We start from the raw sequence: 71,486 nt of genomic DNA, 5'->3' as shown, positions 1-71,486 counted from the left end.
CTTCTCCCCATTGTGCTTCATTGTCTGATCTTGTGAGCTGCCTATCATGATCAAGATCATCTATCTGTAATGCTACATGTGTGTTTGTTGGGATCCGATGAATAGAGAATACTATGTTATGTTGATTATCAATCTATCTATGTGTTGTTTATGATCTTGCATGCTCTCCGTTGCTAGTAGAGGCTCTGGCCAAGTCATTGCTTGTAACTCCAAGAGGGAGTATTTATGCTCGATAGTGGGTTCATGTCTTCGTGAATCTGGGGGAGTGACCGCAACCTCTAAGATTATGGATGTGCTGTTGCCACTAGGGATAAAACATTGATGCTATGTTCAAGGATATAGTTATTGATTACATTACGCACCATACTTAATGCAATTGTCTGTTGTTTACAACTTAATACCGGAAGGGGTTCGGATGATAACCTGAAAGTGGACTTTTTAGGCATAGATGCATGCTGGATAGCGGTCTATGTACTTTGTCGTAATGCCCAATTAAATCTCACAATACTCATCATGTCATGTATGTGCATTGTCATGCCCTCTCTATTTGTCAATTGCCCAACTGTAATTTGTTTACCCAATATGCTATTTCTTATGGGAGAGACACCTTTAGTGAACTGTGGACCCCGGTCCATTCTTTTACATCGAATACAATCTCTTGCAATCTTTGTTTCTACTGTTCTCTGCAAACAATCATCATCCACACTATACATCTAATCCTTTGTTACCGCAAGCCGGTGAGATTGACAACCTCATTGTTTCGTTGGGGCAAAGTACTTTGGTTGTGTTGTGCAGGTTCCACGTTGGCGCCGGAATCCCTGGTGTTGCGCCGCACTACACTCCGTCACCAACAACCTTCAACGTGCTTTTTGGCTCCTACTGGTTCGATAAACCTTGGTTTCTTACTGAGGGAAAACTTGCTGCTGTACACATCATACCTTCCTCTTGGGGTTCCCAACGGACGAGTGCTTTACCGTCACAAGGAAGCTACGACTCCCACGTCAACAGCTCTTTTTCTGGCGCCGTTGCCGGGGAACGAAAAGCTACACAACAGAGATTTCCTCCCTCGTCAACCACGCGCCAGTCCTGGGTAGCAGCTCTTTTTCTGGCGCCGTTGCCGGGGAGATCAAGACACGCTGCAAGGGGAGTCTTCACATCGCAATCTCTTTACTTTGTTTTTGTCTTGCTTTATTTTATTTACTACTTTGTTTGCTGCATTATATCAAAACACACAAAAAATTAGTTGTTAGTTTTACTTTATTTACTGTCTTGTTTGCTATATCAAAAACACAAAAAAAAAATTAGTTACTTGCATTTACTTTACTTAGTTTATTATGTTTCCTTTTAATTTTACCGTTAAAGATATGCCGGTAGGACGCGGGTCTATAATTGGGAGAAATAATATAGAAGAATTTTTCACTCATGTTAGTACCGTTGATGATTTTGAAGATAGACACTTGGTAGACCTTGCTCCTACTTATGAAATTGCCGCTGCTATTTTAGTTCGTATGATGGAAACTAAATTTGTTAATCTCAATCCTATAATCCAACACATGTTTCTTACACTCTGTGATATTGAAGAAGGGGAAAAGAAAGATTTTGTTTTAGAAACCCTTCTTAGAGAATTTGGTGGTATAGCAAGAGAGGCTAGAAAGGTCTTTGCTAAATATAATATGCTTGGTTCTTGCACCAATTTTGTTAGTCTCCTTGAAAAGATGGACTTAGAGAAAATAAGGTACACTAATAATATTGATGATGGTGGAGACATCAAAGCACCAATACCATGTAAACTCTAAGCTATGAATGATGCACTAGAAAATAACTATGCTTGGCTTGTTCCCGAAAATTTGTTTGATGAGAGTAGCAAGCCCAAGACCAATGAAAAGGGGGACGCTAAAACTTATGTATCCAATATACTATGCATGGTTGAGAAAACTCCGCATCCTGCTGCAGATGCACCACCCTCTGATAATACTTGATACACACTTTCTGCGCCTAGCTGAAAGGCGTTAAAGAAAAGCGCTTATGGGAGACAACCCATGTTTTTACTACAGTACTTTTATTTTATATTTGAGTCTTGGAAGTTATTTACTACTGTAGCAACCACTCCTTATCTTAGTTTTATTGCATTGTTGTGCCAAGTAAAGTCTCTAATAAAAATATGATACTAGATTTGGATTACTGCGCAGAAACAGTTTTTTTTGCTGTCATGAATCTGGGGCTAATTCTCTGTAGGAAACTCAGAAAATTATGTCAATTTACGTGAGTGATCCTCAGATATGTACGCAACTTTCATTAGTTTTAAGTTTTTTCATTTGAGCAAGTCTGGTGCCTGTTAGAAATTCGTATTTACGAACTGTTCTGTTTTTGACAGATTCTGTCTTTTATTTTGCATTGCCTGTTTTGTCATGCTTGATGGATTTCTTTATTCCATTGACTTTCAGTAGCTTTGTGCAATGTCCAGAAGTATAAAGAATGATTGTGTCACCTCTGAATATGTGAATTTTAATTGTGCACTAACCCTCTAATGAGTTGCTTTGAGTTTGGTGTGGAGGAAGTTTTCAAGGATCAAGAGAGGAGGATGATATACACTATGATCAAGGAGAGTGAAAGCTCTAAGCTTGGGGATGCCCCGGTGGTTCACCCCAGCATATATTAAGAAGACTCAAGCGTCTAAGCTTGGGGATGCCCAAGGCATCCCCTTCTTCATCGACAACATTATCAGGTTCCTCCCCTGAAACTATATTTTTATTCCGTCACATCTTATGTACTTTGCTTGGAGCGTCTGTTTGTTTTTGTTTTTGTTTTGTTTGAATAAAATGGATCCTAGCATTCATTGTATGGGAGAGGTACACGCTCCTCTGTTGCATATGGACACATATGTCCTTAGGCTTTACTCATAGTATTCATGGCGAAGTTTCTTCTTCGTTAAATTGTTATATGGTTGGAATTGGAAAATAATATATGTGGTAATTGGTATAACATCTTGAATAATGTGATACTTGGCAATTGTTGTGCTCATGTTTAAGCTATTGCATCATATACTTTGCACCTATTAATGAAGAAATACATAGAGCATGCTAAAATCTGATTTGCATGTTTGGTTTCTCTAAGGTCTAGATAATTTCTAGTATTGAGTTTGAACAACAAGGAAGACGGTATAGAGTCTTATAATGTTTACAATATGTCGTTTATGTGAGTTTTGCTGTACCGGTTCATCCTTGTGTTTGTTTCAAATAACCTTGCTAGCCTAAACCTTGTATCGAGAGGGAATACTTCTCATGCATCCAAAATCCTTGAGCCAACCACTATGCCATTTGTGTCCACCATACCTACCTACCACATGGTATTTCTCCGCCATTCCAAAGTAAATTGCTTGAGTGCTACCTTTAAAATTCCCATTCTTTACCTTTACAATATATAGCTCATGGGACAAATAGCTTAAAAACTATCGTGGTATTAAATATGTACTTATGCACTTTATCTCTTATTAAGTTGCTTGTTGTGCGATAACCATGTTTCTGGGGACGCCATCAACTATTTCTTTGTTGAATATCATGTGAGTTGCTATGCATGTCCGTCTTGTCTGAAGTAAGAGAGATCTACCACCTTATGGTTAAGCATGCATATTGTTAGAGAAGAACATTGGGCCGCTAACTAAAGCCATGAATCATGGTGGAAGTTTCAGTTTTGGACATATATCCTCAATCTCATATGAGAACATTAATTGTTGCTACATGCTTATGCATTAAAGAGGAGTCCATTATCTGTTGTCTATGTTGTCCCGGTATGGATGTCTAAGTTGAGAATAATCAAAAGCGAGAAATCCAATGCGAGCTTTCTCCTTAGACCTTTGTACAGGCGGCATAGAAGTACCCCATTGTGACACTTGGTTAAAACATGTGTATTGCAATGATCCGGTAGTCCAAGCTAATTAGGACAAGGTGCGGGCACTATTAGTATACTATGCATGAGGCTTGCAACTTGTAAGATATAATTTACATAACTCATATGCTTTATTACTACCGTTGACAAAATTGTTTCTTGTTTTCAAAATAAAAGCTCTAGCACAAATATAGCAATCGATGCTTTCCTCTTTGAAGGACCATTCTTTTACTTTTATGTTGAGTCAGTTCACCTATTTGTCTCTATCTTAAGAAGCAAACACTTGTGTGAACTATGCATTGATTCCTACATACTTGCATATTGCACTTGTTATATTACTCTATGTTGACAATATCCATGAGATATACATGTTACAAGTTGAAAGCAACCGCTGAAACTTTATCTTCCTTTGTGTTGCTTCAATGCTTTCTACTTTGAATTATTGCTTTATGAGTTAACTCTTATGCAAGACTTATTGATGCTTGTCTTTAAGTACCATTCATGAAAAGTCTTTGCTTTATGATTCAGTTGTTTACTCATGTCATTTACCATTGTTTTGATCGCTGCATTCATTACATGTGCTTACAATAGTATGATCAAGATTATGTTGGTAGCATTGTCACTTAAGAAATTATCTTTGTTATCGTTTACCTACTCGGGACGAGTAGGAACTAAGCTTGGGGATGCTTGATACGTCTCAAACGTATCTATAATTTCTTATGTTCCATGCTACTTTTATGATGATACTCACATGTTTTATACACATTATATGTCATTATTATGCATTTTCCGGCACTAACCTATTAACGAGATGCCGAAGAGCCAGTTGCTGTTTTCTGCTGTTTTTGGTTTCAGAAATCCTAGTAAGGAAATATTCTCGGAATTGGACGAAATCAACGCCCAGGGTCCTATTTTTGGACGAAGCTTCCAGAACACCTGCGGGGAAAGGAAGTGGGGCCACGAGGCGGCCACACCACCAGGCGGCGCGGCCTAGGCCCTGGCCGCGCCAGCCTATGGTGTGGGCCCCTCGGGCACCCCCCTGACCTATCTCCTCCGCCTACTTAAAGCCTTCGTCGTGAAACCCCCAGTACCGAGAGCCACGATACGAGAAAACATACTGAGACGCCGCCGCCGCCAATCCCATCTCGGGGGATTCTGGAGATCACCTCCGGCACCCTGCCGGAGAGGGGAATCATCTCCCGGAGGACTCTACACCGCCATGGTCGCCTCCGGATTGATGTGTGAGTAGTTCACCCCTGGACTATGGGTCCATAGCTGTAGCTAGATGGTCGTCTTCTCCCCATTGTGCTTCATTGTCTGATCTTGTGAGCTGCCTATCATGATCAAGATCATCTATCTGTAATGCTACATGTGTGTTTGTTGGGATCCGATGAATAGAGAATACTATGTTATGTTGATTATCAATCTATCTATGTGTTGTTTATGATCTTGCATGCTCTCCGTTGCTAGTAGAGGCTCTGGCCAAGTCATTGCTTGTAACTCCAAGAGGGAGTATTTATGCTCGATAGTGGGTTCATGTCTTCGTGAATCTGGGGGAGTGACCGCAACCTCTAAGATTATGGATGTGCTGTTGCCACTAGGGATAAAACATTGATGCTATGTTCAAGGATATAGTTATTGATTACATTACGCACCATACTTAATGCAATTGTCTGTTGTTTACAACTTAATACCGGAAGGGGTTCGGATGATAACCTGAAAGTGGACTTTTTAGGCATAGATGCATGCTGGATAGCGGTCTATGTACTTTGTCGTAATGCCCAATTAAATCTCACAATACTCATCATGTCATGTATGTGCATTGTCATGCCCTCTCTATTTGTCAATTGCCCAACTGTAATTTGTTTACCCAATATGCTATTTCTTATGGGAGAGACACCTCTAGTGAACTGTGGACCCCGGTCCATTCTTTTACATCGAATACAATCTCGCAATCTTGTTTTTCTTGTTCTCTGCAAACAATCATCATCCACACTATACATCTAATCCTTTGTTACCGCAAGCCGGTGAGATTGACAACCTCACTGTTTCGTTGGGGCAAAGTACTTTGGTTGTGTTGTGCAGGTTCCACGTTGGCGCCGGAATCCCTGGTGTTGCGCCGCACTACACTCCGTCACCAACAACCTTCAACGTGCTTCTTGGCTCCTACTGATTCGATAAACCTTGGTTTCTTACTGAGGGAAAACTTGCTGCTGTACACATCATACCTTCCTCTTGGGGTTCCCAACGGACGAGTGCTTTACCGTCACAAGGAAGCTACGACTCCCACGTCAACAAGGCTCCCAACTAATTTCCTCCAAGGCTACAAAGCCACAAAAGGCCTCAACGTCACAAAGGCCACAACGCCACAAACGTCAACAATACATCTAGGGTTCAAAGAACCCAAGAGGTACAAGCACCCAAGATAAATCACCCATAAACTCTCACTTCATCGAATCTCCGTAGAGAACTCAAACTAATGCACCTTGTGCAAATGGCAAGAACACAAGTGCTCAAATCCTTCACTCATGTTCAAGAATTATGGGAGGAATCAAGAGATATGGTAAGCTCGTGAAGGCAAACAATGAAGGAGACATAGTGGTAAAGAGCTACATCCCATGGAGAAGAAGGGGGCCTTTTATAGATCCCCACGAGAAATTGACCGTTGCAAGCTGCGCGGGCCCCGGATATTCCGGTGTCAAAGACACCCCTAATTCGATTTTGATTGATGATCTTGGGATAGTTTCGAAGCTAGCAAGTAGCTCTACAAGATCATGCAGGGAAATATCATAGTACATAAATGGAGGATAAAAACAAATGATGAAAGGTTTGACCTCTTTATAAAAGACTAACCGGCAAAACCTCCAACAACCAAAACGCAACAATTCTCCGTGTAGAGCCCATCTTCGATGAACTAGAGCATGTCATGAGAACGAACACAAAATCTAAAACGTCACATGCATAAAAACCAAGAACAACCAAGAAAAATGATGCAAAGTATGCAAGGGTTTAAACTCTCAACGAACGATACGATCAAGTTACTCATTCGAGAGCCCTCTTGATAGTACAGAAATAAAACTATCATGATGAGACCGGTAAGAAATAAACCGGTCACACAACTAACACCATGAGACCGGTAAGAAATAAAACCCTATCAAGAACAAACCTTAACCTTGCATATTCCGCTTGAGCTAGATGATGAAGAACTTTACCACTTTAAGATGGAACACAATTCTTGATTGCGCTTGCTTGATGAAGTCTTGCGTATTGCTCCTCCATAATTCATCATGGGAGAGTTTCTTCTTCCGCACATATTCATGTATACATGATCACTATTTGGATGGAAGCTCCATCTTCATACATATTCTTCAATGCACATCATGTCTTCTTTCTTAATTGTGTTAATGTCTTGAAGATGCACATGACATATCACTCGGTCTTCTTCTTCTTCAAGACATACTTGTCACTTGATCTTTTTCAATGCACACCATTTTTTTTGTCTTCATATTGTTGATGCATTGAAGATGCACATGACATCTCACTCTGTCTTCTTCTTCAAGACATACTTATCACTTGATGTTCTTAATTTTATTCTTCTTGCAAGCCAATATATAGTTCAAGCATTGTCTATGGACAAAACATATAAGTAAACTCAATGCAAACAATAGTCCATAGGGATTGTCAATTACCAAAACCACACATGGGGGCTCCATGCACTTTCACCAACAGAGAGGCATATCATGTGTCGTGGCACGCAAACTAGTTCAGAGGCCCGCGTGGAATATTGGGAATACAAATTACCTGCTTATCCCAGAGCAGCCCCGTCTCCAAGAAATGGGGGCTCGGGTGCGACTTAGAAAATGGGGCCAAAATTTTCTTTGTTCAAAATCAATAACTAGTCAAATAAAATTATAAGTTCACTTAAGTATATAAGTTCAATATGCACTATTTCGTAGAATGCTCAAACATATATCAAGTTTTCATTGTAACAGAGAACTATAGTGCTAAAGCAGTAAACGAACCTCATGTTCTACCAAAAAGCATCATCCGTCTGGTATTTCTTGAAATAAAATCTTCGATCATCTTTTCATAATTGATCTTCTCCAAGATATCACTCTCGAGTGCTATTGTTGCCAATGAACCGAGTCTTTCTTGTGTCATAGTAGAACACATGTAAGATTTTAGCAACTTGAGTTTAGAAAAACTCCTTTCCGCAGATGCAACAGTAACAGGAACGGTTAATAGAATCCTGTATGCGATATTAGCAAAAGGATAAAACGGACGCTTCTCCAAAAACGTCAGAATATCAAGAGGACCCATAGATTTCTCAAGTAACTCCCGGATCCGAATTAACTCTCTCCACAATTCTTCTCCATCAATATCCATAAGCGTTTCGTTTTCCTTTTCATGTTTAAGTGCAGCCTCAAGTTTCAAACAAGAATCCTTCAAAGTCTCATCATCCAAGGATCACAGTCTATCAGAAGTAAACAAGAAACCAAAAGTTTTTTCATACTCTTGGTATTGTTCAAATCTGGTTTTAAGTGAAGCAATAGCTTGATCAACAATACGCAAAAAATAATTGATCCTAAATGAATCCTCTGCAGAATGTGATTCAGTAGGTGTATCAGCCGGTCCCTCATCAAACTGTCTTTTTCTTGTAATTTTACGCTTGGTGCGAAAGCCTGGATTAATATCCAACTCCATTGCAATTCCTTTAGCATCTTTCAATGCTTTTGAAAAACCAGTATCTCTATACTTAATGAAAAAGGAAATCAACCCGACTCAACGGCAATATCAATAATCATATCTTTTGATTGTAGTTGCTTGCTTACCGCATTAATATAAGATAATATCTCATACCATATGACTATAGAAACGATAAACTCAAAGTCACCAAGCTCATGTTCTGCCAATGATTTAGCTACACTACTTGTAAGTGGATCCTTATCACTTTCAGCCACTTGCAGCAAAGCCTTCCGTATATGTGAAATTTGGAACCTTATAGCCTTAACACTCTCAACACGACTTTCCTAACGAGTAGCTGACAATGACTTGAGAGTCAATCCTGTTATATCTTTAAGAATTTTCCACCTCTTTGTAGAATTAGAAAATGTTGTATAGATGCGCTGGATAATTCCGAAAAATTCGGTTGCATTACGACAGGAATTAGCATCATCACCTTCGTCATCAGTATAAGCATCAGCGCGTTCGTCGCAACTATCACCTTCATCAAATTCTGCAGTATGAGCCTCAACTTCAGAACTTGCTTGAGACGTTTTCACAATAAAATTGTTTAGCACCCTTTTGCAACTGAGTTAGTTCATCTAATCTCGTTCTCTTCTTCTTCTTTTCAGCACCGGATAGACACTTTGTTCTTCTCATGATTTTTCCTATTTAACAAATGAACAAAAAATATAAAATAAGGAATCATGAGTTCATGACTGGTTGTTGACTACTTTACTTAATAAGGTAGTTCGAGTTACAGGCAGCGAATCAACAATCTTACAATCTTACCTTGAGGCTTCAGCCTTCAACAAGTACTTCAAATTCTCAAGTTGTATGTGTATGTCTTCAGATTCTCAAGTTCTTCAGATTCAGACTATTGTATGTGCATGCCTGTAACTCTATGGAAGCTCTAAACTGAAACAGCAATAAGACGTGAGCAGCAACTTCTTAAAGTTCAGGCTTACAAGGTTGACACATCGCTGATTTAATGACTTACAAGAAAATTGCAAATTGAATCTGATCGTTGTTATTACGAGTGAAATTTAAGCCATGGTACTGGTAGGCAAACGAACCTGATCGTTGATCGCCGACTCGAGGAAAAGGACCGGACGTGGACCACGAGGAGGAACAGATCGGATCACCGAAAGTCCGGAACGGGATCAGTAGGGGGCGGGCCTCCTGGAGCAGCAGCGAGGCGTCGAGGCTATCGCCCACGTCGACGAAAGGCGGAACAGCAACGAGGCGAAACCGAAACTTCGCGTGGTCACCGAGCGAGGCGAAACAGCTGCTCTCGATGTGAACGGATCGCTGGATCGGTCATGTCTTGCTGGGCCTAGAGTACTGGGCTTTAGAAAATCGGGGGCCCTGAAATTTCGGGGCCCTGATCGATCGATCGTCTCGATCGTGGCCATCGACGGGGTTGTCTCTGTGCCAAACTACTACTGAATTGTGATATATGGAGCCCACACATGGTAGAAATAAAGCACTGTCTAAAAGCTGGGAGTGGTGTTTTGGAACATGGGAGTATATGCTCCCTATATTCTGAAATACATCTTACACATATTTTAAATTTCAAAAAAATTGAAACAAAAAATTCTCACGTACATCTTCACGTGCTAAGCGCTCACAAAGTCGTTTCATAAAAAATAAACTTATCATGTGACGTGTGTAAAAAAGACAAAATTCAATGCTAAAAACAATACTTTTCACAGGATAAGTTTTCTCTTTTTTACATAGGCCACAAAAAATATTATTTTTTCGTGAAACTTGACGCACACATATATATTATGGAGATGTACATGTATATTTTTTTGTCAAAATTTTTCCACACTTTAAAATATGTTTTCTTGGTAGAGGGAGCATACGTACCCGGGAGCCGAATTGAATTTCCGTGTCTAAAGGTGCTAGTGCTAGTTTCTTTGATTGCAGACTATATATATTCAAACTATAGAGGCACCGGAAATTCAATTCGGCTCCCGGGTGCGTATGCTCCCTCTACCAAAAAATTATATTTTGAAATTTCGAAAAATTTGGAGAAAAAATTCTACATGTACATCTCCATAATATATGAATGTTTGTCAAGTTTCATGAAAAACCAATATTTTTTTGTGATCTATGTAAAAAGGAGAAAGTTTATCTTGTGAAAAACATTATTTTTAGCACTGAATTTTATCTTTTTTACACACGTCACATGATAAGTCGATTTTTTATGAAACGACTTTGTAAGCGTGTAGCCGTAAAGATGTACGTGCGGATTTTTTGTTTCAATTTTTTTGAAATTGAAAACATGTATAAGATGCATTTCAAAATATAGGGAGCAGATGCACCCATGTTCCAAAACACCACTCCCTGAATTGACCCCCTGCTCCAGAAAAGTACTCTTTTATATCTAATCCTATCTCAATACTGAGCATGGTTCTCGCACTAGTGCTTTCCCTTGAACAAAAAATTGTATTTCAGAGTGTCCACCATATATACCTACCGACAAAAACAAATGTCCGAGAGATGGTAAATGAACGCATCTCACACAAATTTGAAGTTCTTCATTCAAAAGGACGCACTTCTCTCATTGATATGCGATTGTTGGAGGACACCTGAGGATTTGGCTATCCATGGACTAAAATCGCAAGGTTAGGGAGATCTGTTGCTTTGCAATTAAATAAAAAGATCAGCAAATTGCTCTTTGTTCTAAGGAGTGTCATTCCAATTGCCTTTCTAAAAAAACACTTTATTTCCGAAATCGGTAATCTTTTTAAGAATTAGATTAAGGGTTGGTTGAGCTCATTGAGTCCGTACTTAAATATGGGGAAGTACTCTTTTGCATATTAATAGAACAAAGCTTTGCTTTTTTTTGTGTGTGTGAAATTGACATATTTCCCTTCTTGATTTGGTCTTTCTTGTCTCTTAGAAACTAGTTTTCTTTATGTAAACTGTAATTACATTAAAGTAGATAGTAACATTTTACGAATGCTTATTATATATTAACTCTCTCACAAAATTCATGTTGAAGTGTCATAGTGCTGAGCTAGTTGAGAATAAGAGACATGATTCAACATTTCAACATGCATATATAGTTCCGGAGTTTCAGATAAGGTGATCCGTTTGCTAGAACCCCTTTATAATGGAAAACAACCGTCTAAGCTTAGGGAAGTTCCTAGGAGAGCTACGGGTATCTTGGTATCTTTACCATCTAACCATTATCACGATCTATACTGACACTTGCATTCACATGTTTTACATTGCTCTGGGACAGCCCCGTCGATGGCCACGATCGAGCACAGAGATGTTGTGAATCTGCGAAATAAACATTTCATTTATTCGGATCTAGAAATTCCAGATAAGGAAGATGAAAATGAGAGTCTTTTTCTGTGATTTCTGAATGTGGGAGAAGAGGAAATTCTAAGATCGTTATCCAAACAACCCATCGTCGCTCCCGTGAATAATGGGCCTCGGAAGCGGAAGACTTAGCCTGCTCTCGTCCCAGAGCACCATCCCACCTTCCGGTCGATCAGGCCCTATAAAACGCCATCTGTCCCCAACTCCCCAACCCTAACACTTGCCCTTCCGATCTCCCTGCACTCCACATCTCCACGGCGGAAGAAATAACACCCATTGATCCGTAACATCATCGTCGCCTTCAAGGTGCGTACAAAGCTGTCAGGTAGGGTTATAAGTGTAGGCTTGCCTCTTCGAATTTGCGGCTCACCTCATATGATTCGTTAGATCCTAGGGTTGGTTGTATGCAGAATATTATGATTGTTTCATCGTTTTTCCACTTTATATATACATGAAGGAATAACAAGATAAAGAAAGATAGTCAAAATCGTTATGTGTAATTTGGCCAACCTTTGAAGATATACTACCTGTTAGAACTAGTGGATGTTTTATGTGTTGTAGTACTATATATAGTCTAAATAAAAGTTGGACGAAAGTATGTGCTGTTGATTTTTTTAGTTGGTGGTGGAAATTGTAAGGGCTGCATATTCTGTTTTCTCGATTAGATTGGTACATTGTAGCAACTCCCAAGTGTACGCTAGCTTCTGTAACGTTAGTCTTAGCTGATTTGGCATTCGCCTGAAATTGCTGGTTAGTTAACTGTGAATTGCATGTTCACTTTAATGTACAGAAGGTGTGTTTTCTCTTGATTGCCCAGGACTTAATTTTGCATCTGCAGAAAAAATTCTGTTATTACTGCTGCTGTGTTTAGATTAACAGTTAAACAGTTATTGTTTCTACAATAGCCTAATAAAACCATTTTTTGACTACTTTATTGTGTGCTCGTTCAGAATGCAACTATTTGTGAAGAGCCCCACCGGCAGGACAATCTGCCTCAAGGTCCACCCATCAGATACACTCTATACTGTCAAGGCAAAGATTCAGGAACAACACTGCCTTTTCTTTGATGGAGTGCAGCTAGAGGACAACCTTACACTGGCTGATTATGGCATCCAGCATAAGTCCACGCTTGACCTCCAAGAAAGTATGCAAATCTATGTAATGGAGACCCTAGCAGGCAGGACCATCACTCTTCAGGTTGATAGCTTAGATACCATTGACGAGGTGAAGTCCAAGATCCAGGCTAACGAGGGCTTTCCCAAGGGTCGGCAGTGCCTCATCTTTGCCAACAAGCAGCTGGAGGACGACAGCACCTTGGCAGACCTCAACATTTGGAAGGAGTCCACTCTCCTCCTCGTCCTCCACCCTGCCAATACAGGAGGTACGATGCCCATCTTCGTGAGCACCACGGAAGGAAAGAGACTCCGTCTTCAGGTTGACAGCTCAGATACCATCGACGATATCAAGGTGAAGATCTATGAGGCGGACGGCACTCGCCCGATACAACAACGCATCATCTATAATGGCAAGCGGATGAGGGACGAGTGCACCCTTGCAGACTACGACGTTCAGAAGGAAGATACTCTACATGTGGTCCCCTGCCTTTGTGGTTGCTGAGATCAGTGAGATGAATTTCATTCGACGAGCCTTCTTTCTTCCAGTAGTCTTATTTCTAGTGGATTTATCACTAAAACTATTGTTGCAGTCGTTCTTTCCTGGCAGATTTAGTAGTTTCTAACTAGAAGAAAATTGCTGAGATCTTATATCAAGTGCCCCTGGGTCTGTCTTGGCATCAATTGATTGAGTGATATATAGTCAACAGTGCCTTGCTCTAGTTCCTGTCTATTTCCTCATGTCGTCCTTGCTCTCTGTATCGAAAAATTGCAGCATTTGCTCTTGTAGTTGTAAAACTAATGTTTTTGCAGCTTTCCCTTTTTTCTGAAACGGAGGCAAATGATTTTCCTCATTCTATTAATTAAGGAGAAAAGTCATAACATGACTAGGTGTTCAAGGTTACAAAAACGGAGGCAAAAGTCGTGATTTGGGCTATGTTTCCCTCCCGAGAGTGCATTTTTAGAGCAGGTGCTTGGTGCGCACCTGTATCCATACCGTCTATATTGCATCAAGATCCGTGCAAAAAAAAAAATTTGTTCCCCTCTCAAACAACTTCTCATTTTTGTATCTCTCACACCACATAATATTTGAACTCGAAAATTTGCAGATCACTTAAACATAACAATTAGAATGTGGGAAAAATGTTTTAGATTATTTATGTCATTGTCTATATATTTCAAGAATTTATTTTGAATTTTAAATAATTTAAATTTGCACAAAAAGATTCTAAACTATTTTTTTTCCATTCTATTTGTTATTTTAAGTGAGGTGCGCACCTGCTCCATTCAACTTTTCACTTCCCTTCTTCCTCGTACTTGTATGTTATTATGTTATTTGTACAACTATCATTCAGTACTGTAGTGAAGTATTCCTAGGGTTTGTAGTACTTGTTAAGATCTTGGCACATAATAATGTACATACACAAGCTAGGTGAACGATCTTTGAGACATGCCTCGGACGCCAGACATCGTATTTGACCGCGCTAAATAACGGATAAAAGGAGGCTTTGGGGGCACGCGGCGGTGAAGATGCTCTTATAATCAAGTTCATAGAATTTCCTCGGCATCATATCAGTGACGCAGTACGGAGTTCCTGATCTCCTACGTTATTTTAGGGAAATAGAGCTAATCCGAAAACTGAAGTGAACGAGTATCGTGACGCTGACGCCATGTGCTGCCCATCAGAATTCAGAGCCACAATAGCAAGTATACTACAGCTCTTCATCATAGTTTCAATTTTCAAACCAGACAAGACAGACAACCAAACCAGTATAATAAGTACAGCAGCAAACTCGAACAAACATAACGCTCGCTGATCGCAAAGCCATTTTACACACGCGCGCGCAAATCACCGTGGAGAGAAATCTCAGACGAGCTCTCCTCCTACATCGAGCGGCCGCCGGCCGTGCCGCGCGCATGCAGGGTGCCCACCGCGTGCCCCGCCCCCGCGGGCAGGCGGCCGTCGTCTATGCTCCCCGCACGCGGAGCTGCCGCCGGCCCTGCGCCGGGGCCCTCCACCGCCACGGCGCGGGCCTCCCTGTCTGCGTCAGGTGTGGGATGGTAGCTTAAGGCGGTGGCGTGTTCCTTGGCGGCGGCGTTCTGGCGCATGGCGTCCTGCTTAACGGCCTCCACCTCCTGGATCCGCTCCTGCTTCTTGGCCTCGGCGGAGGCCTTGGCCGCCGGGTCGTGCGCCTTCACCTTGTCCACCTTCTCCTGCACCACCGCCTTGGTCTTCTCCTTCCCCGCCCACGCCGACGCGCCCACGTTCGCCACCGCCTCCTTCGCCGCGCCCACCGCGCTCGAGCTCTTCCCGCCCTGCATCTCCCAACCTCTCTTGTCACTCGCTCGCTAAGTCGACGCTATCTGTTTCAGCTGTGTCTCGGGTGATATTGCTGTCTTAATTTGACACAGTTCGATGGTAATATATGAAGCGCTCGTGAGCACAATAGGATCAAGGGGCACGTACGTGTCCGGTGTCCCAGATTCTCAGGTCGGCACGTACGTCGTGCGGCTCGCCGAGGTGCACGTGTGCCTCGTCGAGAAGCTGCTGTCGGCCCGTTTGGGACCCCGTGTGCAGTCTCTGGAAGATGAATCAGATTCGCGAAAGTAGCAGGAATTCATTTTGTTTCCAAGCTGCTGAGATGCTCTATCTACGCGTTTATTTTGTTTCCTTTGACGAAATTGTAGGCAGATATACTTTTCATTAGTACCGGGCGGCGGGCGTCTCCGGGATCTCATTTTCCAGCCTCCTAATCCCCGTGCAAAACAAGTTCGGGATCCTGGAGGATTGGACCGTTTTCATGGACAATACTGGCCATCTTGCGGGAATCTAACTTCCCAGCCTCTAGTCCCCCGTACTCACGGTGTCCTTTTTGCTGCTGGGTAGAATTTTTTTTTATGTATTTTACTTTAGTGTAGCAAAAATAGTTCACTCACGAAATAAAAACAAATAGGATGAGCTCGCCAGACAGATCACGAAAGACTCGTCGGAGAGCGCGTAGCAAAAGATTGTCCTATTGTAGCAAAAAATAGATATCGTCGGAGATATCGATCCTTCGCTAGTAGCAAAAAGTTATCCTCTGCCGGTAAACGCCGGAGGTCTAAGTTAGCAAAACCGGTCTTCGCCGGTAGCAACAACAAAGGCCTAAGGCAGCAAACTTACCTGAACTAACGACCGAAGAAACACGTAACATCTACCCATAGTTCACATGTAGTATATATTAAAATATCTAAAATATCTTAGAATTTGTAGCAAAATAAGTTTTGAATATTTAAATATAGACTACACAAGGACACTGAAATGCGTTAGATACAGCTAGAACATCTTACAATTTGAAGCAAACTAATAATTCCTCCGCTTGAAAATAAGTGACTCGATTTTGTTTAGATACGAATATATTCAAGTGACTCGATTTTGTCAAGATACGGATATATCTATATCTAGACATACTTCAACACATATATAGATCTGTATACAGAAACAGCTTAGTGATTTATTTCCGGACGGAGGTAATAGTTCTTAGTTGGCACCACTACGAACTTTTTTCCTCAGTTAACTTCTGCTTGAAAGATACATAGCCAAAGTTTAGGCATATTTACAAAGTTTACTGGTGGCCTCAACAGGACAATATAAAAAGCTATTGTATACGACCAATCCAAACTTGAAACATGATGAGAAGGTATATATAATTGCAAATGCAATCCCTTTTATTCCTTTCCAGATCCATAGCATAATAACAGGATAAAACAAAATAATTGACTGCACTACCACACCTCTATTTTTAAATACCAACATATAGTCCGGACTTAATGGAAACAAGGCACACAATCTCCCATGCTCCAGCAACTTTTCTATCCTCGAACCTACCATCTCTACCTCTTACAAATTCATCCCAACAATCTAGTTTCAAAACTACATTGACAGCCTCGTTTGGAGTGGGCCAGCTACAAACCACTCAAGCTCGAACTCACTACACCAGATTCGGAGATAAAGAGCATGTTTAGGTGGATAGAGTAGGGCTATCAACCGCGAGAGCCATCGTGTTGAGTCCATTGTCAACATAGACAGTTGAGCCAGTAATTGCAGACGCCAATGGAGACACTAAAAATGCTGCTGCATTTCCCACTTCATCTGTCAAACATGAGACCATTTATAAGTAACTTATAGATGGAGTATCTCAATAGTGGCAGAGAAAGAGTGGTAATAAGCGGAAGGAGTCACTTTTTTACCTGCCAAGAGTTCCTTCTGCAACGGTGCGTTAACGTAAGAGTACTCAATCATCTTCTCGATGAAACCAATAGCTTTGGCAGCTCGGCTCCCCAATGGACCTAAGGAAATAAGGAAAAATTCAATACATGAATCATGATCATGGTGATGAAGGATCACGGATAGCACAGCTACTGAATTGTTAAAGCTAGACTAGATGCCCTAAACCACTATAACTGTTAATTTAGTACACAGATGACATTTTCTAATGGAAAGCTTTATGCCTAAAGGTTTCCTAGAAACAGAAAATTATTTAATTTTTGGCAAAGAAGATACCTGCTGATATAGTGTTCACTCTGATTTTGCCTTTCCGGCCTGCTTCATAAGCAAGAACCTAAATAGAAAAGACGGAGTTAAGTTAAGGTACGCAAAACAAAGCACTTATGTACAGATATTGAGTCATGTCAGTTGTCACAGAGTACATACTCTGGTATCACTCTCAAGTGCTGCTTTAGCTGAACTCATGCCACCACCATACCTAAAAAGCAACAACCAAACAGATCATAAGTACACGTAATTCACTTCATCGCCATGAAATCATTAGAATAAGATTTACCCAGGAATTGTCCTTTCTGAAGCAATGTATGTTAAAGAGATACTTGCACCTCCTATTAAACATTGAAATAACAAAACAATGTAAGCTGGGTCACCTCCCATTAAATATTGGAATAAGAAAAAACAGTGCAAACAAATAGTTTCTAATCTGAGTTCACACACGGAATTGTTGAACGCCAAAGTGATAAAAAAGGAACACTACACATATTGTCCCATCATATTGTTTATATGGCAAAATTTTCCTACAGCTAAATATATAGTTGTATCCGATGTAAAAAAATGCCATATTATGTACTCCGGTAATTTATGATGGTTAACTTTCCAGGCACATATATGGGGAAAAAAATCCTACAGCTAAATATATAGTTGCATCCAATGTACAAAATGCCATATTGTGTACCCCTGTCATTTATGATGGTTAACTTTCCAGGCACATAATATTTCATATAGGGCATCAGGCAGATTTACATTGGCATTCGCCCTTTATCCAACAATTAATCCAATCAAAAGGCAAGTGTAGATAAACGCTGATTCGCTTGACCATTTAAACTCAGATGGTAGTACAACAGCAAAAGAAAACAGCACAAGAATAAGAACAGTGAAAGCATATCAGTAGGGACTATTACCTGGATTCATGATGGGAAGGAAGTGCTGGAGTAAAGAAATATACGAGTAACTAGATGCTGAAACTGCAGCAAGATAGCCACTTCTTGATGTCTCCAGCAAAGGCTTTGTTACCTTTTAAATAAAAAAGAATGAGGTTAACCAAACAATTATAACTGCCACCAATGGCTGTGATGATGATGATAACAACAGTGGTGGCATGCGTGTGTCTGCATCTGTCCATGAGAGAGGCTTCACCTCAGGACCATTGGCAAGAGAATGCACAAGGATGTCAATGCTGCCAAAATCATCCTTCACAGTCTCAGCAACTTCCTATCAAATGAAGGCATATAGGAATTAGGCCTTCGATAAGAAGTATTATTGCAGCATAGTCTTCATCTATCACCATTATGAGTTCAAGAGGCATGTTATAACTCACCTTCACAGTCCATTTTGAGGACCCCGCATACCTCTTATTTGTTTTAACCTTCAGCACAAATAGAAGGTGTCAATAAATCAAGAATTGTAATTGACAAGGAGGATATCCTAAATACATATGAGCATTACATGTTCAGGAACATCCTCCAGGGTGTCATAAACTGCATCCAGTGGATAGACTTTAGTAATCTCCATAAGAGATCCATCAGGCAGCCTGCATTGAGTGATTGTCAGACACTAGACAGAGGACAACAGATCCAGCAAGGAACACTGAAGTGGACGAAATGGAATTATGGTAGAAGAAGATGGACATACTTCCGTGATTCATCAAACTTTCCACGTCGCAGGCTCGTCTCAAATATGTTCAGTGCCTGAAAATGCAGATGGTCAGTAAGATTGTTCACTAGAATAACCACCATAGTAAATTAACTTTCATGATAGAGACCAACTTACAGGCACCCATGTACCAACAAGAATTTCAGCGCCAGCTGCAGCAAGAGCCTTGGCTATTGCCCAGCCATAACCATTATCATCAGCGACTCCAGCAATAAACGCTCTTTTACCTGAAAAGATGGCATATGAACTAGTAAATTTAGAGTACTTTCACAGTTGTGGAGGAAGACAAAGACGGTTCACATACTATATTTCTAGCATTGCTAATGGCAAAGCATTGGGACACATTTTCACCTAAATATGAAGTGAGCTTTGCTCAGTTGTATAACATTGCATAGACACAGGACAAACTTAGTTGTTAACACGGAAGCACAATTGAAGAACATAGTACTGTATAATGGCAGGAACAAGCAATTGAGGAAAAAATGCAGTAACCGTTAGTACAGGGGTAACCATCTATCATGTTGTAAATTCCTTGAGTAAAAAAGCAACTGAATTGAGCTTACCTCTGAGATCAATGGGTATATATTAAGACGTTTCACATAATATATTTGTAGTGTTGGTAATGGCAAAGCACGGTACACATTTTCACCAGAATCTGAAGTGAGCCTTGCCCAGTTGCATAACATTGCATAGACACAGGACAAACTTAGTTGTTAACACAAATGCAGTAATCCTAAGTACAGGGGTAACCATCTATCATGTTGTAAATTTCTTGAGTAAAAGCACAACTGAGTTTATCTTACCTCTGAGATCAATGGGGAGTCCTGGGGCAGCTCCCTGAGACATGGCCCTCACAGCAAACCTCTTGTACTTTGCAGCAACAAGTGGCCCCGCCGACGCGGTCTGCACACAGCTTGCAAAGCCGGTCCTGGTGCTGAGCGCCCTTCCAAACGCAGAAACCACAGATCTTGAGCCGAGCATCCGCTGGCACGCAGGGACGCAAGGGCGCGCCGCCACCAACTGGATACCCGTAGCCGCGGACGCACCCATGGTGCTTTGCGTAGAAACACAGCAGACAGACGTGGAACTGCAACAAGAAGAGAGCGTGTGTCATACTGTCATGTATGAACCGTGAAGCATGCATTGCTCCATGGTATGGAATTAATCTAATGGGTATTTGGTTGTGCGAATTAACTCCAATGTTATCCTACAGCATCAATATATCAGTATGTATATGAGGGTCTGATGACGAAACTAACACAGGCGGAAACACAGATGACATTCGTCTGCCTCCTATTGTAAATTTCTTCTATACAGCGGAAAAACTACATCTGAAATTCAAACTGCTACTATAGAAAACAAGAGGCGGCAGTTGCACGCATCGAGGGTCGAAACCCAAGCACTGAACCAGCTCGCTTTCCCGAACTTCCCGTGGGCAGCGGGAGATTTGCGGAGAGGACCCTGGTGGCGGACTAGCGGAGAAAGGGGAAGGGAATGCGGCGCGGCGTGGCTGCTCACCTCGTCGGAGGAATGGGATGCGGTGGCCGGTGAGGACTCCGACGGCGCGGGTGGATCGGATCTGAGGCGGAGAGCACGAGGGGCGCGTGTTGTTGCCTCGAGGAACCGGAACGGGAGAGGATTTGCTGCGGGTGGGGAACAGGGATGAAGCCGCCGATGGGTAGGGAGGGGAAGGTGGCGAGGGTTTCGATAGGACCGAGGGGTTTTGTTCGTGTTGGCTCAGGCTGAGGCGCCGAGCGACCGAGGCAGATAGGTGCCAGTTTAGGGCTGGACAGGGTCCGACCGGACCACAGCTGCGGTGGAACCTGATCCACTAGCCCAACTCACCGGTGGACCCTAAACGTGGGCAAGTGCTCAGACTTTCGGCCACCAGCATAACTTATCTATCTATATCTATCTACACCTAATAATAAAGGAGCTAAGGTTTCTGCCAAAATTTTCGTCCAACTTTTTACTGGACCATTTTGCCCTCCCACTAAATTGCATATAACGCACTACTGCCATGGGATGCATGGAAACGCAAATTAAAAGACGGTTCATTTTTTTTTCCGCGACACCACCTTCCTCCACCCATATAGGTCACGCAACCTCCTCACGAAATTAGATCAGATCTGATGGATTGGATCCTGATTCCATCCGAAAGTCGAGCAGACGCCCGCGGCGATTTACTCATCCGCCGCACGGACCACCGCAAAGAGCAGGAACCCCCGACGGACAAAGCCGGAGCTTGCACGATTCGTACCCTGCTCCATGTCCCGTTCTCGTCCCTGTCGGGAGTCGCAGAAGGTTGTCAAGATGAGGATGCCGGCCTTCCTCTGTCTCCTTGGCCGGCGGCACGGCGCGGGTGAGCGGCGAGGACAGGAAGGAGGTGAACGGCGGCGGAGGATTTTTCTCTCTCCCTCGCTCCTTGTTGATTATCCTGTATCGCCCTGATCGGTTTTTCTTCATCGAGAGGTAACTGACAGAGTAGGACAGATGGGGCAAAAGCGGGTGGGGATAAAAGCCGCCAAATCGCGCTCCATCGGCGGTGTTGCAAGGCAAGAGGCGGCGCTTAGCTTGCTGGCAGGGAGCTGATCGTGGCGACGTCTGAATCCAGTGGAGTTTTGGCATATGACCCTGGCAAGGGCGGTGGTTGGTCCGGGTCTCTGTCTTTGTGAACCAACGACGGCCCTAAATCACATCACAGGCTTGTGCAAAGCGTCAATCAGGCACAACAAAGAGAGAAAACTGATGCGAGAAAGAAAAATAATGGAGAAAAAGCCTGGTGTATACTATACACCTCATACTGTCATACAGTTACACCGATGCATCGACGGGCTATAAAGGCCTCAATGGGGTAGACGTCCCACACAATACTTGCCTCTGTATCTGAAGTTCTGAACGATGGCCACTGTCAATATGTAATCTGCTTCTGCTGTGTCTTGGACTCTTGGTGTCGTTCGTTTTTCTCATGGCATGATCGCTGGCTGGTATGGCTGCAGGCCTGCAACGACAGGTTCAGCTTGTTTACAGCCTGTTGTCGGGGTTCTTGGCCTGCTGGATCAAGGAGTTCCAGTCACGGAGAGCTGCACGAACCTTCCACCATGACCCCGTGGCTGACATGCTGCCCGGGATCTCACGGCTCACGCGACTGAGGCGGCGTCCCATCGGTGTTGTTTTGATCCTGGAGCAGTTTAAGAGCATCGTCACCAGAGCCGGCTCTGGATCCTTTCCTATCCGTACTACGGAATGGATCTATCCCGAAGCTCTTCCGGGAGCTGGCTGAGCTCAGCCACGCAGGAAACACAAACAACAAGAACATCTAATTCATTCTGGCCAGGGAGGCAGAGACGTGAAGGTATCCAGGCAGCCAAGCTGGAATGTATCCATCACTCGAATGATCCGTCTGCTTTACGTGCGCATGTTCAAGCCGTCGCCTGAGTCGCCCACTCGCCCAGATCGCCGGTAAAATTTCAGAGTAGTACGGAATAGCAAGTCAGTAATGTCCTGAGTAGTGCTAAAATTCAGTTTATCTGCGCACTAACCTACGGAAACACTCGGACCTGCCTCCTGAATCAGCCCTGCGCTACACCGGCCATGACTGGCTACTGTGCTGCTAGACTCACTCGCCGAGGAGGCGAGGACACATTGTCCAAGACGTTGGGAAAGCTCCCGTTAATGCCTATGTGATTTACCTTAAAGCTACATGGATTGCATCAGGCCCTGATCCCAGAACTTGCATTGATAGTAAATGAGATGTGAGCTCCAAAACATATAGCAGTACTATGCTCTGGATTCTGCAGTCTGCAAGAAAATAGAGCGGGCTTGAACGAAAATTAAAGTGGACGGTTCCTTTGACAAGAATTCAAGGCATCGTACTAGGTAGGCGTGGATGCTTGGATCAAACCAGTCTGGTCAAATAATCTTTTTGGGTGTGACTATTTCTCAGTCGACTAGGAACTAACTTTGATTTCAGTCAGATGATATCATCAACTCTCATTTACAATTTATGTTGCAACAACTCATGACTAGCACGAAGCACGATGCAAATTCAATGGTGTAGGACTTGACTGAACACGAAGTAGCAAATCTCAATCTTCTTTGCTTGCCATAATCTGGAGGGATGCACTGGCCATGAAGAATAAAGCACTGGGCCGATAGAGTTAGCACTACTGTTGTATCTACTGCTTCTTCATGTGAATAACTGAATATATGTTTGATGCATTTAACATGATTTGTCTTGATATTAAACTTGGTGTAACATGTCGCATGTCACATGATCTACATATCAATAAATAGAGATTCTACTAGGATATATATTCCGCTAACTACTTTACATGTAGTAAAAGTAGGAAAAATAATGTAGCATTTTTACTTTTTCTCATAATATGTACATGCAAAATTTTACTTCACATTTTTTTGAAACTTTTAAATAGCATTTTTTTTGAATTTCTCATAACTGGGTGCGCGCGTACCTATGTTCCGTTTGGCATTTCCGCTAATTTAGTCCCTATTTTGTTTGTTTGAAATAAAAAATTGATGCCAACACCCGAGTTCATTAACCATTTACACACCATCATTAGGAAGCACTAAGAAGTCTTGCAGGGACACCGTATGGCCCCCCTACCACTACGAAATAGGTACATATTATTAGTCAAAAGCAAGCAGGAATATGATTGACAATGGTCTGGACTTGGTGAGCAGTGCCAAAACATCCATCTTTTTTCGAGATTAGTTTTTTTAGTTATAAACATTCAATCATTAGTGTGGAGATGTGTTGTGCAGTGGCCAAGCTCATCACCTTAAGAACAACCACGCTCGGAGGCATTGTGATCAAGTGCACACCGTGACTGTCGTCGGTGATGGCAAGAAGGAGAATAAATAACATGGATGGGGTGCATCGTTACAATATAGGACATGGAACTGGGCGGAGAGAGCGGTTGTATTGAGCCATAGGGTTGGGAGAGTTTGGATTTTTTTCTCCCGATGCAACGCACGGGCATTTTTCCTAGTCTATATACCTAATAATAAAGGAAGAAAGTTTCCGCGGTTTCGTCCGTTTGGTCCGTCGTGAGTTGGCTTCGTCTGTCGTTGCAGCCGTACAAAAGTAGGAGTTAGAGCATCTCCAGTCGCGTCCCCCAAACCGCGCCGGATCGAGCGTTTGGGGGACGTGTTTTGTTCGCCGCGTCCCCCAAACGCCGCCCCCAATCAGAAATTCAAATAGATGCATTCAAAAGAGATCGTTCCCGCCGATTCGTCGCGATCAGAGTAGCGGCGATCGATCAAAGTACTGGGCGCGCGATCATATTACAGACCAGTGGTGCATGCAAATTAGAAGAAGGGGAAGGGGTTGGTCGACGGCGTCGTGTCCTGAGTCGACGCAGGCCCGTCGAGCACGACGACCTCGTCGCGATCTGCCTGTTCCTGTGCATGGTGCTTCTGCTCCGTCGCCGACGCGGAGGCCGACGCAGGTGTAGCAGTAGAAGACGCGTCGGCTTTGCTCTTCTTCTTGTGCCGCGCTGCCGCCGATGCCGATGCCGCTGCCAGGGCCGCCGCGTCCGCCGCCGCCATTTTGGCTTCGATGTCGTCGAGGATCTGGCCTTTGAAGAAGTTGTGCGCCGCTCGCGTCCGGGGAGACATTCCCTCTGTCGACGTTCTCAGCAGGGACATGTCGTCCCTGCGTTTCTTGAGCTCCAGCTTCTCCTCTTGCCTCTTGAGCAGCTCGGCCCACCTTTGGTCGGCCTTCTTGTCGCGGGAGATAAAGGTCGAGGAGACGTCGGCGAGGCATTTCGTGATCGACGCTGCGTCTTCTCGGCGACGCGGCGTCGGCCAAGGCGGCCTTGGCAGCCTTGTTGCCAGTAGGACGCCCTGTCGAAGTTGCCAGCGGCGCGTCCAGATCAATGGCGTCCTTCCCCTTGGACAGCGACAAGCGCGTCAGCCGCCATTTCTCATTCATTTTGAGCTTGCCATAGCAATGCATGAGCACGAAAGACTTGTGACCTTCCGAGTTCTTGGCGTACAAATCCATGGCCCGATCAAACTAACCAAAGGAAGCAGAGTCATTTCATCGAACACAATGTGGGCGCTACGGATTATGGAAGAAACAACGTACCGGTTAGGCGACGTCGGCGCGCCGCTGTCGCCTCTGGTCTCTAAGTCGTGATGGTACCCATGGAAGGAGTTCACCGACGCCTGGATGAGGGCCCATCGCGTCGACATTGCCTTTTGGCTCCTCTTCATTGTCACTTTCTGGTAGTCGCTGTTGATGAGCTTGCGCTCATCGAACTCGGCCTTGATCCTCGCCCAATACTTCCCGCCTTTTTGGTTGGCGCCGATGATGGAGTCATGGCTCACCGTCGCCCACGACTCGCACAGACAAAGATCTTCCAGAGGCGTCCACTTCGGGCCTCGTGTGCCCGACGCCTTCTTCTTCTTCTTCTTCTTCTTCGTCCTCACGCCGTCCGCGTCTACCTCCACGAGATCATCGTCACCGGCACCCTCGTCGTCCTCTTCGTCGCCGCCCTCTTCGTCCTCATCGTCTTCCTCCTCGTCGTCCTCCACCCCCTCCTCTTCCTCGTCGTCCTCCTCCTCAACCTCGTCGTCCTCCTCAGCACCGGCGCCGTCGTATTCGAGCGGACCCCTGCGGCCGGTGAAAGGGTCGCCGTCCGGACCGGGTCCTGGCTCGCGCTGCTCGTACGCCGGGGAGTAGAGGTTGTTGGGGTTGAAGCCGCCGTGCGGCAGCGCATCCTGGTAGTGCGGCGACAAGTTAGGCGTCACGCACCCGGGAGTGGCGGAGGGGCCGTCGTTGTAGAAGGCGGCTTGCGACGGAGAGATCACTCCGGGAACGTACACCGGCATGGACGTACTCCATGGGCTCGTGTTGGTGGCGGCGATACACCCGGCCATTACGTGCTGGTGCTGGCGCGCCGCCTGAGCCTTCTTCTCCAGCTCCACCGCCCTCCGTCCTTTCCGCTCCGCCGTCGATAGCTTCCGGCGCAGGCAATCTTGCTGCCATTGATCTTCGGTCATTCCTTCAGGCTTCTTCTTCGCAGCCGGCGCCTTCCGCGGCTTCGCGAATGGCGCTTTTGCCCCTATTGTCGCATTGCCCGACGGCTTCTTGGCCGCTTTCTTCGCCATCTTTTTGGGGGCTGTCGGCGGCGCCATGGAATGGGGAGAGGGTAGCGGCGGCGGGTGGACGGCGGGAGGGAGAAAGAAATCGGCGGGATAGGAGAAATGAATCGGCGGCGGGATATGTTTTGGGAGGCCTGTGCGCGGCGGTATAGGCGCGATTTGGCGGGAGCGGCGGGATTTGGCGGGAGTGTGAGACGAATTTTCCCTGTGCCGCTGACGGGTCGGCCCCGCGTCGGTTGGCCTCGCTTTTCGTTGTGTCCGGCGTCCCCGGAGCGTCCCCTGTGGGACGGGGACGGGCTCGGGGCGCCGGACACCGTATCGGGCCGCGCCGGACAAAAATGGGCTTTGGGGGACGCGGCTGAAACTCTTTTTTTGTCCGGCGCGCCCCAAATCCCTTTGGGGGACGGTTTGGGGGACGCGACTGGAGATGCTCTTAGAGCATCTCCACTCGTCCCCCCGAACAGGCCCCCGGCGAGCGTTTTTTCCATCCGGACGGCGAAATTCGGCCCAGTCGCGCCCCCGGTTCCTCGTTTTCGTCCGGATTTGGGTCTAAATTCATCCGGCGATCCCACGCCCCCCCCGGCCCCCCGGGGAGCGCTCGGGGACTCCGGACGAAACGAAAGCGCGCGAAACGGCGAGGAAACTTCCCGCGCGTCTGGTGGCCCCAACTTGTCAGCGAGAGAAACCGATCGTCGTCCTCATCGCATCGTCTTCCGCGCGCTGTAAAAGCCTGCCGCCGGCATGCATTCGCCGGCCACGCCTCGGGGCCACGCCCTCGACGTCGCCATCGAGGAGGCGCGGATGACCTTGACGGACGAGGAACGCGCCGAGCCACGCCACCACCCCGACAACTACACGGCGTGGAACTCGTACTTCCTGCGGCGGTGGGAGCGGGAGCTGGCGGCCTACGACGGCCCGCCGCCTCCGCCTGCGCGCAACAACGCCGCGGGCCGCCGACGGTGGTGGAGCGCGCCGGGCCGGACACTCGAGGCCGTCGTCGAGCACATCGAGGGCGGCAACTCCCGTGCTCACGATGCCCCCTCTATCGGCATCGAGGGCATCGGCGAGCCGCCGTCGGGGAAGCGTCCGGCAGCCACGGCGCATGGCTGCCGGCTCGTCGTCTTCCGGATCGGCGTCAAGGTCATCCTTGGCGCCGGTGAAGAGGAGGAGGCGTCGTCGCCTTCGACGCCGGTGCGCGTCAAGAAGGAGCCGGCGTCTCTGCGGCGACCGAGGGCGCAGCGGCGGCGCCCTCGTCATCCGAGAACAACCTTCCGCGCCGCGAGCGGCCGGAAGAAGACGAAGAAAGAGGCCGCCGCCGCAAGCCGCTCGCCGAGGAGGAGGCGAAGCGCGCGGAGGACGCCGCGATGGCGGAGGCGATCGCCGGTCGCTGCACGACATGGAGGAGGAGAAGCGCGCGGACGACGCCGCACTGATCGCCAGCGCGATCGGCGCCGCCAGGAGGCGGAGCGAGCGGCGAGCCGCTGGACCTGCCGCCGCACGCCAACTCGCCGCCCGCGCCGCTCCAACCGCCAACGACGATGTCGCGCGGTACCGCCGTCTCGCGACACCTCCATCCGGCGTCGCTGTCCCCGTCGTCGACCTCGAGTCCTCCGACGACGGCGGTACAAGCCATCCCCGGGGTGGGAGACGCCAGCGAAGCGGCAGCGGCCGGGCGCGCAGCCGAAGGCCAACGACGACGGCTCCGACGACGACGGCGACGGCGACTACACGGTGTTCTACCGCCATTTGGGCATGTAGAGCGCCGTGTTTTAAAATTAGCGTTTGAATTCCCCTAGCCGAATTCGAAATAAAGTCGAATTCGGCCTCTATGTATGAACTCCGCCCGTTTTAGTCTAAATATCATTAAATTTAGTCTATATTCACCCGAATTTAGCCGAAGTTTGTCAAGTTTCCGTTTTTTAAATTCGCATCGTCGACTTCGCCTGGGCACGCGGCTGGGAAACTACTACTCCCCACGCCAAATCTTCCTCCAATCCGGACGAAAATTTCGCCGGATTTGGGCGTGGGGAGCGCCAACGAGTGGGGATGCTCTTATGTTCGGATGGTACCTGAGTCGTGCTCTTCTTGAACTCTACTAGCCTTTAAATACGGGAGTTATCGACCGGCTTACATCAAAGGAGCCTATCAATGTGTGATCTCCGTGGGTGCATTGATGAATACGTGCTACCGATTGGACTTTGTCGATTTTGCTTCCGTCGCCGGGGTAGCCGATTGCTCTGTTTGTCGAATCAAGAGGGTTAGCGCCACCGCAAGATAGCGTACCGGCGGTGGAGACTTTCAGGATTTCCCTTGTGATGTGGAAGCTCACGCGAGCGCATCTAGCCCAGCTCGGCGCGGCCGCCTACAGTGGAGGCGGAAGCTAGCAACTAGCATATGCACCGAGTTAACGCTTGGTCTTCTCCCGTGTTCATGGACCGGAGGTGGCCGACAAGACCGGCATGTCGCCAGTATTGACGCCCTATCCTACTTCGCCCCGAGAATGTCCGAGCTCCTCCCTCATCAACAAACTCTCCTAGCGTGTGGCGATGGATGCATCGACATGGGTAATGTGAAGGTCGGCGCAGCCGCGCTCAGGCATAGGAAGCCAGGAGAAGGTGGTATAAGGAGAATGGTGATAGCTTCGACGTATCCATACACCTGAGGAGGACAATCTGCATGATTCAGCACGACCACATAGTCCTCAGAGTATTAGAGCATCTCCAACAGGCGCTCTAAATTTGGCGCTGTAAAAATCACTTTACAGCACGCTCTATCCATGTTTTGTGCGTGAGGGCATATTCACCTCCAACAAAAGCTCTAAACCTTGGAGCTGTAAAAATCCGTAATTATTTCTGCGCGAGAAGGATACAGCGCGCTCTATCCGGCGCGGTAGATATAGTGCACGACATAGCGTTTTTGTCTTAAGCTGTATTTTACAGCGCGGGATAGAGCGCTTGTTGGAGCATAATTTTGTGCACACGCGCTAAACCAGCAACTTTTTTGGATACAGCGCGGGATAGAGCGCCTGTTGGAGATGCTCTTAGAGCACGGCCACGACCCTGGTGCAGTTAGCCTCGCACATGTGGACTGGCCTTGAAGAATTTGAATTAGCTGGCGCTATACATGTGGACGGGTTGATCAGTTATTCTGGTGCCAACGCTTCTTGAAAGATCCTCAGGCGATACACGGCACTGCCGCCCCAACCTGGAGCGGGACAGACACACTTTCCTACTACCGCCGCCAGGAGCTGATGTACTCTGTGTGGCCAGCTCAGTCGCGCAGGCAGTGGCGGCGCTGGGGGTATGCACCTGTATGCAAGTGAATACCCAAGAATGAGCAAAATAAACTTTAGTATAATATACATGTTCTCGTCTGGAAGATAGCACCATGCAGCATTAATCGCTCCTCTCAGCTACTCGTCAAGGCAGATTTCAATTCATGGAGGGGATAGTTAATGGCGCCGGAGATTAAGGAGAGTCCCATCCAGGCATGGCCAATCAATAGCTCTGGACCTGAGAGAGAATTATGGAGAATTAAATCTGAAGGGAGAGAATTAAGGACGGGACTGCGCTCGTTTTGGTCCTATTTGTAGTACTTGAGGAGCATGCAAACATGGCGGCCCGACGGCAGAGCTAGAAGGGGAGCAGTGGCCATCGCCCATTGGCAGTGGCTGCCGAGGCGGAGCAGGCGCGACGGCCGATGGTGCGCGACGGCAATGCGCATGACTCGGCGTCCAACCGGCTTACCTACTTTTGACATCTTCAAACACATGCGCATAGCAGATTAGCTGTTTAGCAAACCTAATTTTCTACAAACAAGCTTCTAAATCATACAGTATGTTGCCTAGAGACCAAAAAAAATTACAATGAATACCCAGCAACTCGAACCTGGCGCCGCCACTGCGCGCAGGAGCTGCTCCATGGAGTTATTCAGGCAGATTGTTTGTTTACAGTACTGAAATTCCAGGCCCCTAGAGAATACTGCAGCTATTATTCAGCCACCCGCTCGATCGATCCCTGCCTACGGTCTGGAAAAGTAAGTGCTTGATTGATGAAGTACTTTGTCTTTGCGTGGCTACTATCGATAGGCATGCTCCACTACTCATAGACATGCTCAATACCCGCGACATATAATGCGCAGGCTTAACTCAGCACCAGCATGCTATGCCGGATGTCCATGACTGCAATATGTAACTCAACATCGGCGGGGTTGAGCAAAGAGGAGGTGATGCTTTTTGCAGTGTGCTTTGCCGCTGCTGATTGCTCGGTTGCTAATTGTCAGGCATTGTGTGAGAGGACTCCTCTCAGAGAAGTGAGATAAGGAGATATTTTGAAGATTATTATTATACTGATTTCATAAATTATTGGAAACTTTTATATTGTTTTGAAATTGAGAACTGTTCATTGTTTTAAGTGAATTCTTGTATTTGATCAAAAATATGTTGTATGAAATGTTTGCATTTAAAATAGATATTTGATTGTTTTGGATAATAAGAATAATATGGAGTGATATTTGACTGTTGATCAACCCGCCGGTGCAGGTTGTCAGCCCGTGCTATGGCAGCTCATGGAGGATGGTGGCATGTATCCGGATACAAGATGGCACATGATGGGCGCACCCAGGTATAGCTGAGTGGGGCATAGGCCCCCACTAAAATATTGAATTCCCTTTATATTTGTACATATTTTAAAAGAAATTTACTAATATCTGCAAATTTAGAGAAGAACTGCCCCCAATCAAATGACATGCCCCCACTCAGGATCTTTTCTTGGTCCGCCACACACATGTGAATTCGAGGAAGGGGAGTGCAGCTGCGGCACGTCGAAAATAGGGATGGTGCCAGATGTCTTCACGTGGGTAAGACGGTTTGGCGTGGTTAGACGCCGTTGGGTATCGTGTTTAAAAATAACCCGTAGCAACGCACGGGCAAATTTCCTAGTTTTAATCAAAATTTGATAAAATTTAGTTGAAAAATTGATCAAGTTTGTAGTGTGCCTAAGCTTCATAAAAATCTTAGGTCTGCCACAATCGATAAGCCATATTCGATTGGCTAATTGATGAGTCAGTGGGGGAAATATGTTAGATATGTTGGGGTTCGTTGCATAGAAAACAAAAAATTTCCTACCGCAAAGACGAATAAATCCAAGATCTAATCTATGGAACACCCAAGATCTAATCTACAAGATCGGAGCAACGAGATTGATGTGAGACTAACCCTCGAAGATTTCCAAAGCCTACGAGATTAGATCTCGTTGTTGGTGTAGACGATCGTCCCCGTGCTGCAATCCGGCAGCACTTCCGTACTCGGTCGCGCGTACGGTGTCGATGAAGCCCTTCCTCTCCCCGTTCCAGCGGGCAGCGGAGGTGTGGTAGATCTCCTCCAAGTTCCAGTAGCACGACGGCGTGGTGGTGGTGGTGGAGGAAGAAAAGCTGCAGGGCTTCGCCTAAGCCGGAGCAGCGTATGGTGGAGGAGAGAGACGGCCAGAGGAGGAGACAATGGGATGGGGTGGCCGGCCACCCCCTCCCCTCTTTATATAGGGGGGCAGGTCGCCTGGGGTGGCCCCCTTTCCCATCTAGGGTTAGGGGGGCGGCGGCCAAGTGGGGGGAAGAGGGATTTCTTCCCCCCCCCCCCCCCCCCCCAAGTTGATCCCCCCTAGGGGTTTGGGGAAACCCTAGGGGTTTGGCCGGCTGGGCCTTGAGGGGCATGTGCCCCTGGCCCATTAGGCTAGGGAGCACCCCCTCGGCCCATGCTAGGCCTCCTAGGGTCGTGGGCCCACTGGTGGGACCCCCGGAACCTTCTAGAACCTTCCCGATCATCCACCGAAAAAATCCCGAACTTTTCCGAAACCTAGAAATCAACTTCCCTTATATGAATCTTATTCTCTGGACTATTCCGGACCTCCTCGTGACGTCCTGGATCCCATCCGAGACTCCGAACAAACTTCGTCTCCATACCATATTCAAATCTACTTATTCGACATCGAACCTTAAGCGCGTCACCCTACGGTTCGCGAACTATGCAGACATGGTCGAGACTCCTCTCCGAGCAATAACCAATAGCGGGATCTAGAGATCCATAATGGCTCTCACATATTCAACGATGACTTAGTGATCGATTGAACCATTTACATACGATGCCGATTCCCTTTGTCATGCGATATTTTACTTATCCGAGGTTCGATCATCGTATCTCCATACCTTGTTCAACCTCGTTACCGACAAGTACTCTTTACTCGTACCGTGGTATGTCATCTCTTATGATCCAATCATATGCTTGCAAGCTAATCAGACGACATTCCACCGAGAGGGCCCAGAGTATATCTATTTGTCATCAGGATGGACAAATCCCACTATTGATCCATATGCCTCAACTCACACTTTCCGAATACTTAATCCCATCTTTATCAAAGTACCCTTCCGGTGTAAGTGATTTACATGATCTCATGGTCGAAGGACTTAGGCAACTTTGTATCAAAAGCTTATAGCAAATTGAACTTAATGACTTGATCTTATGCTACGCTCATTTCGGTGTGTGTCCATTATATCATTCACCTAATGACATAACCTTGTTATTAATAACATCCAATGTTCATGATCAAGAAACCATGATCATCCATTAATCAATAAGCTAGTTATACAGGAGGCTTACTAGGGACTCCTTGTTGTTTACATAACACACATGTATCAATGTTTCGGTTAATACAATTATAGCATGGGATGTAAACATTTATCATGAACACTAAGATATAACAATAACTAATTTATTATTGCCTCTTGGGCATATCTCCAACAGTCTACCACTTGCACTAGAGTCAATAATCTAGTTTACATTTGAAAAGATATAACACCTTGGCCTTCTGGAGCTTATCATGTTTTGCTCACGGGAGAGGTTTTAGTCAACGGATCTGACACACTTAGAAACGTATGTATTTTGCAATTCATTTGCGTCTCAACGCATCACTTATTTTCCAAATGAGTCGGCATTAATTGTATATGCTTAGTCCTCTGGTGGAACCTTAATTCCGCGGTCTGAAATAAGTCACTAATATTGTCACACACAATATAGCTTCAAAGTTCTGATACTATCGGAACTACACCAAGTTCTCAAAGAACTCCTCGACTTAACATCCTCAGTCATTGTCAAAACAATGACATACTCTGCCTTCGTTTGTAGAATCCGTGACAATATTTATAACTCATCTAAATCTAGCATAGACATCTTCTAGCTCATTGTGCTACCTTTTAATGAACACTTAGCCTAGTTGAGATTGAAATTTTATTTTTATATGTGACCAAACTAATATCGGTGCAACACCTTACAGCGATTTGTTTGTCATTACCCCATACAAAAACTATATATATATATCCTTGGTTCTTCTAAAGCACTCAGAGATATTCTTACTGTTGTCTAATGATCATTACATGAATCATTCTGGTATATGCTCGTAACACTTTAGAGCACAGGACATCTGACTTTGTACATATTATTCGTGATCTAAAATCACTCATGTGTACTCATCGAGTGTCAAATATACTCAAGTCTTGTTAAACCTTCACATGGAAAAGAACACCTTCTTAATATTTTTATATTGAACTACTTCAATATTCATTCTATGTACTTTGACTTAAACTTATGATGTGTTTCAATCCATCTTCATAGATCTTGACACTAAATATGTTTCAGTCCATATCCTTTCATTGAAATCAATTCTCAATGAAACCTTTTAATCACATCAAGTACATGATTACATTATTTTTAATCAATGATATGTCATCTACATAAAGTATTATAAATATGTCTCAGCGCTCCCACTTAATTTCTTGCAAATGCAAGCATCTTCATCATTTTTGATGAAATCAAAACTCTTTGATTATTTCATCCGGTGAAGATTCCAACTCCTCGATACTTACTTCATCCAATTGAAGTTTGTATACCTATCTAGTATTCCACGGACCAGCAAAACTCTTGGTTGTATCTGGTATACATCCTTCATACATACTTCTGGTAAGGAATGTATTTCTGCCATCCTACTATCATATCTCATAAAAGAAATATGTAGGGATTACTAGAATAATCCACATAGACTATAAGCATTGCCACGGAAGATCTAATCTTATCGTAGTCAACTCTTTGAACTTTGTCGTAAACAACTTTTCGATAAGTCAAGCTTCTTTAAGGATATTCCATCCAAGTCCATCTATTTTATAGATCCATTTTACTTTCAAAAAGTATTCACCTATCTTGAATTTCATGGCGCATAGCCATTTTAACGGAGTCAGGGCCCATCATAACTTCTTTGTATGTAGTTGGTTTATCATTGTTAAAAAACAATCCTTTTGTCCACAAATCATTTATTTGATCACAAAATAAACCACATCTACAAGGTTCAATAAGTACTTTGATCTCCATGACTATAACACTTTGTAGACATGGGAGCCATGATCTTCGTAGCTGCTTCGGAACCATTTCCGATGCTTTGCTACTCTGATCATCATGCTCAGGTTCATGAACCTTATCAAGTTCCATTGTCCTCCCACTCAAATAGTTCGCTAGAAACAATTTCTTTGAAATAAGTAAGAAACATCGACAAACACTTTTGTCTTTGACTTTATAGTGGAAAGAATTCCCAATCAATTTTATGGGATAATCAACAAAGATATTTATTCGATTTTGGTTGTAAACTTATTTACTTATGCTATGCATACCAAAATTTAAGAAAGGACTATTTAGGGTTTATACCCATTCCATAACTCGTATGGTGTCATTTCAATGGATCATGATGATGCTCTATTCAGTGTAAAAGCGGCAGTCTCTAAAGCATAATCCACAAAAATATAATGGCGTCATTTTATATTATCTCATCATTAATCCAACAAGGTTTGGATACGTCTCTTGGATACTCCATCATCATTATGATACTCCAAGAAACGTGAGTTGTAGAACAATTTCATAAATCTCTTAGATGTTCACTAAAACTCGTAATTCAAATATTTCCACCATGATCCAATCATAGATATTTGACTTTTCTATTACGATGATTTCCACTTCATGCTGAAATTTATTTGAATCCATTCAAATGTTTCAAACTTCTTCCTTATCGAATATATCCACATATATATACTCAATTCATTGTCAGAAGTTTTCATGAAGTAGAAGAATCTCCTGCACTCAACTATGATCAGTGAACCATATACATCACCATGTATGTTTCCACTAAGTTAGTTGCCCGTTCAACTCTTGGCCTATGAACGGTATTTAAGTCATTCTCTTTAGAAGAGATTTGCAAGCGTCAAATGATTCAAAAATCATATGACTCCAAAAATCCATTCAAATGGAGTTCCTTCATGCGTTCCTTTCTAACATGACCTAAATGGCGGTTCCACTAATGAGTGGAATTCAAATCATTTGCCTTATGGCATTTTAGCGTCAGTGATATGTATGTGTGCTTCACCATAAAGATTTATAATAACTTATCCATCGTACATGGAATGTTGTTACAATTTGAACAACTCATTGTTTTCATTTAACCAGAACAAAACAACAATTATAAAGTTCTTTATTATAAATCTGAATGGCTAGACAAAATGCCAACGACGAACATAATAACACTTTATTTTTGTTCCAGACGTGCATTCCTATCACATTCCTTTTCAGTCACTTAGGTCATTGTATTCTTGTATTGCGTTGTTTTGTATGACACCTCATACCAATCAATATGGTACTGATACCCAAGAATTTCATTGTGTGACCAAAACAAGGAATACATTCATAACATGTATATCATCTATATACACCTGAGCTAGACTTTCTAGTCTTTTCTTTCTTTCTGCCAAAAATCTTTTGTAGTTTCTCTTTTAGATTTCCTCATTCTCAGAAAACACTTTACCTTCAATAACTTCTAGGTCCATTGGTTTAATACCAATAACCTTGAGGTTCTTACTTTGAAGTTGATCATCGCATGACAAGTGTTCCAGATTTCACTATTAGTAACCTTTTAATATGATGAACAATTTCACTCATAATTTTTATCCATCAAATCATGACGACTTTCCGAGACCATGTATGTACATGCTAGGCTCGTAAAGTTTAATCTTACTATTCGCATGTGCAAATTTGGCTTGCACCCGTTGTATGCACACGTAGAATCTATAACACCCGATCATCACGAGATGCTTCGAAGCGACGAGTCTTAGCAACGATACATACTAAGGACGATCATTTCATGGATATGCGAATATCGTTAGTGCCCAACTAGTTGGAGGATCGAGACGCCTGGCGTCTTCAACCTTCGTACATTCCCATAAAACTTATGAGTTTATGTAGTCTCACTAGATTATATTCAATCATCTTGCAATACCTTGCTTATTTCTGAAAACAAAATTTTCAGCTCCTTACTTTTCAAACGGATTTGAACTTCAAGTTTCACGGAGACAAGATGATTTTAGGTACTAATTGAAACCATTGTTCTTTGAATCAGCAATGTGAAGTTTACTAAAAGTTTGCAATAGGACTTAATCATTTCTTGATTTTTTTTAACAATACGGTACCAGTCCGTAAAGTTACTTGTCAGACTTAACAATATTTCAATCTCAATTACAAGACTAGCGTATGGTAGAAAACGGATGCCAATTCTACAAATTTAATTCAAAATACTATTCAGACTATGTTCATGATAATTAGTTCAAATTTTAATCTAATTACTAATGAACTCCCACTTAATACAACATCTCTCATAGTTGTTAAGTGGCACACGATCCACATCCACTACACCAAAACCGATCATCACATGAGATGGTGTAGCTTTAATGGTGAACATCAACATGTTGGTCATATCATCCATATGACTCATGTTCAACCTTTCGGTTTCTGTTGTCCCGAGGCCATGTATGTACATGCTAGGCTCGTCAAGCAAACCCAAGTATTTCTGACTGTGCAACATGGCTTACACCCGTTGTATGTGAACATAGAATCTATCACATCCGATCATCACGAGATGCTTCAAAACGACGAACTGTAGCAACGGTGCATACGAGGGGAGAACACTTTATTATCTTGATATTAATGTGAGGGATCATCTTATAATGCTACCGTCACGATCTAAGCAAGATAAGATGCATAAAGGATTAACATCACATGCAATTCATAATATGTGATATGATATGGCCTTTCTTCTTGTGCTTTTGATCTCCATCTCCAAAGCACACGATCATGATCTCCATCATCACCAGCATTGCACCAAGGTCCATGGCGCCGCTTCATGGTTGTCCATCACTTATAGCTACTATGACAACTACTTGAAATAAAGCTATTACATGATGAATAGACACGCATGTCTTTAACAAAAATTAAAGACAACCATTAGGCTCCTGCCGGTTGCCATAATACAACAATGAACATCTCATACATCAAATATAATCATCATCATATTATGGCCATATCACATCACCAAACCCTGCAAAAACAAGTTAGACGCCTCTAATTTGGTTTGCATATTTTACGTGGTTTAGGGTTTTCGAGTAAGATCCAATCTACCTACGAACATGAACCACAACGGTGATACTAGTGTTGTCAATAGGAAGTGCAAATTGGAATCTTCACTATGGTGGGAGAGACAGACACCCGCAAAGCCACTTATGCAATACAAGTTACATGTCAAGCGTGGAGCAAGTCTCATGAGACGCGGTCATGTAAAGTTAGCCCGGGCCGCTTCATCCCACCATCCCGCAAGATGCAAAGTACAAAAACTAAATCAACAAAAGAATCAACCCCAAAAAAACCATTGTGTTGTACTCGTGCAACAGATCTATGCATAGACATGGCTCTGATACCACTGTTGGGGTTCGTTGCATAGAAAACAAAAAAAAATCCTACCGCAAAGACGAATAAATCCAAGATCTAATATATGGAACACCCAAGATCTAATCTACAAGATCGGAGCAACGAGATTGATGTGAGACTAACCCTCGAAGATTTCCAAAGCCTACGAGATTAGATCTCGTTGTTGGTGTAGACGATCGTCCCCGTGCTGCAATCCGGCAGCACTTCCGTACTCGGTCGCGCGTACGGTGTCGATGAAGCCCTTCCTCTCTGTAGCGGCCCAGGAAAATACCCCTATTAGATTTTGGTTGTTCTTTTTCTTTTGTGCATCATCATGGCATATGCATCATATCATTCACAAGATTTTGTCAAATAAAAATTATTTCTAAATAAAAACTATTTTCTTTTCCCCCTCATATGGTTTCTATATAAAAATCCTCCCTCGCTCTTTTCTTATTTTAACAAACCCCGAAATAAAGAAATTTGCAATATTTTGGATGAACTTGTTTTAATAAAATATGGTTTCAAAAATGTGATCATGCTTCCCCGTTTTTCTTCATCCTCCTCTTCCTTCTTTTGCATGCTCCATCCATTCTACCCTTCTCTCTTGTTTTTTCTGCTATGAATACGTGACAAGCTTCCTGGGCATCTTGCCTTGAGCCCAATAACCGATCGTGGCAGCTCAACCTTTTTTCTTCTTCTTCCTAGCTTGGCTTGGTCCTTTCCTTCTAACTCGCCATTTCACTGCAAAACGTCTACTCCTCAGCCCATCTATCAACGGAAGCCTTCGTGTCGCCTTCTTCCTCGTACGGCTGCCCATCCGAGCACTCCACGTCGACAGTGCATGGATGTGACGGCCAGTGATCCAGCTCTTCCTCTATAAAACAGCCAGACGGCCGTCCCATCTCAACCCTAGTCCCTTTTCCTTTTTCATCGCCGCCGCCACTCTCTTCAGCTTCTTCTTTCTCCCGCTAGTTTCCAAGTCGACCACGCCGCCTCCGTCGCGGACGTCCAACGCTTCCCAAACCTCTCTGTCTGGTGAGCTCCGCGTCCTCCCGAGCTATTCCTTTCTCCTTTCTTATTTTCTTGCCGTGCTACGGCGTTGATCGCCACACTCTGCCGCAGGTCCTCCTCGTTCCGGCACAGCTCCGCCGTCTACTCCACACCACCGTCGTCATGGCCGCCGTCGACGCTACATGAGCCGTGGAACGGAACCCTGCCTTCCTCCTCTACGTCCTCGTCTACTTCCCGGAGCCAAACGCGCCAAGAACTGCTCGAGATCTTCCACGTCTGCATCGTCTACGTCCCGGCCACCTCGTCTTCCTCGTCGCCGGCGACCTTCTCCGCCGCTTCCTCGTCTCCGACCACCCCAGGGTGAGCAGCGTCAGCACCTTCTCCTCCTCCCCTTCGCATGGTCCCTGCATCCTCGAACGTTGAGAAGAAATCAAACGGAGACGAACACGAAAACACACAGTTTTATTCTGTTTCACGGTCTTGACTTCCGACGAAGATCCCTGTCGACACAGGCCATCTTAGCACACACCGTTTGCTCCATTCGATGCACAACATCACCCTATCTCCGCCGGTATTTGAATCGCCCAAAACGGTGCAGTATCGGCGATGTTATCGTCTTTCCAAAGTTAGCTCCAGAAGCTGTTTTCAGTTTTCGGTTCATTGTCGCTGTCTCGTGTTACAGTTTTCCGGCGAGCCTCCCCGTCGCCACCGTGCGCCGTTTACCACCAAGTTGGTTCCTTTTGAATCATGGCACTACCTTCTTACTCAACCTTGTTTGTTTCGCTCAAAACTCTGCCAAAATTCGTCTCGGCCACAGCTTTAATATCTGTGCACATTCGCTATCTACAGGGACGCGCTGTCGTGATCTTCAGTTCGTAGTGTCATATTCAGTTATCTGTTCCTACCGTTGTATGCCTCCAGGTTGCGCACGCAAGGGCCACCTCGCAGCAGCCAGCGCTGCCTCTTTCTCCCAGTGTGAGACACAATCGATCTGGCCAAACCAATTAAGTGCAACGCCTCCTCTTATCCTTTTTATTCAGCTAGCACATCTTGCAAATCTTGGATCCATCCATCCAGCAGCTTGCGTGCTTGCTTGGCTAGCTCGCAGCTGTTCCCTATTTTGGGTTGGCACTCAATTAAATTCCAGTTAGCACTTTCTGTCTTATACGTGTCTGCCCCTGTTTTAATTTAAACTTCCAATTTTCAACTTTGGTTTATATTTGTATACAACTTAAAATAAAATGTGTTATATATGAACCTTGATAATAAAATGCTTTAAATAATAATATGACATTCATATGCATGTTGTATCTCACAGCATATCATGTTGTTGTAGTTGCATCGCACCTAATATTTAAATGCGGAGTATTTTGAAACACCGATTTGGTTTTCCCCGCTCCATTTAATATTGAAGTAGCGAACCCCTGCCATGTTATGCCATGCTAACAACCACTTAACTTTGTCGGTAGACAATGCAACTCCAACTCTAATTGATTGTCCGGGGTTCCGACTCCGCTTAAATTGGATAAGTGCATCGCATCATATCTTCCATGTCATGCATGCATATCATTTTGATCATGCCGGTTCTTCTTCTGTAGTTATAAGCTTTGCATCCGATGTTTGTTGTAGCATTTGCTTCTTCCCGGATAGGATCGCGAAGTGGTGTGTGAGATACGCCAAGTCCTCCGGATGTTCCTCGGCAAGCTTTAACAGGCAAGCATTTCCCTTATACTTCTGCCCCTGCAGAAGTCGCTCACCTATTTTATTTTGCCTTCTCCCTCATGCTATCCTTAAGTTGCGTTCTTGTCACGTGTCCCTTCCACTTGTTACCTCAAGCAGCCCATATTGCCACCACCAACCACCAACCACCTATGGCTATTGTTTGGTTATCGGGTCTGCCTTGCGAGTCGTAGTGCATGCTAGTGTTGTTTTATCTCGTTACCGTTATTGCTATCTTATCGGGTTATCAGTTGGGAATCATGACACATGGTTTATGGATATATCTGTTGAGGGTATCATGGTTACTTGTTAATAGTTGTTAGCGGAGGCATCGGTGGGTCAGTTGCTCGTTTTATGACGGCTCACTTGTGTTTCCTAAATATCTTAGGACCCCGAGTTCTTGTTATCTGTTCCGAGACTGAGCGCTCTAACCACACGTGGGTATGTTTCTGGGTCTCCCCTCGACCACTGCCGGAATCTACAGCTTTGTCCAGTGGCCACAACTAGTTTGCAATGTTTCACCATTTGTTGTTTGCGTGCATGCCAGCCTGTTACTTATTTATTTTGGGAAGCCCAGTGAGCCTTGTATCCCTTGTTTCTGGTATGCACGTATAGGTTTGCGGCCTGAGCGTTTATCGCATGCTGAAGCGGGTCATTCGCCCCTGTGTGTGTTTTGACCCTCGGAAGCCGTGCACGCAATAGCTAGGTCCGTTTCGGAGATACGGCCGGACTTCGATTCGGGTTCAACTTGGTTAGGTGGCTTCCTGGACATTGTTGTCGTGAAGGAGAGTGCGAGTCGTTATATCCACCTATCGCAAGTGGGTTGATCGTGCGTGTGGGCACATTTGGGCACCTGCAGGTTAAATCTTATCGATAAGCCGTGTCCGCGGTTATGGACGACTTGGAGCTGTATGACTCGATCATAGACAACTTACACCTGTTGTTCATTGATAATAACTTGCGTAGTAAGTTAGCACAACTTCAATACTAAATGGGTAAAACTTGACAACCGTGTGAGTGCCTTTGTAAGTACTTCCTTGCGAGGGGGGAAAGTATCGGCTGTGTTATGTTTGCAGAGTATAGAACTGTTAGTTCATGCGCTCTCTCACCTTCTCTGTTTATACGAATGTTGTAGAGTGTCTCTATAGGTTTTTAGTGCTCGCGCGCTGCCGCTTAACCCCACCATATTGCCTATGACGTTCCTCTTGCGCCCTCTAAGTCCCCTGCGTGCCTCAAGTACAAAGGACGACTGGTTGGCGAACGCTTATACGTCTTGAAGTCTTGTTAAGTACGAACCCGTACTTATTGCTGCTTCTACGGGATATAACCGGGCAGGTATGAAGATATGTTCGACGAAGACGACGCTAGCAAGGTTACCCTTCCGGCTTGGCCTGGGCAGGGTTATGGACGCCACTGGTTATCTTCAGGACTCTTAGTCCAATTTGTATCTTGTCCGTACTCGGACGTATTCGATCTTCTGTATGATTTGGATCTTTGTATTGTATATTTGTATCTTGACTCGTTGGAGTCGTTGTTGTAATATATGTTTCTTGTGGGCTCTATTGTAATCCTGTTGTAATGTTACCGCTCGTGGTAATTCCTCTGGCATCACGTGTGCTTTGTCGCGCACGTCATGTCGGAGGGCGTGTCGGAATCGATATCGTGCGGATTTCGGCGGGTTCGCTGGGATCCTCATGGTACCGGTTCCGGGGCGTCACAAGTTGGTATCAGAGCATCAGGTTGACGGTACCCCACTAGTCCAGCCTTTAGGATAACCTTGCCAACGGTCGTTGCGTTTAGAGCGTCAAAACTATTTTCTAAAATTCGCTGGATAGTTCTGATTAGCTCTGATTTTTCTCCTTATCTAAATTCTTTCTCCTCTTACCTTTGCGAGTTTTGCATCCTCTCTTATCTGCTTCTCTGAGTCCTAGGTTCCGACGTGGGTTGGACGATCTTTGCCCTCACCTAATAGGTTCGATCTTCGGAGGATCCGACAGGAGCGCATCATCAACAGCGGAACAACGACTTCTTGTTAGTGGTGTCGCCGATCTATGCGGATCAAGAATTCTTGTTAGTGGTGTGGAGAAGATCAACACTTCGCCATAAGAAGGTCCCACGCCAAGGTCGGGTGAAGATCAACGATGCGCCAGAAGATCCGGTAGTTCGCCTCTCTCCCCCTTAGGTTGACGTGGGATCTCGGGGCGCGATCCCTTGTTAGTGGTGTCGATTGTAGCGGCCCAGGAAAATACCCCTATTAGATTTTGGTTGTTCTTTTTCTTTTGTGCATCATCATGGCATATGCATCATATCATTCACAAGATTTTGTCAAATAAAAATTATTTCTAAATAAAAACTATTTTCTTTTCCCCCTCATATGGTTTCTATATAAAAATCCTCCCTCGCTCTTTTCTTATTTTAACAAACCCCGAAATAAAGAAATTTGCAATATTTTGGATGAACTTGTTTTAATAAAATATGGTTTCAAAAATGTGATCATGCTTCCCCGTTTTTCTTCATCCTCCTCTTCCTTCTTTTGCATGCTCCATCCATTCTACCCTTCTCTCTTGTTTTTTCTGCTATGAATACGTGACAAGCTTCCTGGGCATCTTGCCTTGAGCCCAATAACCGATCGTGGCAGCTCAACCTTTTTTCTTCTTCTTCCTAGCTTGGCTTGGTCCTTTCCTTCTAACTCAAGAGCACCGCAAAACGTCTACTCCTCAGCCCATCTATCAACGGAAGCCTTCGTGTCGCCTTCTTCCTCGTACGGCTGCCCATCCGAGCACTCCACGTCGACAGTGCATGGATGTGACGGCCAGTGATCCAGCTCTTCCTCTATAAAACAGCCAGACGGCCGTCCCATCTCAACCCTAGTCCCTTTTCCTTTTTCATCGCCGCCGCCACTCTCTTCAGCTTCTTCTTTCTCCCGCTAGTTTCCAAGTCGACCACGCCGCCTCCGTCGCGGACGTCCAACGCTTCCCAAACCTCTCTGTCTGGTGAGCTCCGCGTCCTCCTGAGCTATTCCTTTCTCCTTTCTTATTTTCTTGCCGTGCTACCGGCGTTGATCGCCACACTCTGCCGCAGGTCCTCCTCGTTCCGGCACAGCTCCGCCGTCTACTCCACACCACCGTCGTCATGGCCGGCGTCGACGCTACATGAGCCGTGGAACGGAACCCTGCCTTCCTCCTCTACGTCCTCGTCTACTTCCCGGAGCCAAACGCGCCAAGAACTGCTCGAGATCTTCCACGTCTGCATCGTCTACGTCCCGGCCACCTCGTCTTCCTCGTCGCCGCGACCTTCTCCGCCGCTTCCTCGTCTCCGACCACCCCAGGGTGAGCAGCGTCAGCACCTTCTCCTCCTCCCCTTCGCATGGTCCCTGCATCCTCGAACGTTGAGAAGAAATCAAACGGAGACGAACACGAAAACACACAGTTTTATTCTGTTTCACGGTCTTGACTTCCGACGAAGATCCCTGTCGACACAGGCCATCTTAGCACACACCGTTTGCTCCATTCGATGCACAACATCACCCTATCTCCGCCGGTATTTGAATCGCCCAAAACGGTGCAGTATCGGCGATGTTATCGTCTTTCCAAAGTTAGCTCCAGAAGCTGTTTTCAGTTTTCGGTTCATTGTCGCTGTCTCGTGTTACAGTTTTCCGGCGAGCCTCCCGTCGCCACCGTGCGCCGTTTACCACCAAGTTGGTTCCTTTTGAATCATGGCACTACCTTCTTACTCAACCTTGTTTGTTTCGCTCAAAACTCTGCCAAAATTCGTCTCGGCCACAGCTTTAATATCTGTGCACATTCGCTATCTACAGGGACGCGCTGTCGTGATCTTCAGTTCGTAGTGTCATATTCAGTTATCTGTTCCTACCGTTGTATGCCTCCAGGTTGCGCACGCAAGGGCCACCTCGCAGCAGCCAGCGCTGCCTCTTTCTCCCAGTGTGAGACACAATCGATCTGGCCAAACCAATTAAGTGCAACGCCTCCTCTTATCCTTTTTATTCAGCTAGCACATCTTGCAAATCTTGGATCCATCCATCCAGCAGCTTGCGTGCTTGCTTGGCTAGCTCGCAGCTGTTCCCTATTTTGGGTTGGCACTCAATTAAATTCCAGTTAGCACTTTCTGTCTTATACGTGTCTGCCCCTGTTTTAATTTAAACTTCCAATTTTCAACTTTGGTTTATATTTGTATACAACTTAAAATAAAATGTGTTATATATGAACCTTGATAATAAAATGCTTTAAATAATAATATGACATTCATATGCATGTTGTATCTCACAGCATATCATGTTGTTGTAGTTGCATCGCACCTAATATTTAAATGCGGAGTATTTTGAAACACCGATTTGGTTTTCCCCGCTCCATTTAATATTGAAGTAGCGAACCCCTGCCATGTTATGCCATGCTAACAACCACTTAACTTTGTCGGTAGACAATGCAACTCCAACTCTAATTGATTGTCCTGGTTCCACTCCGCTTAAATTGGATAAGTGCATCGCATCATATCTTCCATGTCATGCATGCATATCATTTTGATCATGCCGGTTCTTCTTCTGTAGTTATAAGCTTTGCATCCGATGTTTGTTGTAGCATTTGCTTCTTCCCGGATAGGATCGCGAAGTGGTGTGTGAGATACGCCAAGTCCTCCGGATGTTCCTCGGCAAGCTTTAACAGGCAAGCATTTCCCTTATACTTCTGCCCCTGCAGAAGTCGCTCACCTATTTTATTTTGCCTTCTCCCTCATGCTATCCTTAAGTTGCGTTCTTGTCACGTGTCCCTTCCACTTGTTACCTCAAGCAGCCCATATTGCCACCACCAACCACCAACCACCTATGGCTATTGTTTGGTTATCGGGTCTGCCTTGCGAGTCGTAGTGCATGCTAGTGTTGTTTTATCTCGTTACCGTTATTGCTATCTTATCGGGTTATCAGTTGGGAATCATGACACATGGTTTATGGATATATCTGTTGAGGGTATCATGGTTACTTGTTAATAGTTGTTAGCGGAGGCATCGGTGGGTCAGTTGCTCGTTTTATGACGGCTCACTTGTGTTTCCTAAATATCTTAGGACCCCGAGTTCTTGTTATCTGTTCCGAGACTGAGCGCTCTAACCACACGTGGGTATGTTTCTGGGTCTCCCCTCGACCACTGCCGGAATCTACAGCTTTGTCCAGTGGCCACAACTAGTTTGCAATGTTTCACCATTTGTTGTTTGCGTGCATGCCAGCCTGTTACTTATTTATTTTGGGAAGCCCAGTGAGCCTTGTATCCCTTGTTTCTGGTATGCACGTATAGGTTTGCGGCCTGAGCGTTTATCGCATGCTGAAGCGGGTCATTCGCCCCTGTGTGTGTTTTGACCCTCGGAAGCCGTGCACGCAATAGCTAGGTCCGTTTCGGAGATACGGCCGGACTTCGATTCGGGTTCAACTTGGTTAGGTGGCTTCCTGGACATTGTTGTCGTGAAGGAGAGTGCGAGTCGTTATATCCACCTGTCGCAAGTGGGTTGATCGTGCGTGTGGGCACATTTGGGCACCCCTGCAGGGTTAAATCTTATCGATAAGCCGTGTCCGCGGTTATGGACGACTTGGAGCTGTATGACTCGATCATAGACAACTTACACCTGTTGTTCATTGATAATAACTTGCGTAGTAAGTTAGCACAACTTCAATACTAAATGGGTAAAACTTGACAACCGTGTGAGTGCCTTTGTAAGTACTTCCTTGCGAGGGGGGAAAGTATCGGCTGTGTTATGTTTGCAGAGTATAGAACTGTTAGTTCATGCGCTCTCTCACCTTCTCTGTTTATACGAATGTTGTAGAGTGTCTCTATAGGTTTTTAGTGCTCGCGCGCTGCCGCTTAACCCCACCATATTGCCTATGACGTTCCTCTTGCGCCCTCTAAGTCCCCTGCGTGCCTCAAGTACAAAGGACGACTGGTTGGCGAACGCTTATACGTCTTGAAGTCTTGTTAAGTACGAACCCGTACTTATTGCTGCTTCTACGGGATATAACCGGGCAGGTATGAAGATATGTTCGACGAAGACGACGCTAGCAAGGTTACCCTTCCGGCTTGGCCTGGGCAGGGTTATGGACGCCACTGGTTATCTTCAGGACTCTTAGTCCAATTTGTATCTTGTCCGTACTCGGACGTATTCGATCTTCTGTATGATTTGGATCTTTGTATTGTATATTTGTATCTTGACTCGTTGGAGTCGTTGTTGTAATATATGTTTCTTGTGGGCTCTATTGTAATCCTGTTGTAATGTTACCGCTCGTGGTAATTCCTCTGGCATCACGTGTGCTTTGTCGCGCACGTCATGTCGGAGGGCGTGTCGGAATCGATATCGTGCGGATTTCGGCGGGTTCGCTGGGATCCTCATGGTACCGGTTCCGGGGCGTCACACTCTCCCCGTTCCAGCGGGCAGCGGAGGTGTGGTAGATCTCCTCCAAGTTCCAGCAGCACGACGGCGTGGTGGTGGTGGTGGAGGAAGAAAAGCTGCAGGGCTTCGCCTAAGCCGTAGCAGCGTATGGTGGAGGAGAGAGGCGGCCAGAGGAGGAGACAATGGGATGGGGTGGCTGGCCACCCCCTCCCCTCTTTATATATGGGGGAAGGTCGGCTGGGGTGGCCCCCTTTCCCATCTAGGGTTAGGGGGGGGCGGCGGCCAAGTGGGGGAAGAGGGATTTCTTCCCCCCCAAGTTGATCCCCCCTAGGGTTTTGGGGTAACCCTAGGGGTTTGGCCGGCTGGGCCTTGAGGGGCATGTGCCCCTGGCCCATTAGGCTAGGGAGCACCCCCTCGGCCCATGCTATACCTCCTAGGGTCGTGGGCCACTGGTGGGACCCCCGGAACCTTCTAGAACCTTCCCGGTCATCCACCGGAAAAATCCCGAACTTTTCCGAAACCTAGAAATCAACTTCCCTTATATGAATCTTATTCTCCGGACTATTCCGGACCTCCTCGTGACGTCCTGGATCCCATCCGAGACTCCGAACAAACTTCATCTCCATACCATATTCAAATCTACTTATGAGACATCAAACCTTAAGCGCGTCACCCTACGGTTCGCGAACTATGCAGACATGGTCGAGACTCCTCTCCGAGCAATAACCAATAGCGGGATCTGGAGATCCATAATGGCTCCCACATATTCAACGATGACTTAGTGATCGATTGAACCATTTACATACGATGCCGATTCCCTTTGTCACGCGATATTTTACTTGTCCGAGGTTCGATCATCGGTATCTCCATACCTTGTTCAACCTCGTTACCGACAAGTACTCTTTACTCGTACCGTGGTATGTCATCTCTTATGATCCAATCATATGCTTGCAAGCTAATCAGACGACATTCCACCGAGAGGGCCCAGAGTATATCTATTTGTCATCAGGATGGACAAATCCCACTATTGATCCATATGCCTCAACTCACACTTTCCGAATACTTAATACCATCTTTATAACCACCCATTTACGCAATAACGTTTGATATAATCAAAGTACCCTTCCGGTGTAAGTGATTTACATGATCTCATGGTCGAAAGACTTAGGCAACTATGTATCAAAAGCTTATAGCAAATTGAACTTAATGACTTGATCTTATACTACGCTCATTTGGGTGTGTGTCCATTATATCATTCACCTAATGAAATAACCTTGTTATTAATAACATCCAATATTCATGATCACGAAACCATGATCATCCATTAATCAACAAGCTAGTTATACAAGAGGCTTACTAGGGACTCCTTGTTGTTTACATAACACACATGTATCAATGTTTCGGTTAATACAATTATAGCATGGGATGTAAACATTTATCATGAACACTAAGATATAACAATAACTAATTTATTATTGCCTCTTGGGCATATCTCCAACAGGATATACTTCCATGTTTAGTTTCGTGTACACCAGATTCGCAACAACAAAAAATGTGTACACCATTTTTGAGAATTTGGGGGCGCTTTACTTATATATACATCATGTGATACAGCGCACATTATGGCGAGCATAACAAATATTTAAGTGTTTATGTATGCAAAAGTAGTAGAACCTATGGTGTTTGTATGTTTGACTATGAATACATAGCATCAACACATTCACATCGATATTAAACCAACAATTACTTGTAAGACGCATTTGACTACTGATAAAAAAAGGTTGCCAATAGTTTGATTTAGGAGCATGATATCTGGACGGCGATATGGTTTATCTTGTGCGCTGTAGGTAAAAAAAATACGCAAAGTTGTTGGGACCTGATACGTCTCCAACGTATCTATAATTTGTTATGTTCCATGCTAGTTTTATGACAATACCAACATGTTTTAGTCATACTTTATAATGTTTTTATGCACTTTTCGGGACTAACCTATTAACAAGATGCCGCAGTGTCAGTTCCTGTTTTCTGCTGTTTTTGATTTCAGAAAAGTTAGTTTACGAATATTCCCGGAATTGGACGAAACAAAAGCCCACGGTCTTATTTTCCACGGAGTGTTCCAGAACACCGAAGGAGAGACGAAGAGGGGCCACGAGGCGGCCACCCCACATGGCGGCGCGGTGGGGCCCCTGGCCACGCCAGCCTATGGGGTGGGCCCCTCGGGCGCCCCCCGAAGCTGCCCCTTCGCCTATTTATTCCTTCCGTCGCGAAAACCCTAATACCGAGAGCCACGATACGAGAAAAGTTCCAGAGACGCCACCGCCGTCAACCCTACCTCGGGGGGTTCAGAAGATCGCCTCCGGCACCCTGCCGGAGAGGGGAATCATCACCGGAGGGCTCTACATCACCATGCCCGCCTCCGGACTGATGCGTGAGTAGTTCATCCTTGGACTAAGGGTCCATAGCAGTAGCTAGATGGTTGTCTTCTCCTCTTGTGCTATCATGTTTAGATCTTGTGAGCTGCCTATCATGATCAAGATCATCTATTTGTAATGCTACATGTTGTGTTTGTTGGGATCCGATGAATATGGAATACTATGTCAAGTTGATTATTGATCTATCATATATGTTATTTATGTTCTTGCATGCTCTCCGTTGCTAGTAGAGGCTCTGGCCAAGTTGATACTTGTGACTCCAAGAGGGAGTATTTATGCTAGATAGTGGGTTCATGTCTCCATTGAATCTGGAGGAGTGACAGCAACCCCTAAGGTTGTGGATGTGCTGTTGCCACTAGGGATGAAACAACAATGCTTTGTCTAAGGATATTTGTATTGTTTACATTATGCACAGTACTTAATGCAATTGTCTGTTGTTTGCAACTTAATACTGGAAGGGGTGCGGATGCTAACCTGAAGGTGGACTTTTTAGGCATAGATGCATGCTGAATGGCGGTCTATGTTCTTTGTCGTAATGCCCTAAGTAAATCTCATAGTAGTCATCATGATATGTATGTGCATTGTTATGCCCTCTCTATTTGTTAATTGCCCAACTGTAATTTGTTCACCCAACATGCTACTTATCTTATTTGGAGAGACACCACTAGTGAACTGTGGACCCCGGTCCATTCTTTTACATCTGAAATACAACCTACTGCAATCATTGTTCTCTTTTGTTTTCTGCAAACAAACATAATTATCCACACCATACGGTTAATTCTTTGTTTTCAGCAAGCCGGTGAGATTGACAACCTCACTGTTAAGTTGGGGCAAAGTAGTTTGATTGTGCTGTGCAGGTTTCACGTTGGCGCCGGAATCACTGGTGTTGCGCCGCACTACACTCCTTCACCAACAACCTTCACGTGGCCTTCATCTCCTACTGGTTCGATAAACCTTGGTTTCTTACTGAGGGAAAACTCGCTGTTGTACTCATCATACCTTCCTCTTGGGGTTCCCAAAGGACGTGTGCTTTACCGTCACAAGGAGCTACTTTTCTGGCGCCATTACACCCCAGGGATTTCTAACTCCCACACGCCAGCAGGACCCTATATTTTTTTTTAAAAAAATGCCTAGAATGAGCGCAAAAGAAAGTTCATCAAACCCTACAAAGAAAAATCGGACGTAATCACCATAGAGTTTTTGGATGCCAGTCTGTCGAGCTTGCCGTGGACTCAGAATGCACAGCGATGGTTTATGATGGAGTTGATGGCTGCCAAATTGCCATGGTGAGACCAGCTCCAACTTGCACCATGGAGAAGGGAAAACTTAACGTAAGGAAGAGTGCAGGGAATAGGAGTGCTGGATGGAGAGTAATAAACACCAATACTTGGCTAGCGAGTGGGGACCGTTCGGCTCCATCTGTCGCTACAGACAGAAGTAATTTTGGTAGAGAAGTCGCTACAGACAGAAGTAATTTTGGTAGAGAACCAAGCAGTCGTGCAAACGACTAGTGGATATTAATTTTGAAGTTATACAGGGTAGCGCTGCCGACGGAAGGTAGAAGGCGTTGTATACAACGCATGACCATCAGATGGATATCACAAGAAAAAACAGACTAAACTGGTGACATGTCACTATGGTAAAACATGATGACATGGCATGATAGGATTGGTTAAGTATGCTTGGTGAGGTGGATGGCTTGCATGTTGAGAGAGTTAACTTTAGTGGATTGCTCCTATTTAGAAATTATAGATTATAGATAAGACAATTTGTGGGAGTTGAATGGGGAAGGTAGATCAGTGTGAATGATATGGATTTGGAAAGAAATATATAGCACAACCGCAAGCTTAATGAGTAGCACATCGGCCAAGACAACAGCTAGTTTTTTTTGCATTGTCAAAACGCAAGCCCTATCATCCTAAAACATCACACACAGCCGTGCTGATAGCCGCATGCTATCGTGAATGAAAGGTTAGCCCTATCCTAAGGCGTCAATGGGCGTGCTTGAATAAAACCGTGTGTGATGTGTACATCTAAAGGTGTATATGATGCCCCTCATAGGGGCTCTCACAGGCGTTTGGATTTTGGGCCGTCAGATCGAGCTGACGTGGCGCGATTTTCGCCGTCGATTTCATCCAGGGCAGCGAGGCCCTCGCTCGGTTCCGCATTTTATCCACGGGTCAGGGAACGAGCACGCGCGGCCCGTTCGCTCCGCTCTCACCCGCCTCGCACGTCCTCCCCTTCCCCCTCGCGCCCCTCCCATCGCCGCCGCCGCCAGCTCCCAATCCCGTCGCCCCCTCCTCCTCCACAATCCCCTGCAGCGCCTCCTCCTCCAATCCTCCCGCTCATCCTCCCCCAATCTTCTTCCAATGGCAGCCGGCAGTAGGTACCTCGCCCCTCGTGCCCCCCATCCCCGCTGTCTCCTCCATCTCCGCTCTCCCAGCGCGTGAGGAGGACGACCTCTGCTGGTGCGTCCCCAACTCAACGGCCACAGGCAGCGGCGGCATCTTGCTGTTCTGAAGGGCATCCAGCCGACATCCTCCTGCACGGAATCTCCAACCTCTCCTTCCCTTCCTCCTTATCTCAAGGTTATGTATGCTCTCTTCTAGATCTCTTTTCTGTTGTGTGTTTGGATCTGAAATAGCAGGCTATTAGTTGTAGTTTGGTGTGCCAAGATGAAGAATACCTACCATAGTACCTATTTTCTGTGAAATCATATATGTTCTTACGTACACCTATTGATTTAATGGTGCAGGGTTGCATTTCTCTCAATATTTTTGGTTCAGCTGTGTTATGAAAGAAGAAGATAAAGTTGTACAGAAGATTGTGCCCAAATACAGCAGGTAATGGCTAAAACTATTTCAGATATGAACCATAGTGCAAGCTAGGGATCTTTCTCTTCATGTTTCTGAGATTTTCTTCCAGTTTCTGTTTATTGGGTTGTGCAAATTCTAATCGATAGTTCCTGCAGTACCTCAATGGTGTTAACCTGGTATGTTCTCACCCTTATTGGTAGCTACTGTGCTCTTACATCTTCTCCTCTGCAGTATGCTAGAGGAGCACGCTCGCTGATGTACCACGCGAGAGGGCGACCTGAGGATGCTTCTTGATGAAATACAACATGATTATTCTACCATATCGGGTCAGGTTCGATGGTAATTTAATCGACGACTACATATTTCCTGAATCAGGTTCAGGTAGTTCCCTAAGCACTATTTTATTTTATACAGATTTACTCAATTTCATTTTTATGTAAGTAACAAGCTATTTGTGTCTGATACATGTGTTCTTACATCTTCTCCATGGCAGTATGCTAAAGGGGCACGGCCGCTGCCGTACCTGAGGTTGGTACACCAGTGACGGCTTGCTGCATCTTTCAGCGGTTGAGACAACCGCTCCATACACGTTCGCATCATCTCCGTCCTCTCATTGATAAGCTTCATGTGCGGTTGATTACAAGATCCCATATTCCTCTCTCTCTCTCTATCTCTCTCTCTGTCTGAGTTTAATTTTCCTTGCAGCTCAGTATGGTGGTGAAGACTCAGTGTCGTCGCGTCATGACCGCCAGCCGAGTGGTCGTCGATGCAGTGGGAGTTCTCGGTGTCGTGTCCACCGACAGAGAAGAGAGGTAGAGCTTCCGTAACTGAAAATAGTGGCGCTACCATGAGGGGGCGATGGACTGGCAGCAGAGTTGGTGTCATTTTGACATATTCCAGTAGCATCTGATGTTCCATAGCCTTTATGGCAGAAGCATAAAAGGGAGACAAGTATGATTTTCTTGCTTCAATCTATTGCTCTTGAGGTTACAATCTAATTTTCTTGTTTTACTGAGTTTTGGGGTGCCCCTGCAATTTGTTTGATCTAGATATTAGTTAAGTATATGAAGGTCCTGTGATGGCTGCCAGTTGTTCTACCTACAAACTAATCGTTTGGTAATTCTTTCGGTCAAATTAAAACTTGTGAGGGTTAGCAATCCAAATATTTTTTGGGGATGCTAGACACCAGGTTCCTGCAATTTTGTCATTGGCATGACATCAGCTCGCTAAAAATCAATGGTCGTACTATCGTATCATATTACTATTGTTCGATTTTCCACTGTTGCAGTTTTGATTTCCTATTTGAGTGCCCACTGCTGCAGGTTTTAGTTCAAATTCATCATGTAGTTAAAGCTTTTTCTTTGCTACAGATTGGTAATAACTCTACCCTGTAATGGCCTCATATTACTATTTGAGTGGCTTTTCAGAAAAATATGGTCACTACAAGAAATGAGTTGATAATTGATTAGTTATGGTATGTGCTCTATTTGGATGGAAGCTTCAGCTCTATTTTCCTCACGTTTCATATTCAGTTACGAGATGGTTATCTTCCATGGGATTTTGGCACTTAAAATACCACTAGACATAATGTGAGGGCTTCACTTGGTTCACAATATATAGGTTTAGGTGTCAAGCACAAGCATATTCTCTTCGTCTAGGCTCATCATTGGGGACATGATCATTGGAATTTTTGTATCCATCTTAATTGCGTTGTGCCTGTGAGTGCTATATCATCATTATAGTAGAGGTACGTCCGGCCATTTTATCGAGCTTCAAGGTGTTTGCAAACGGAAATACCTAGCAGGTGTCCATCGGTAAAAATGATGCCTTCAAAGACCATTCATATTGGTTTTACAGTTTCATATTTTGTGTCACATGATAAAATCTCATGGTTTAAATGAATAGTTCTATAATTAAGCCTATTTTAGGTGTAAGATGATAACTGACACTTATTTGCTTTGTTTTTGTTGACACCCTTTACTGCTAGAAATCAATTCTTATTTTCCTATATGATTATGCAAGCCACTTTAAACTGTATTTTCATCATTGCTTTGCATACATCTTTTGTGGACCTTTCAGATATTGTTCCCCATTTGTTACAGCCTTACAACACATCAACCTGGACCGTTGGTTGACTTGATCCCTACTATTGGAAAATGGTACTCTTTATACATTTAGATCTTACTTTTTCCGTTTCTTTAGTTCTAGCATGCCTATACTTGCTCTGGCATATCAGTAGCTTGAGATTTAACTTGCTTCCTTGACATGTTTATATGCTTGATGTTTTTTTTTTTCCTTTTTGACATAGTTTTGGAGGGCCTCAATCATAACTTAGCGCCGTGCATGACATGCACAATGCCATCCCTCCTTCACGTTACGGCTTTGGCTACTAATCTTAATCAACATATGTTTGAGTCAACTAACATTTTGAAGACTAGAAATTCCTTGGTTACTATGGGTCAGATAAAGATGATTCAGTCTGTTGGTACTCTTGAGGTCTACAACTCGGACTTACTTCCTATAGTACTAAGAGCTTCCTCCTATGCTAACTACTTCTAATTTTGTGTTATGGGTAGATTATAGTGTCAGCTTGTATTTGATGTTTCATCTTAGATGATGTGTAATAATGGAACAATGTTCTTGTGCACCCAGGTGGGACCCCTCCCTGTGTTTGACTAATGTTATCCCAGAACCATGTATTTGTACATATTTACCTACTTTCGGCACTTATAAGTAGTGTATTTCTTTATTTTGCTGTTTGGTTTTACTATACATGACATGATGTCATGATGATGTGTTCTTTAAACTCCTCTTCATCTGCTGTCAATTCTTCTGTATATTAAGTAAAAATAAGGATGGCTGTTTAATATAGCATTTTACACAACTTTCATGAGCGTGAAGGGGTGTGGACGACGGGGTCGTGCACCAAGGCTGCTCAGGTCATGTGTTAAGGTACTTTTTTTTATCTTGGTTCCAAACAGCTTGTGCCCAGTCATGGTTAATCCACTAAAATGTATAAAATCTGGGATGCGAGTTACTAATTATGAGCTTTAGTGTTTAGATAAGACACAGATTTAGGATTTTTGAAACTGCTTCTTTTTCATTGATGTGACATGATTCATGTTGAGCTGATTGTGTTGGCTTTACAAATGTTTCACCATGAACAACTTGATTTTTCCTGGAACAACATTCAATCATCTACTCTGCAAATATACTTCTTTCACTTGTAATTTTCTTTTTATTTATATTCTTGGGTACCAGAACTGTATTTTAACCATCACCTACATTATCTTCTTTTTATTGCATACTATAAACTGAAGTGCCTGTATTGCATTTTGAACTACTTGATTCATGTAAAAAATATGAACGTCTCTGATTCTGGGTTGCACACTTTATTCAGCAGCTCATGGCAAGAGTCTGTCTATTTAATCTTTATGAACTAATTCAGTACCTGAAGATTCCGTTAAGATTATGTGCATCAATGTATAGTCTCGTCTCTTTGTTGTTTTAATGATTTCTTGGTTAAGAATGCAGATTCTTACTATTTAGCAAAATCTTCAGTTGACATACCTGGAGTCTGGAGATACAGTTACTTGAGTTTATTTGTTGCCTAGGTAAGTGGTTTATGATTCAATATTGCCCTCTATTTATGAATAAACGATAGATACATACTGATTGGTTTGTTGACTAACTATCACAAAAACTTATTATGCCTAGGTACCTAACTGTGTGATGGAAGTCACAATTTTACACCTGAGGATATGTTGTATCATAACCATGTGGTCTGTTCGAGGGTAAGTATCAGCTCTTGATTTTTGTTTTGTTTTGAAGGTTTTGGACTCACTTTGAACCATGTCAAACCTGTAGCGATAGGGATCTTCATTGGATGCACTAAATCTGGGTGGGTTCTTATCCTTTTTTGGATACTACTGAGATGTATAGTACGTACTATCTACAATGAGACTACCGGAAAGAGCCAAACACATGTGTAGGTACCTACTCCAGCAGCTGAACACATGTTTGGCCTTCTACTCTGGAACAATATTTAGTAGTGTCAAAACTTAGGTGTTATTCTTATTTCAAAGAGTGCTATTGTATAAATGCTTAGTTGCTTACTCTAAATTAGAATTAGCAACCACTGCTTTCTAATAATTGCGCATTAGAACTGGTAACCATTGCTTTCTAATATAGTTCATTAACATCCAAAAATAATGCATCCCTTTTTTCTTTTGCAGTGTTAAGATTTCTAATGATCCTCAAACTAGCAGGAGAAAGAAAAACTAACAAGCATTAGAGCCAGGTGAGCACAATTTTCATTGTACCAATTTTGACTTCTTGGGTACTTGCTTCTATTTTCTTCAGATTTACTTTTCTTTGTTATGTTCTTCCTCTCATTGATAAAAAAATCTGCTTTAATTCTGTTCTCTTCAATCATGCATAAAAATGCTATCTCTTCAGCTTTTAAATATTATAAATTGGTGATCAATGTATGATACCACACTCTTGTACACATACAACATTTCAGTTAGCTATTAATCATCTGATTAATGATTACTGAGAATTTCAGTTAGTGGATTTTACCTATTGTACAACAGCTCCTTGGTCACAGCAGTAGAAACGAGGATGAGCATATGTCTCTTCTCAAGGTGTCTATGACCTTCGACGCCATGGCGCTTGCCTCCCGTGGCAGTGCATGTCAATAGCCTTGATGGCGGTGGCGACTGTCCAACCTGCAGTCAGGGTCGCAGGTCTGGCAGGCCAGAACCACCAATCGATGATGCCCACCTCGTTCAAGCAAGGGCAGAGAAGCTCACTGCGGTGTCTTCAATCGTCGAGCTGTCAAGCGGAAGGCTAGGCTCCGACTGTAGTCACCAGTATTGATTGGTGGTCACAGTATCAGCAGAGGCGACAACGATTGGTGCGCTGAGAAAAATAGCTGAAACACAATTTGGAGGGGTGACGTTTACCGGATCAGGTCGTCCTGCGGGCGTCGGCAGGCATCGAGGACGCCATCAATTGATGGTGATAGAGCTGAGCTCCAAGCTCCAGGGAGTGGAGTGAGAAAGGGGATCCAGAGAGACGACATGCCGATTCCCTGTTTATATTGTATAATAAAAAGTTAGTCCACAATGCTAAAAAGCCCACCAGCATAGGACTATAGCCCATGGCATCATTAGCAGGTAGCAGCCCATGTACACCAAAGTGCCATTTGTTCACACCAATGTTCACAACATCACTACAATATAAGAAAGTTCAACTTTGTTAGCTCTCACCACTCTAACCTTCCTCATATTTGGGTTCACATGCAAAGTATTTTGTGTTACCACCATGTCATGTGTGCCGTGTGTGTTGTTTTCTTTTTACCATGTCAGCTATTCAAGACCATGAAAGCTGCACGGAAGAGTAACTAATAATTGACAAGTTCTCACACTTGTTTGATTATTTATGGTTTCTTTGCATGTTTGTCGGATTCTGCTAAATTATCATTCCTTCGTGCTCTAATATTTGTGGCTTAGTCCTGTGTAATCTTGACTTAACGCTTTCTCATAATAGATTTCCATGCATGTCAATTTAGTGGTTGCTGAATCATTTTATCACTTCAAAATTTGGGAAACATGGCAAAGGAATGCGAGGTTTGGGCAGCAAGCCCAAAATTTTGGATGCCCAATCTGTAAAAAAAATGCAGTAAAATTAAATCAATGATTGTTTATCTTTTTTTCTGGCATAAAAAACATTTTATAAATTTTTGATACATTGTTATAAAAGGTTTATCATAATTTTATCCCATTGACATTGTTTTGTAAAAGGTTCATCAACATGTTTCCCTAATTGTATGTAGCCGTTTGCTTCGTTTGTATTTTCATGTACTTTATCATAATTTCATCCCATTGACATTGTTTTGTAAAATCTAACAAATATATTATTATATTGGTGGTTCATTTTTATCGCTCTTATAAAAAATAAAATTTACCTTGACCTTCACGGGGTCGTGCGCCAAGGCGCACATCTAAATCTAGTCTGAAGGTATATATGATGCCCCCCATAGGGGGTCTCACAGCGATTATAGCTTCTGAACCGTTGGATCTTCTCTACAAGGAATTTGGACCGTGCATTTGCTTTCACTGCGTGGTATAAAATGAGCAGCGCAGCAGCCCGTGGTCAAACCCTAGCTCCCCTCTCGCGTCTCCCCCAATCAGCTCCCGCTTCTCCTCCCCCAAGCCAGCCGCCGCCCTCCTCATCTCCCCGTCCAGCCGCCGCTTCACCTGCATCCATCTCTCCCCCAATCCCCACCTGCTCCGGTCCCTTTCTCCTCCTCTACCCTGTCTCTCGGTTTTCTCCATGGATGTACCATGGAGAGAGAGGCGGAGGGCAGGAGCTGCACCATGGCTGGAGAGCCGGAGCTCGACGTGGAGGAGTACGCAGAGAAGCGGCAGACCGATGTTCTCTCCCTCCTCCTCAACGCGCAGCAAGAGGAGCAGATGGTGCCACCAACTTGGGGGCGACACGTTGGCTGCCACTGCAGAGATAGACGAGGTCAGCAAGCCAAGGTGTTGTTTTCTCTATCGAAGGATTAGGATGTTATTCACTAGAGCCTTCTATATATGTTATTTGCATTGGATCAATCTATCTCACTTTTCTGAATAAATTTTGTCATACTGAGTTATGTTGCTGACACAACTACATTGTCTTTTGCAGCTAGATCTACTTGGAAATCTGAATTGTAGTGTATACCAACCAAGTTGCAGATTCCTTACATGTTTAGGGAAGGCAATCAACAACAAGTTCTAGAAAAAATAGAGGTTCCCATTCAGGTATATTATCTACTATCTTATCCAGGACCTGATTAGGTGATAAAGAAGCAGTCAATACACCTATATCATTATAGAGTCAATGCACATGTTTGAGATATCGTGCTATTTTTATTTTGGTCTGCTGTTGAGTACATTTAGATATAATTAGGGTTGCAGCAGCTTCGGTAGCATCTAAGGGCATTTGAAATATTTTCTTTTGGTAAAAGGTAGGTAGAAATATGTAGCTCGCGGTTTATTTTGGGGTCCATCTTCTTAGTGTTTGGTTACTTTTAGTTTGGTCAGCCAGAATACCGTCGGGTAAATGTTTTAATCTGATGTTATTGTTGTTTTGATTAGCAAACTAAGTAGATGGTGATATTATTGTCTCTTAGCTCTTACGTGATTTTTCTGGCAAATTACTTGCTTCATATTTCTGGAATGAAAAGTTGAACCATGCTGGTAGACCAGTTTAGCTTGTTACCACGAGTTTCATGCCTCAGTTTTGAACTCGGTAGTTTTCTTAAGATAAATCGTGCAACAGGTCAGATGTATTTTCTTATATTAATCCGAAAAATTATTTCCTCCCTGTTTACCAGTCCTCTATCATGATAGGTTTGCTTCTTTTATGATCTGAACATGGCTTTGCTTTCTGAACTCTGTAGGCGTGACATTATTGGAGCCATCTCATGGGGCTTTTTGTGTTGTCTCCTCATATTAACCTCACACATGATGCTATACTTCAGGCCCTCGGGTGCTCGATGTATAGGCTATGTTGTGTTCTTTTGCTTCTCTTCATTACCTGGTACTTCTTTTTTGTATAGAAAATAAAATAGATAGTTGTTTATTCTTCATTTACTGGTAATGAAGTTCGATTTCTATAGTTGTTCAATATAGTGTTTTATAAGCCATTACCAGTTCAAAGGCCTAACCTTCACCATAGGTTGGATAATTTGTCATTGTGGATATGGAGAAATGCTAGGTGTTACCATCAGGTTATGTTCTTATCCATGAGGAACAGTTGGGCTCCAGCTGTCTCAACACTTGATTATTTGTGGTTTAGTTTGCTGATTTATTTTCTTTTCATTCATTAATTAATATACTACATGGTGCAACTATTATTACGGCTGATGTTACTGTCTTCATTGTGTAAGCACTAGCTGTTGTGTGTACTTTATTTTTTCAAGGTGCATGATCGCAATTGTTGTGTGTATATCACCTGAGGCAAGTTTCAGGGTTCTGTTTGGACCATCCTTTCTGATCTTTGTTTCGGTTATTGCTGATTTATTTGATGGAGTTTGGTTATGTTACGTGACTTATGTCTTTGACATTCGACGGAAATGAATCAATAAAATGCAGTATGCAGAAGACCTTGATATATCAAACTATAGTGACATGTAATCTGGCTTGCAACTGAGAAGTTTAACCATGCTTGTGTGACACCGTCTAGGATGTTCCCTTCTCAGCCCCTGCTAAGAGTGCAACAATTAAAAAAAATTAAGGTAATTTTTTTATCTACTTGTCTACTATATATGATGTTTGTATACCAGTGTGATTCAGCCGTCAGTAGTGTGTTTTCTTCAAATATATGGAGACATTGTTCATTGTTGTCATGTTGAGTTATTGGTGGTGTTACCGCATCGGACTGGGCTTTGTGCTGGTATGCCAAGTGCCTCACTTTTCTCCCGATTTCCTCTGAGCAATATGTTCCTTCTTTTTTCCTAAAATTGAACTATAAAAACCTAAATAGTTTGGTTATATGGTGTTATATATCCTCATAGTTTCGCTTTTTCTTATCTGCCTTGAGAAATGGACAGAGTAGCTTTGGGTAGGAGGATCAAGTGATCACCAAAATATTGTTTGATTTTCCAAACTTATATTACAGATTTGATCACTTTTCCTTACCAATTTTATTTTCTAAACCTGTATTACTGAGAGATCTGTTTATTTTTTGGTCCTTGATTTCTCACTGTAACAAATCTTTCACTTTTTTTGTGTTGTAAGATTAAGTGGTAAGCTCTCTTGTCTTTTTTGGCCATGCCCGAGGTGTGCTATTGTTCTATTGGGCACTGATACAATCGATTGCAATTTGGGTTGCTTGCCTTTTTTCAGTTACAATAGCTTATAAATGCAAATCTAACTGTTAAACTTCCATCCATCTGGCCAAGACTGTTGAATAAACATATGTGAAGCTGGTTACATGAGAGAATATACAACATCTTGGTATTGATTTAGTTGGTTTATTGCCATGATGTTTTTTTCAGAGAAAAGAGTAATATTTTATTTTTCTGTTTTGTGATGAATTTTCACTTGAGAGGACGTGACTATTAATATATGTTGTGAATTTCTCTGCTGACTTGCATCCAAGAATTGTAGACAATGATCTGATGTAACAGAAATGAATGAGTGTTCTTGTGTTAATAGATAGCATACTGACTCATAGTATGCCGAAAGTTTGACTATAGAAAGGACCGATTAAATAGGACATACTTACTCTCACCAATAGAGCTTAATGACAATATATTTTCCATAAGCCTGCTGAGTATTTCTCCAACCAGGCAACCATTCCGTTTCATGGTCAGTTCCTATCCATAGGGACCTACTAATGTGAAATTATTGAGTCTGCAGCCGGCATTTAACTATCATGCAGAGATCTTTACTATCGAACCAGGAAACAACTTCATTTTCTCTGTACCTTGGTCATTTCCTTGCATTTTCTGATAAGCTGCCGTCAAACTTTTCTTCTTTCTTCTTTCTTGCTTTATAATTGTTTCCTTCACTTTTCTCTTTCTTATCTCTGTATGGTGGTTCAGAGTTGTGCTTCTCTTTCGAAGATTTTCAGTTCTACTATTTTAATCCATCTCAGTTATCTGAAATTATAATATATTTAAATTGAATTCTTTTTCCAATTTACTTCACAAGTGCTATGTTTTAATCCTGATGGGTATCCCCTATGCTTACTGACTGTTCATTCTCTTACCTGCAGTGATTCCCAGATCATATTATTTACCTTCATTCAGGAAATAGACTACTACAAGAAATGACTACGTATGTATGAACCTTCCTTCATCTATGGTTGTTTAATGCAGTGTAGTTGCTGTATCTATTCTGCTTTCCTTTGCTTACATGTCATAAAGAAATTATCATTAAGGTATTGAAAATATTGGTCTACGGTGCACTAGCTTAAAAGTGGTCTTATAGCAACAGACGGTACTGATGAAGCTGAATTTATTCTTTGTGGAAATTAGGTTGAGCAGCTCATTGGTACCGCCACAAGAGTCAATATATTATTTGTGGAAATAAGGTGCGAGTTATTGCAAGGAACTGTCCCATAAATATCAATTCCTTTCTTGCTGCTACATGCATACAGTTGCCATTCCATATAGATGAAGCATGTGCATTTCTTTTTCTCTGTTCTGCTTTCGTTGTTATAGCAAGATTTCTAGAAACATAAGCTCAGCCTAATTGTTTTACTGGTGCCTTCTCTTTAATCATATAAATATTAGAGTCGATCTCATCTTAATTTCCTCCCATTTATTTCTTACAGTTTGTTTACTTTTTAACCATGGCTTCAAGCCTAGCTTTTTAGTGTACATACTTTTTAACCATGGCTTCAAGCCTAGCTTTTTAATGTACATACCTTGTATGGACGAGTCAAGGAGGTGCCATCCGTGAGTTAAGGAATTCTTTATGAGCAACGCTCAATTCTGAATATTTATTCTCTTCCTTTCAATATTCAGTCAAGGAAAGCGTATAACTTATCTGTCCATGACAATGAGGTATTGAAAGCAAGCGATTCTCTACTGAAAGTATGTTGCTCCACAGTAAATACCTTTATTCTTCGTGGCCAAGATTGATTCTTTTGCACTGCTGGCTGCTTGATTATGTTGAAGTGATTCTTTATCAGGTCAACTCAATGGAATGGTTGGGCAAGGAGGAAGAGGCTCCTGTGGTCGACGTCGTTGGCAGCAGGTTGACGGTGGCATTCAGCTCACGGAGGCAGGTCGACGTGGGTGACCACCTGGAGCAACTCGCACATCAAAAAGATGCACCAGGGTACAGAGGAGCTAAAGGACACACTGGTATGACACAAAGCTCACTGGAACTGTCGGAAACGTCACCGGAGTGCTGTCGGAGTTGGAGAAGATGATGCCTGATCTCCTCGGTTACTACGAGATGGAGTAGGAAATGAGGTCCCTGAGGATCAGAGAAGCATGGGCAACAAAAATGATTCAGGCAGGTTCCTCTGACCTTTCCTGTAGGATGCTCACTTGCGGCAATGGCGTGAATGGCAGCTTGGGCGATTTGGGGTTTGCAGAGGTCCGGGGAAGAGAGGAAAAGGAGAGCTAGGTCACGGGGAAGGTTTTTAAAGGTGAAGGGGGCGGTGTGGATGGCCTAGTCATCGATGAACCGCGAGCATCCTGCCGCTGCGCTGCCCGGTGGAGTGGTGCCACGAGGAAGACGACTGACTGAGGAGAGAGAAGTGCTTCTCCTGTTCCATAAATTAATTGAGTACAAGGAAAAGGATCGGAGGGGATTCACTAGAACATAATACGTTATTTCCTTTCCTGTTGTTTCTAATTCACACAAGTTTCTGCCTAACAACTAATGAGCATATAGTTGTTATATGAATTGTGACAACCTGCAGTTTCAATTTTACGGGTGCTTATTATTAGATAAAGTAGTAATATGTAAATTTCATGGGAAGCTTATTAATTGCGAATTTTTAGATACTGTATTATTTTTCGGCAGATGTCTATATTTTGTACTTCCTCTGGTGTTGTAGGCCATTGCTGCATCGAAACAATAGTGCATTCCCATAAAGTACTGATCCGGTGTTTGGTCGAATTTGAATTGATGTAGCTTTACCAAACTACTCATACTATTATTTAGTAATTATATATTGATATGTCTAGGTAATAATCTTTAGCAAGATTAGTTCTTCCTTTAAAGATTTCGTACATTCCTTACCAAGATTCTATTTTTCTAACATTGATGCAAATGTAATTGACTTGTAGTATTCCATAGGGACTAGATATTTCGATGAAATTGCAGATCGATGACAAGTGAAATTCCTAGGGGTTCCTTGGTATGCGCAACTGTTTTGTTCAGACTGTAACAACTTCAAACTGAAAATTTTGTCTACTTTTGATTATTGATACCCCATACTGTTGGCATCTGCACCAGTATGGCATCTCTGTTGTTGCTCTTGAAATTACCAAGTACAGTTCCATCCAAACCCAACCTTGGAAGTATAATTGGCTCATGTTTATGCTGATGCTTACTGAGTGAGACTCCTCTTTCTAACCATTATTATTATGACATTGTATTGAATGTTCTCCAGGGATGTCTCATTTAACTACATAGTTCACACATAGCCTGTTTCTTTTCTGCAATCATTGGTACTCCAGGATTTCCTCTTCATTGGCTTGTTAAACTGCAGGTGCAGGTCATTGAAATGTCCCTGTGAATCCATTAGAAACACGCATGCTAAAGTGGGAACAGAAAAGAGGTAATATTTGTTCTTCCTTAGAAAAAAATTAAGGGTTATGGTCATATACACGTGTGTATTTCTGTGTGTTCTAATGTTGCCTTATAGTGATGGTTCCAGGCTTAAGTCCTCGGTGAAGAAAGCTATGTTGGATGTTGGGTGCAGAGACCAAGAACAAAAAGGATTAGCTCTGTGCTCACAGGTTACATACTTTTTGCATAGACATCTCACATATTGAATATCAGATTTTTCAAATTGTTCGTTACTGAAATACTATGACAGATACATCATAGTGAAAAAATACATTATTACTATTCTTTCTTAAGCTAATCTATTTATATATACACTTATTTAACTCATTTAAGCGAAATATATGTGATACTCACTGTTGCAACCACTTCTACTGTTAAGTGAGTTTTGAATAATTTTCCTTTTTTCAGTCTTGCTCTGAATAAAATGATACGAAACTAGATTAGGTTTTTGTGTCTATTGACGTCGTTGTAAGTGATGTTTCAACAATTTTAGATGCTGCCAATGTCTATGGCCTTTGCTGCAAGGGATGTTGCAGTTCAAGGAACTATACTGTACTATGTGAGAATAGTGATCAAGTATTATCAAGCAGTGCAAAGTTGTCTAGCATCTCGATGATCCTATACACAAAACAGTAGTAAATAATTGTGTTTCATTCTTATCATCGAACAAACCATTTCCATAAGAAATATGTTGATTAATAAGGTCGATTTATATGGACTTGCGTAAACTATTATTTCTCTGTAATGACCTGCTTTGCAATGACGTGGCCCAAACCAGACTGCCTTTTCTTTGGTTCACAAGAAATTTTGAGCTCTTTGTTGTTTGTAGGATGGCGACGAATAATGACATGGCAGCCCCTCCTACGAGTGCTGGACTAGACTGCATACAGGTGAACTCTCTGGTTGTTACTATGCCTTTTCGTTTCAGTAAGGTCAATGCTTCATGACCAATGCAAATGCAATGTCTTATAAAGTTGAAATCACGGTTGCCTCTAAAAGCGGAATGTTAATCCAGTAGCTTTGGGCAGACATGTGTTGCATTTGAAGAATGATATTTTGATTTGTTAATACTCCGGGAGCTTTCATTGCATGCATGTTCAAGGACGCAGAGTAAACAGCTAAATTTAACTCCGATATCTTCAAACCAGCATCCAAGAAGTTGTGGCTTCAGTTTTCAAAAATAGTAGTAGCTGACTATTATAAGAGCATCCCCACTCGTTGGCGCTCCCCACGCCCAAATCCGGCGAAATTTTCGTCCGGATTGGAGGAAGATTTGGCGTGGGGAGTTTCCCAGTCGTGTGCTCCCCAAGCGGCGTTTCTCGGGGAAAAAGAGGATGGCTCGGGGAATCCGGACGAAAGAGGAGACACGTGGGCGTGGGCGGTTGGTTTAGCTTCATCCGGAGTCCCCGGGAGACCCCCGGGAAACCGAGGATGGCATGGGGAGTCCGGACGAAAATAGGCTCAAATCCGGACCAAAACGAGGAACCGGGGGCCTGACTGGGCCGTTTTTCGCCGTTCGGATAAAAAAAAGTGGCCGTGGGGGGCTCTGTGGGGAGACGAGTGGAGATGCTCTAAGTCACTAGCTTAAAATGATGGTGTGATTCGTTGATTCGGATGTAGCTGTCGACTAAGTCTTCACCTCCTAATTTTACTGTCATCTGCTGTTGCAGGTGCTGCTTCGTCAGGTCAATTCTTCCACGCAAGACGGGGAGGCCTTCATCGAGCTTCATGGAACCCTTCGCTGCTCCTTGCTTCTTCCGGCGGTTCTCATGATTTCGTGTGTATTATCCTAATTTGATCCTATAGACTTTGTTTTGTAAAATCAGAGAAACCTATTACCATTTTTTTAACTTATTTTATCATCGTTATATAAAATGTACATCGTTGCGAATTTCACGGGATCGTGCGCCAAGGCGCACATCTAAATCTAGTCTTCTTTAAATATTGGGCCCCTTTCGTTAGCCTTCTTCATGAACGCCTCATACATTTCTAGTCGTTACTTTGGAGCCCTGTTTACCGCATCCCTGCGAGATGGTATTGCTAGTCGTCACCATGGTCAGCGAACCTGCAGGGTCTAACGACACCGACACCATGGATTCAAAAGAGGTACAATTTCCAGACTTAATTAGAGGCGGACAAGTTGAATATGAAGAAGATTAAAAAAATATGTCTGGGACATGGAAAATAACCTTCATTATGCTTTGGCTGCCGTTATAATCCTAATAGGTGTTGTATTAGTACTTCCAGATTTATCTAGGAGCAAGTAGTGGAGAGTAGAGATTTCTGATGGGTGAAAACTTGAAATAATGTAATGGGTGAAAATTGAAAACAAATTGTGAAAACAATATCTTTCACGGTAAATGGAAGAAAGACCTTTTGTGAGGTCCCTACAATGCAAACGGTTCTCCCTGTGAATCATGTGTGATATGTGGGCTCGTCGCGGCCCAACAAACCCAAACCCTACCAACTTTCTTGTATAAATAAGGACCAACGATCTTATCTGGTCTCATTCCAATCCACCGTCGCCCCCTCTATACGACCATGACTGGTCCTCGGAAAACTCACCTTATCAGCGAGGCAGAAGCTAGCTTCTGGGCGGAGATGTTCCTCGCCGAAGTGTCGATGACCTATTAGGCGACACGTTGGTCGTGGAGTTGCATCACGCGCTCGTATGCCGGACCTGCTGCCGACACAACCAATCAAGCAGGCTCGTCCATTCCCTCCACCATGGTCGGACCCGTCCTCATGCTCCACCTCGGTCGGACCTGCCACCAACACCTCCGGTCAAGTCGGCTTGTGTTCCCTCAGGTTTATGTTCTTAGCTTTTGCATGTTTACCTTCTTTTTACAACACGGATCTACTAGAAGAAATGGATCTACCTATAGATTATAAACCCAGTTAATTGTGTTTAGTTGTAAGAATGAATTTTAGATTATACCACGAATGTTTATAGCACAGATCTAATCTTTCTATTTGTTCTATTATGTAAGCTATGTAGATCTTTCTGTTTGATCTTTCTGTTCTTGTGTAAGCTAGGTAGATCTCTATATTCGATCTATATGTTCTTTTGTGTTGCTATGCAGATCTTTCTGTTTGATCTATATGTTCTATTGTGCAAGTTAGGTAGATCTCTAATATTGGATCTATATGTTCTTTTGTGTAAGCTATGTAGATCCCTCTATTCAATCTATATGTTTTATTGTGTAAGCTATGTAGATCCCTTTGTTTAATCTATTGCTGTGTTTGGATGCATAGAATCCTATATGGAATTGAATTGGACTTTCAGTTTCCAAATCTGAGATGGAAATGAATTGGCTCTGAAATAGAATCCAGCTGTTTGGATGCGCTCGAAATTTCATGTTGAAATCGAATGGTGAACCCAATTCTAAATCTTGTTTGGATGTACAAACCTTGAAATTTGGTGTTTTGTTGAATTTGAAAAATATAAATTTGTGCACATGTAAAAAATATATATTAGAATGTAGGGATTTCTATTTTCGTGCCCTCGGGTCCTTAGTTGTGCTCAGTTTTCCCCAGCTCCTTAGTTTTTCCTCAGTTTTACCCTAGCCTTTGTCTGAAACCATCACACGTGATGTAACGGCCGGTTGCCCGACGGTTGACCGTTATCTTGTGACTAGTGGGGCCACGTAGAGCCCGCAAAGACACGTGAGACCATCCATCTTTGTTTGACCGTAAGCATCGGTGTATCCCTGACCAAAACGTGCACGAGTGGGGCTTCGGTATATCGAATGACAAGTGGGCCATGGCGCTGATACAATGGGCAATACACGGGTAGGAATAGATTTTTAAACGGAGCTCTACAGCGATGGCACTGAGGAGGTGGCCTGCGGGGTGCCGAGATGAGATCGACGTCCACAAAGAACTGCATTAGGCGAGACCAGACGCATTAGATAGATATGAACTAGACGCGTTTAACCATGCAAAGAAGAGAAGAAATGGTCGGCGACATCGACGACTACCTCAAAACTTTGACTGATCGTGTCCGACACGAACGCGAGCAATGTAGAGAAAACTAGTGTCTCTCCTTTCTGGCGTGTATAGATGGGTGCTAGAAGAGTGTGGTGGCGAAGGGAAAGACCTCGCGGTGGTCTGTGGCGTCCAGCATAGCGGAGCGGCGTGGCCGTGCCCACAGCGGCGTGCATGCATGTTCGGCATTGGCATCAGCATGTACGTTCGGCATTGGACTCGGCGGTATCTCTGGTGTGTCAGTGATTGAATGAGGGGACGGGATTGACGGTGCATCCCGACGGTGACCTAGCAGTGGCGGCGAGCATAGTCGTTCTGACCATGCCGATATCGGCATCGGCATCGTTTGGAGGCTGTGGTGCTCGAATCAAGGTGGGATTTGTTTCTTGTACGCCAAAAGTGATTTGAAACAAGTTTCGTGTTGAAGGTTAGGTAACGAAAGTTTGTAACTAAGCCCAAAATTATACTAGCGCCATGGTGAGGTTCTTTTTGATAGAGCTATACGGTTGGGCAAACTTTTTTGACACTTTTTAGATAGGGTTTCTTGTTGTTACACGTATGGCATCATGTATGGCAAATTTGGGGTCATTTGGAGATGTTCAAAAAAATCACTTTGCTTAAACGCATGCCGTTTCGTCTCACTGAAACCAGACCAAGGTGATTTTTTCTACATTCTCTAAATGACCTCAAATTTCATACAACTAATCTTCTATACATAGATAGATAGATGGTTTCGTTTTTACATTCTTCGAACTTTTTATTTCCCTTTATAATACCCAATTGATTTTCAGATTTTGTAACAAGTAATGGCATCATGTATGGCATCATTTTTGCCCTAAATTTCAAATTTTGTGAAACTTTCCCTTTTAGATATTCCTTGTTGTTATAGATATGGCATCATGTACGCTAAATTTGGTTAGGTCTCACTGAAACCAGCTTTTGTAACAAGTTAGGTTTTTTCGACCTTCTCAAAAGGGATTTTTTTCTACCTTCTCTAAATGACCTAAAAAAATCATACAGACGATCTTCTATACAAAGAGAGGTAGATTTTTTGCGTGAAAAGTAATGTATACAACAAATCGGTGATGGTTTATCATTTTTTTCGTGAAAATTAATGGCTACAACAAATCGGTGATGGTTTATCATTTTTTGCGTGAAAATTAATGGCTACAAAAAATCGGTGATGGTTTATCATTTTTTGCGTGAAAATTAATGGCTACAACAAATCGGTGATGGTTTATTATTTTTTGCGTGAAAATTAATGGCTACAACAAATCGGTGATGGTTTATTATTTTTTTCGTGAAAATTAATGGCTACAACAAATCGGTGATGGTTTATCATTTTTTGCGTGAAAATTAATGGCTACAACAAATCGGTGATGGTTTATCATTTTTTGCGTGAAAAGTAATGCCTAAAAGAGTTTATAATTTTTAGCGCGTGAAAATGAATACATAAAACCGTCCTTTAGCATACTTAGAGAGTGGAAGGTAACCGCCGACAGAGAGAGAGAGGGGTTATCCTGCCCGTTAGATCATACGATCAACGGTCGGCGGGCACGATCCGCGTGACATGGGCTAGACCAATCAGGGCAATGTTGCACGTCTGCGAGAATTTGTGGAGGAGAGGGCAAAACTGAGTAGTATCAAGAAACCAAGGGCACCTGTGTAATAAACAGACTAAGGGATTCAAATATGAGATTTAAAAAATGGAAAATGTGTGTTTTGTACAATGAAACCCATCTTGGCCTACCTCAAACTATTTGCAATACAAATATACATGAGTGTGAGAATTGTGGCCTCATTTAGACAAAGTATGTTTTGGGGAAAGCTGTTTTGGGAAGGGCTTATTGTGGAAAACCATGCACCTTCATAGCTACTAGGTGATTTGAGAAGGCCTTTGAGAAGTGGCAATTTGTGGTAAAACTTGATTTATCTATGACTTATCTATGTTTTGAGAACTGGAAATTTGTGGTAAAGACTCCATGAGTATGTGCCACTATTTTTCGGAATTTTTTGCACATCAAATGACTCATTTAACTAGTTAATCCCATTTGTTGACTGTCTGTTGACCAGCCCCTTGAGGGTAAAACTGAGCATATTGCACTAGCCAGTATTAGCACTCAAGGGGAAAACTGAGCATACAAAAAATGCTAGTATATGACTCGAGGTTATACCTGAGTATATCTAAATTTCCAGGGTTAGACTCGAGGACGCGTAGACGCGGGTCGCGGTGCAGAAGTCGAAGACGTGCAATCGTGGACGCGTGTCGCATTGCAGAAGTCCAAGACGTGCAGACGTGCAGCGGTGGACGCGTAGGACGCGGGTCGCATTAACCACCCCTCGCCTTTATAGACGCCTCCTCCCACTATCTCTGTCACTCTCACTCGCCCACGCAACGACGCCTCTCTCACGTCCCATCATCTTCTCCAAAGCAAAAAAACCCTCTCCCTCTCCCTCTCCCTCTCCTCTGCCGGCGAGATGGACAAGGAGAATGCCAATCCCATCGTCCACGGCGTCGTCGGCTCCAAGCGCGACGCCTCCCTCTTCGACGCCGTCCCCTCAACGGACGTCGCCGCCGCCTCCGCCGGTGCATCGGAGGCTGCTGCCGCCGGTTGGGGTC

General features: G+C 43.8%; 3 protein-coding genes and 5 long non-coding RNA genes across 25 annotated transcripts; 6 read left to right on the top strand and 2 right to left on the bottom strand.

Annotated features, from left to right (window-relative positions):
* Positions 1-12,897: 12,897 nt before the first annotated feature.
* On the top strand, positions 12,898-13,599 carry LOC127300515 (polyubiquitin 11). The gene has a single exon (XM_051330644.2). The coding sequence runs from the start codon at positions 12,898-12,900 to the stop codon at positions 13,561-13,563; it is 666 nt and encodes a 221-aa protein (XP_051186604.1). The 3' UTR covers positions 13,564-13,599.
* Positions 13,600-14,781: 1,182 nt separating this feature from the next.
* Positions 14,782-15,460, bottom strand: LOC127300517 (18 kDa seed maturation protein). The gene has a single exon (XM_051330646.2). It carries the CDS (start codon positions 15,378-15,380, stop codon positions 14,943-14,945), a length of 438 nt encoding a protein of 145 aa, XP_051186606.1. The 5' UTR covers positions 15,381-15,460; the 3' UTR covers positions 14,782-14,942.
* Positions 15,461-16,741: 1,281 nt separating this feature from the next.
* LOC127300513 (enoyl-[acyl-carrier-protein] reductase [NADH] 1, chloroplastic) lies at positions 16,742-20,355 on the bottom strand. 2 transcript variants are annotated; one of them, XM_051330642.2, is made up of 12 exons: positions 20,061-20,355; positions 19,375-19,484; positions 19,237-19,292; positions 19,051-19,135; positions 18,923-18,970; positions 18,742-18,816; positions 18,507-18,618; positions 17,882-17,933; positions 17,752-17,803; positions 17,602-17,659; positions 17,289-17,387; positions 16,742-17,190 (listed from the first exon to the last, which is right to left on the bottom strand). In XM_051330642.2, the coding sequence occupies exons 1-12, from the start codon at positions 20,305-20,307 to the stop codon at positions 17,060-17,062; spliced, it is 1,125 nt and encodes a 374-aa protein (XP_051186602.1). In that variant the 5' UTR covers positions 20,308-20,355; the 3' UTR covers positions 16,742-17,059. The 2 variants fall into 2 exon arrangements, with proteins under 2 accessions (XP_051186602.1, XP_071676249.1); XM_071820148.1 differs by lacking the exon at positions 20,061-20,355 and adding an exon at positions 19,821-19,835.
* An 18,698-nt stretch (positions 20,356-39,053) lies between these two features.
* LOC139831054 (uncharacterized) lies at positions 39,054-42,498 on the top strand. Its single transcript, XR_011745225.1, has 4 exons — positions 39,054-39,241; positions 39,329-39,577; positions 40,847-40,930; positions 42,272-42,498. It is a non-coding gene; the product is annotated as an uncharacterized lncRNA (long non-coding RNA).
* Positions 42,499-43,658: 1,160 nt separating this feature from the next.
* On the top strand, positions 43,659-47,186 carry LOC127300512 (uncharacterized). 2 transcript variants are annotated; one of them, XR_011745224.1, is made up of 4 exons: positions 43,659-43,929; positions 44,018-44,265; positions 45,532-45,615; positions 46,960-47,186. It is a non-coding gene; the product is annotated as an uncharacterized lncRNA (long non-coding RNA). The 2 variants fall into 2 exon arrangements; XR_007851350.2 differs by lacking the exon at positions 46,960-47,186 and having other exon boundaries at positions 45,532-45,974.
* Positions 47,187-52,489: 5,303 nt separating this feature from the next.
* Positions 52,490-55,418, top strand: LOC127300511 (uncharacterized). Its single transcript, XR_007851347.2, has 4 exons — positions 52,490-52,595; positions 52,800-52,949; positions 53,062-53,195; positions 53,274-55,418. It is a non-coding gene; the product is annotated as an uncharacterized lncRNA (long non-coding RNA).
* A 3,326-nt stretch (positions 55,419-58,744) lies between these two features.
* Positions 58,745-60,497, top strand: LOC127300510 (uncharacterized). The gene is made up of 3 exons (XR_007851345.2): positions 58,745-59,102; positions 59,265-59,380; positions 60,022-60,497. It is a non-coding gene; the product is annotated as an uncharacterized lncRNA (long non-coding RNA).
* A 141-nt stretch (positions 60,498-60,638) lies between these two features.
* Positions 60,639-66,725, top strand: LOC127300508 (uncharacterized). Of its 16 annotated transcripts, none has more exons than XR_007851339.2 (8): positions 60,639-60,858; positions 62,343-62,404; positions 62,605-62,660; positions 63,097-63,135; positions 63,264-64,868; positions 64,956-65,049; positions 65,709-65,769; positions 66,550-66,725. It is a non-coding gene; the product is annotated as an uncharacterized lncRNA (long non-coding RNA). The 16 variants fall into 16 exon arrangements; XR_007851334.2 differs by having other exon boundaries at positions 63,097-63,165; XR_011745222.1 differs by lacking the exon at positions 62,605-62,660.
* The last annotated feature ends 4,761 nt before the right edge of the window (positions 66,726-71,486 follow it).

The sequence above is a fragment of the Lolium perenne genome, chromosome 5 (assembly GCF_019359855.2).
Source record: "Lolium perenne isolate Kyuss_39 chromosome 5, Kyuss_2.0, whole genome shotgun sequence".
Classification (NCBI taxonomy): domain Eukaryota; kingdom Viridiplantae; phylum Streptophyta; class Magnoliopsida; order Poales; family Poaceae; genus Lolium; species Lolium perenne.
The sequence above is the reverse complement of the archived record's forward strand: the minus strand, read 5'-3'. Positions and strand labels throughout refer to the sequence as shown.

Bases quoted from the DNA above. Each gene is read 5' to 3' on its own strand.
- LOC127300515 (XM_051330644.2), top strand. From the start codon at position 12,898: ATGCAACTATTTGTGAAGAGCCCCACCGGCAGGACAATCTGCCTCAAG.
- LOC127300517 (XM_051330646.2), bottom strand. From the start codon at position 15,380: ATGCAGGGCGGGAAGAGCTCGAGCGCGGTGGGCGCGGCGAAGGAGGCG.
- LOC127300513 (XM_051330642.2), bottom strand. From the start codon at position 20,307: ATGGGTGCGTCCGCGGCTACGGGTATCCAGTTGGTGGCGGCGCGCCCT. The intron at 18,971-19,050 runs GTAATGCTCATA...TTTGTGCTGAAG, and splicing joins TGGAGGATGTTCCTGAACAT to GTTAAAACAAATAAGAGGTA. The intron at 17,934-18,506 runs GTAATAGTCCCT...AATGTTTAATAG, and splicing joins CCTTCCCATCATGAATCCAG to GAGGTGCAAGTATCTCTTTA.